At 40.4% G+C, this 72,089-nt stretch overlaps 2 protein-coding genes across 2 annotated transcripts; one reads left to right on the top strand and one right to left on the bottom strand.

The window, feature by feature from the left end:
* The first annotated feature begins 19,761 nt into the window (after positions 1-19,761).
* LOC129845280 (gastrula zinc finger protein XlCGF17.1-like) lies at positions 19,762-28,121 on the top strand. The gene is made up of 2 exons (XM_055913155.1): positions 19,762-19,782; positions 27,150-28,121. The coding sequence occupies exons 1-2, from the start codon at positions 19,762-19,764 to the stop codon at positions 28,119-28,121; spliced, it is 993 nt and encodes a 330-aa protein (XP_055769130.1).
* Positions 28,122-29,355: 1,234 nt separating this feature from the next.
* Positions 29,356-48,561, bottom strand: LOC129845279 (zinc finger protein 135-like). Its single transcript, XM_055913154.1, has 5 exons — positions 48,486-48,561; positions 46,894-47,129; positions 37,045-37,290; positions 36,155-36,418; positions 29,356-29,360 (listed from the first exon to the last, which is right to left on the bottom strand). The coding sequence occupies exons 2-5, from the start codon at positions 46,994-46,996 to the stop codon at positions 29,356-29,358; spliced, it is 618 nt and encodes a 205-aa protein (XP_055769129.1). The 5' UTR covers positions 46,997-47,129; positions 48,486-48,561.
* Between the last annotated feature and the right edge of the window lie 23,528 nt (positions 48,562-72,089).

Here is a 72,089-nt window from a genome sequence, read left to right as displayed (position 1 = left end):
ATTTTAGATTCTTCAAAGTAGCCACCCTTTGCCTTGATGACAGCTTTGCACTCTTCGCATTCTCTCAACCAGCTTCACCTGGAATGCTTTACCAACAGTTTGAAGGACTTCCAACATATGCTGAGCACATGTTGGCTGCTTTTCCTTCACTCTGCGGTCCAACTCATCCCAAGCCATCTCAATTGGAGAAGGCCGGATTCACGTAGTCTCCTCTGAACAGTTGATGTTGAAATGTGTCTGTTACTTGAACTCTGTGAAGCATTTATTTGGGCTGCAAATTCTGAGGCTGTTAAATCTAATGAACTTATCCTCTGCCGCAGAGGTATCTCTGGGTCTTCCTTTCCTGTGGCGGTCCTCATGAGAGCCCAGTTTCATCATAGTGCTTGATGGTTTTTGAGACCGCACTTGAAGACACTTTCAAAGTTCTAGAAATGTCTCGCATTGACCAACCTTCATGTCTTAACTCTTGACACTACAGGGGGTGCTGTTTCAACTTCGACATTTAGCGTTCCCAAATTAAACTGCCTCGTACTCAATTCTTGCTCGTACAATATGCATATTATTATTACTATTGGATAGAAAACACTCTCTAGTTTCTAAAACCGTTTGAATTATTTCTCTGAGTGAAACAGAACTCGTTTGGCAGCGAAATTCCTGATAGGTACTGCAAAATCTGAAAATGTTGACTCTGTTCTAGGATCAGTTTAAAACTCTGTATGCATCCTATTGGTCGTCATGAACTGCACCCGCCTTCCCCTGGATGTCAGTAACCAATGAGAAGTGGAATGGAGCTTCTACGTAGATCTCAGAGCTTATAAAACGCCATGGCATGCAGTGTCCGCTCTTTTTGACTTTCGTCAAGACGCAGAGGAGGACATCAGAATGGCATGCTCAAACGCTCTCGTTTTAGGCCTTATGTATATCCGTCTGTGATTTAATTCGATATAAGTGTTAGAAACATCATAACGAAGTTATTTTAAACCGAGTTATATCAGTTTATACGAGTATATTGCTATTTTCGGTATTTCCTTAGTATTGCGCTTTGACGTTTGGGCATGTCTGTGCGACATAGCTATTGTTAGCTGCTAATTCCAAAGGTGAAGAGGACGTTTTAGGACTGTGCAACGATTATTTTGGACAAAGGACATCTTGCCCAAGATTCTGATGGAAGCTCGTCCAAAAGTAAGAGATATTTATGATGTTATTCCGTATTTATGTGGAAAAATGTAAAAGTGTTTGGTCGCCATTTTTGCAGGCACTGGTCTGGCTGTAACGCACACTGTATGTCTAGTAACGTTAATTTTAAAAATCTAACACAGCGATTGCATTAAGAACTAATTTATCTTTCATTAGCTGTCCAACTTGTATTTTTTAGTCAAGTTTATGAATAGTTTTCGATTAGAATAGGTGCTTCACCAAGATGGCGCCGGTCAGATTGCTCTAAGTTTTGGCCACTATTCTCATTGTATAACCACGATTTGTGCCGCTAAATATGCACATTTTCGAACAAACTCTATATGCATTGTGTAATATGATGTTATAGGACTGTCATCTGAAGAATTCTGAGAAGGTTAGTGAAAAAATTAATATCTTTTGGTGACTTATACTAATCGCTATGTTTTTGCTTGAATCAATGCTGTTGTGATGTTTGCTCTTGTGGTAAGCTAATATAACGTTATATTGTGTTTTCGCTGTAAAACACTTAGAAAATCTGAAATATTGTCTGGATTCACAAGATCTGTGTCTTTCAATTGCTGTACGCTGTGTATTTTTAAGAAATGTTTTATGATGAGTAATAAGGTAATACACGTTGCTCTCTGTAGTTATTCTAGTCGCTTTGGTGAGTTTTGTGATAGTGGCTGCAATGGTAAACTATGATTTATACCTGAAATATGCAAATGTTTCTTACAAAACATATGCTATACAATACATATGTTATCAGACTGTCATCTGATGAAGTTTTTTCTTGGTTAGTGGCTATTTATATCTTTATTTGGTCAAATTTGTGATAGCTACTGATGGAGTAAAAAACTGGTGGAGTAAAAAAATGGTGTCTTTTGCTAACGTGGTTAGCTAATAGATTTACATATTGTGTCTTCCCTGTAAAACATTTTAAAAATCAGAAATGATGGCTGGATTCACAAGATGTGTATCTTTCATCTGGTGTCTTGGACTTGTGATTTAATGATATTTAGATGCTAGTATTTACTTGTGACGCTATGCTAGGCTATGCTAGTCAGCTTTTTTACTGTGGGGGGTGCTCCCGGATCCGGGTTTGGGAGGAATTAGAGGTTAAATGATGTACTGTCATTTCTATAGCACCCCTACCGTGTCACAACACAACTGATTGTCTCAAACGCATTAAAAAGGTATTCCACAAATTAACTTTTAACAATGTTAATTGAAATGCATTCCAGGTGACTTCCTCATGAAGATGGTTGAGAGCATGCCAAGAGTGTGCAAAGCTGTTATCAAGGCAAAGGGTGGATACTTTGAAGAATCTCAAATACATTTTTATTTGTTTAACATTTTTTTGGTTACAACATGATTCCACATGTGTTATTTAAAAGTTTGTTTTCACTATTATTCTACAATGTAGAAAATAGTAAAAATTAAGAAAAACCCTGGAATGACTAGGTGTGTCCAAACCTTTGACTGGTACTGTCAATGTCAATCAAATGTATTTTATGAAGCCCTTTTTACATCAGCAGTTGTCACAAAGTGCTTTACAGAAACCCATCCTGAAACCACAAAGAGCAACCAATGCAGATGTAGAAGCACAGTGGTCAGGAAAAACTCCCTAGAAAGCAGGAACCTTGGAAGAAACGCAGAGAGGAACCAGGCCCAAAGGGGTGGCCAGTCCTCTTCTGGCTGTACCGGGTGACATATGTATTCATACCAGTAGGCTGTACAATACAGGGGAATAAAACTATTCTAAAAGTGGGTAAGAGATGAAAGCTAAAAAGGGGCGTGTCATCCTCCACTTACTATCACAAGGGTTAGTAACTACACAGACTCATTTCATAGAACTTTAAAACACTGGCAATTTGTCTACTTCACATCTTCAGTCTACTCTCTGATCACTGCAGACAGACCAGTTAATAAAATAAATGCTGACAATACTGGTGTCAAACCATGCAAGTCTCAGTAGCATGAAATAACATCTACCTTCTCAATGAAACAGTTCTACTGTAACTTTTCATGCAGCGGGAAGTTGGAATGAATAACACAAACTTAGTTAGATAGAACCTGCTCTTACCATGAGAAACAGATTTCCCAATCTTCTCCTCCTCTTCTTCATCTTTAATGATGACATTCAGCTCCAGTGTTTGACTGCAGTCTTCCAGCTTCACTGATGCCATCTCTGGATCCTGCAGTGCAAACTGGGCTCCACTGTCACAATCAGGACCCAGTGACTGTAGGTTTGGACTCAGTGTGGAAGGAGAGAGGCAGGCTGGGTTTGTCCTCACTGTTGATGTTACCGGCCTCAGACTTAATTCTAGTTGTCCTGTAGTAACAATGAGAAACAGACACAAAATTATTGTCTTGACAGTTCTGGCACTTTCTTTATTCTCTAAAAATATATTATATTTCTTCTTGTTCAATTATCTAATTCAGTGCTTGACTTGGACTGAAATAGGTGCCCGTACTGTTTATATTTAGGTTCAGCAGCTCCACAATACTGTTGAACTAATATTCTAGAAGAGGAACATGAGCTCAAACAGTAGAAATATGAGGTGACGGTACTCAGCTCCGGTGAGCTCCTGTCCAAGTCAAGAACTGATGTAATTTCAATAGATCTGGTAGCTAAGCACTGACAACAAAACATTAATGAATTAATATTAGACAAAGTACACACTTTAAAATTAGTCTACACAACATAAATTAAGCTACACAATGTAAGTGCACTTAAACTATAGTAGATTTCCCAAATTCACATTGTTTTAGGCAGCACTATGTGCTATTTTTTAATAACCTTGTCTTCACTTTATTATTTCAATCAATTGTATTTCCCGTTCACACCATAGTAACATTTATAGATAAATATAGAAACAACTGAATGTGTCTGAATATTAGTACACATGTAGAAAACTGATAATCATTACATTCAGCTTCAAAACTCTAGTGTGACCGTGAAATTGTCTCTCTGCACCAGCACTGAAGCCCATTGGCGCAGACCAAGTGGACAGCGCCATTTTACCAGCTTCTGAATTTTATACAAAACCAATAACATGCTAAACAAACTCAGAAATCTCAAATACATGTATTCTTTATTATATTACCTTGAGGAAATTATGTCCATCCATTCAGACAAACCCAAAGTGTCTAGCTATGTGAATATCTATGTGTATCACGTTCACTCGGTTTGACACAACAATAACAACCCTTTACCAAACGTGATAATACCTTAACGGATGTTACCTAACATGGTATGACATGTTCTTTCGATATTAGACCGTTTAAACCTGCTATTACATACCTGTGGTAATAAATCGAAACGGACACAAAGGTTATTTTCTTGACGTCACAGTTCTGGCTCTTTCTTTATACTGAAGAATGGTGTGTGCCTGTCTGGAACTTCCTGTTCCCCCACTACCACAGTGCAGCCACAGATAAAACAATGAGACAGATATTTCACCGGATGTATAAATGTGAAGCATTCGCTTAGCGTTTCCACTCACTGAGAGGAAGCCCGCTGGCCAGCAGTGGACATAGGAGATTTGCTGTACAGCCCTGATCCTTGACACCTCAACCTCTTTCACCCTAACAGGGCACTTGGGGTATTCGGGAATATGACCCCCACCACATTTGCAACATTTTACATTCAGTCTTAACATATTCCTTCCGTCTGCAAACACTTGACATGTGGCCAAACCTTTTACATTTCTTCCATTGCATCGGATTTTACACCAACTCTCTCATGGGGTATATTATATCCCAGCTTTACATAGGGTGGTAGATACTCTTCATCAAACATCAATAATAGAGATTAACTTTGCTCCTTTTTCACATTCTCTATACGGGTCAAATATTTTTATTTATTTTTATTTAAGCTTTATTAAACTAGGCAATTCAGTTAAGCACAAATTCTTATTTATAATGACGGCCTACAAGGGAACAGTGAGTTAACTGCTTTGTTCAAGGGCAGAACGGCATATTTTTACCTTGTCGGCTCGGGGATTCGATGCTCTAACCACTAGGCTACCTGCTGCACGTCAAGCGATGTGTCCTTCTTCTTCTTCTTCTTTGGGATTTGGTTGGCGAATCGCATCAAACTTTTACGTGGATACACCGCCACCTACTGTACTGGTGTGAGGGATTTCACAGCCGACATACATTCAATTCATTGATACATAATTCATACACAGAATTGACCTGCCAACTATTAGCCCTCTAAAAAATGGGAGGAAAAATGTTCTTGGTTCACGCAGGTGACTGATCTCCTCAGACCAATTGACAGTACGTCCAAAACATTGTTCTGGTAACCAAAAGGGATATCTCAGTTTCAAGGTCTCAGCTTGGAGAAGAAGAATCCTCGTGAGGTATTGGTCGGTCACATGCAGGAACCAAACTTTAATGATGAATTAATGATGAATTAGCTAAATCATGCAAATATAATTTGTCTGTCTAAGCAGTATATAGGAGAACTAACGGGACTGCCCCGGCAGAGCTCCCGACCGATGTGTACTATGGTGCTTTAGGTTTTTTGGAACCTCTCCAGCTTGCTGATAATAAATTATTAATTTAACTTCTCTAGGGTAGGGGGCAGCATTTTCACATTTGGATGAAAAGCATACCCAAATTCAACTGCCAGCTACTCATCCCCAGAAGATAAGATATACATATTGTCAGTAGATTTGGATAGAAAACACTCTGAAGTTTCTAAAACTGTTTGAATCATGTCTGTGAGTATAACAGAACTTATTTAGCAGGCAAAACCCCGAGGACAAACCATTCAGATTCTTTTTTTTTAGGTCACTCTTTTCAATGAGGTTTCATTGGGAAACCAGATTTCTAAGCGACCTGCTTGCAGTTCCTACGGCTTCCACTGGATGTCAACAGTCCTGAGAAATTGGTTGAGGTTATTCCTTTGTGTATTGAAGAAGTACGGCCATCTTGAAGTCGAGTCACTCGAGGTGTCCTGTTAGATAGAAGCGTGTGAGCAGAAAGCTGGCTTTAGTTGGTTTTAATCCTGTATTGAACACAGATCATCCCGCCTTCAATTTGATCGATTATTTACGTAAAAAAATAACTAAAGTTGTATTACAAAAGTAGTTTGAAATTTTTGGGCAAAGTTTACAGGTAACCTTTGAGATATTTTGTAGTCACATTTGAGCAATTTGGAAGCGGTGTTTTTCTGGATCAAACACGCCAAATAAATGGACATTTTGGATATATATATCGACGGAATTAATCGAACAAATAGACCATTTGTGATGTTTATGGGACATATTATAGTGCCAACATTAGAAGCTCGTCAAAGGTAAGGTATGAATTATATATTTATTTCTGCGTTTTGTGTCGCACCTGCAGGGTTGAAATATGCTGATCTCTCTTTGTTTACAATGGTGCTATGCTCAGATAATAGCATCGTATGCATTCGCCGAAAAGCCTATTTGAATTCTGACATGTTGGCTGGATTCACAACCAGTGTAGCTTTAATTTGGTATCTTTCATGTGTGATTTAATGAAAGTTTGATTTTATAGTAATTTTCATAGTAATTAATTTTAATTTGGCGCTCTGCATTTTCTCAGGCTTTTTGCCAAGTGAGACAGTAGCGTCCCGCCTCAACTCAGATCTTTGGATATAAATATGAACTTTACCGAACAAAACATACATGTATTGTGTAACATGAAGTCCTATGAGTGTCATCTGATGAAGATCATCAAAGGTTAGTGATTAATTTTATCTCTATTTCTGCTTTTTGTTACTGCTCTCTTTGGCTGGAAAAATGGCTGTCTTTTTCTGTGACTTGGCTCATACCTAACATAATCGTTTGGTGTGCTTTCGTCGTAAAACCTTTTTGAAATCGGACACTTTGTCTGGATTTACAACAAGTGTATCTTTAAAATGGTGTAAAATACTTGTATGTTTGAGGAATTTAAATTATGGGATTTCTGTTGTTTTGAATTTGGCGCCGTGCAGTTTCACCGGCTGTTGACGAGGTGGGACACTACCGTCCCACATACCCTAGAGCAGTTAAGTTTGACTGAGTCCCTTTGTGGTGATTTTCCACGACTAAAACCCACCACCCCATTCCACTATTTAACCCTATCTAGTCCTACGCCAGACCACTACCACTCAACACCTTCTGCAGCTGTTCTGCAATAAATCCTCGTAATCCCAAGTACTTCTTTGCCGCGGCCACCACAACCTCTATTTACTGTTACTTTCTATCCATTTCTGCAGTACAATTGACAACCATGGCTATAAATGCTAAAAAGCCCACCTTGCCGAAGCACATACTCTTCCCATCTCTCTCTCTCTTGGTCTCCCCACCCCCCAATCCCCTGCTCCCCCCCCCCCCACAAACCCTATTTTTACGCTGCTGCTACTCTCTGTTTATCATATATGCATAGTCACTTTAACTATACATTCATGTACATACTACCTCAATTGGGCCGACCAACCAGTGCTCCCGCACATTGGCTAACCGGGCAATCTGCATTTCTCCTGTAGCTCTTCTAAAAGTTCTGTGTGATCCTCCATTTCATATTCACTCAAAACATTCCACTTTTCTCTGGGAGACTAGTCAGGATCGAGGGAAAGGTGAATGGAGCAAAGTACTGAGAGATCCTTGATGAAAACAGCAAAGACAATGCAGGAGTGGCTTCGGGACAAGTCTCTAAATGTCCTTGAGTGGCCCAGCCAGAGCCTGGACTTGAACCCGATCGAACATCTCTGGCGAGACCAGAAAATAGCTGTGCAGCAACGCTTCCCATCCAACCTGACAGAGCTTGAGACGACCTGCCGAGAAGGGAGAAACTCCCCAAATACAGGTGTGCCAAGATTCTAGCGTCATACCCAAGAAGATTCGAGGCTGTAATCGCTGCCGAAGGCGCTTCAACAAAGTACTGAGTAAAGGGTCTGAATAATTGTATAAATGTAATATTTCCTTTAAAAAAATATATATATATATATATATATATACACACATTTTGTAAAATGTAAAAAAAAAAAAAAACTTTTTATTTGTCATTATGGGGTATTGTGTGTAGACTGGTGAGGGAAACAAACAATTTAATTTATTTTAGAATAAGGCTGAAATGTAACAAAATGTGGGAAAAGTCAAGGGGTCTGAATAATTTTCCAATGTACTGTGTGCTGAATCCTTTCAGCAAGGTTGCTTCCCCTCCTCTCTAAGGAGTGTTTTACTCTCATTCTGAAGCCTGATAAATCCCCAACAAGATGTATAAGTTCAGACCGATTTCCCTTCTGAACTCAGACTCAAGAATTAACGATAAAGCCTTAGCCAGGAGATTGGATGGAGTTCTCCCATATCTAATACACCAAGACCAAAATTACTACGTGAAAAACCATCAAGGTTTTCACAATGTGAGGAGAGTACTAAACATAGTTCACATGTCAAGGGTCCCCTGATACTGCCATACTCTCACTTGATGAAGAGAAGGAATTCCATAGAGTTGAGTGGTCTTATTTCAAGTGTTTAAGAGATTTGGGAACTACTTCTGTAAATGGAATAAGATATGATATACCGACCCCACTGCAGAAGTTGCAACTAACAACTTGTTTTCACAACCTTTTAAGCTTTTTCAGGGGACGAGATAAGGACAAGTCCAGGACTCTTTCTTTTAGCCATTGCAGTAAGGGCCCACCCGTCAATTAGTGGAATTAAAACAGATTTTGAACATTGAGTGGACCTGTATAGTGATGATACCCTCTTATTCCTAACAGATCTAAAGAACTCTTCCCTCTACAATTTAATTAATAACTGGCCAGTTTTTGGGGTTTAAAGTTAATAAAACCAAATCTTCCATCCTTTTCCTCAACAAGGAAGATACTGAATCCAGTTGTACAGCATTTATTTGTGAATACAGAACAAGGTTTCACATATCTTGGTATTAAAATCACACCAGAAATTAGCTCCCTGAGCTCAACAAATTATGAACCAATGGTAACGAGTGTAACATAATCCATCAACAGATTAACATTACTGCTTGTATCTACTATTGGTAGAATAAATATCATTAAGATGAATATTCTGCCCAAATGTCTTTATCTATTTCAATCAATTCCTCTGGCTCCACCAACTTTATTTTCCCCAAAGATCTGAAAGATACCTGGAGCAACAGAAAACAAAGGCTTAGACTTTCTCTTCTTTATTTGGCCTATGACAGAGGGGGGTTGCAACATCCAAACCTACAGTGGTATTGCTGGGCTGCACAAATTAGGGCTGCAATGTTTTGGTTCTCCAAGAAACCATACCTACCCTGGCTGCACATGGAAATGCTATCCACAACAGGCTTAACTTTGAAGAATGCTACTAATCCCTTTGTTAAAAACACCACCTATATGGCACAAAGTACAGCAATATCTGGGTGAATCCCCTGTATTATCCAGTTTTACACCAATTTGGGACAATGACAATTTCACTGCTGGTAAAATTGATTGGGGTTAAAAGAATGGACAAGAAAAGGACTAATACAATAAAAAGGGCTCATTTCATTTGAAGAACTAAAGTGAAGATTTAACTTACCACAAAGCATTTTTTCAAATACTTACAAATGAGAAGCTTTTCCAGTCTAAAACAATCAGACCTACAACCTCTTTTGACCACTTTAGAAATGCTCTCTGTTAATGTGTGTTATGGGAGAGGTCACATGACGTCATTATATGGGAAAATGGTAGCTACTCATAAAGACAGCTCTGATAGTAAGAGACTTCAGTGGATACAAGATATGCAGGAAGATATTTCAGCAGAGGACTGGGGTATGATATGCTGTAGAGCTCAGATACAGACAATAAACACCCGCCTGAGATTGTTGCAATACAATTGGACAATGAGAACATATATCACCCTTGTTAAAACCTCTTAGCGCTAGGGGTCAGAACTTTTATTTATTTTTTAAAAACGTTCCCAACGTAAACGGACATTTTCTCTGGCCCAGATCGTAGAATATGCATATAATTTACAGATTAGGATAGAAAACACTCCAAAGTTTCCAAAACTGTCAAAATATTGTCTGTGAGTATAACAATACTTATTCTGCAGACGAAAACCTGAGAAAATATAACCCGGAAGTGATTATTATATATATTTTTTAATCTGTGTTTCATGGACCGTCTATCTTCTATTTAAAGGGGTATCAACCAGATTCCTTTTCCAATGGCTTCCTCGGGCTATGACCAGGCTATAGACATAGTTTCAGGCTTTTATTTTGAAAAATGAACGAGATGTTTCATAAGTAGTCAGGTGTCCTCTGAATGTTTCCTGCGCACGAGACAGGGGCTCCCCATTTTCATTTTCTCTCTTAAAGAATAGGTTATGGTCCGGTTGAAATATTATCGATTATGTTTGTTAAAAACAACCTGAGGATTGATTATGAAAAACATTTGACATGTTTCTACGACCATTACGGATACTTTTTGGAATTTATCGAACGGAACAAGGCTTTTGTTTTCTCAACATAATGCGCAACCCAAAATGGCGTTTTTTTGTGATAAAAGTAATATTTATCGAACAAAAAGAACGTTTGTTGTGTAACTGGGAGTCTCGTGAGTGGAAACATCCGAAAATTATCAAAGGTAAGCGATTAATTTTATTGCTTTTCTGACTTTCGTGACCAAGCTAACCAAGCTAATATAAGGCTAACTGTTCTAGCATTGAATGCTACACTCACAAAAGCTTGGATTTCTTACGCTGTAAAGTATATTTTCAAAATCTGACACGATAGGTGGATTAACAACAAGCTAAACTGTGTTTTGGTATATTTCACTTGTGATTGCATGATTATAAATATTTTTTGTCATATTTTTTAATCTGATACGTTTGGGAATTTTCATCTTCCTTTCAGGACCGGAACGAGGCTGTAGTTTTCTCAGCGTAACGCGCAACCCAAATGGCGTTTTTTGTGATAAAAGTAATATTTATCGAACAAAAAGAACATTTGTTGTGTAACTGGGAGTCTCGTGAGTGGAAACAACCGAAGATTATCAAAGGTAAGCGATTAATTTTATTGCTTTTCTGACTTTCGTGACCATGCTAATTTGGGGCTAGCTGTTGTAGCATTTATTGCTATACTCACAAAAGCTTGGATTTCTTTCGCTGTAAAGTATATTTTCAAAATCTGACACGATAGGTGGATTAACAAGCTAAGCTGTGTTTTGGTATATTTCACTTGTGATTGCATGATTATAAATATTTTTAGTAATATTTATGCATTTGGCGCCCTGCAATTCTAGCGGTTGTTTAGGAAAGTGATCCCGTAAAAGGGATCAGTAGCGCAGAGAAGTTAAGCTCCACAAATTTGACCCCAATACCTCAGACCTGTGTGTTAAATGTAACACACATTTAGGTACCTTGTATCATTGCCTGGAGGAATGTGCTGAGATACAAACGTTTTGGAGCTCAGTATTGCGCTATATCTCTGAGATGACCTCTACCCCAATACCACTAATCCCTAAACTATGCCTCCTAAATCTTTACCCAGAGAATATCTCTTTACATAGGAGAGAAAAGAAAATGGTTGACTTCTGTCTATTACAATCTAGACGTTCAATTGCTCTCCACTGGAAGTATGTGAGTTCCCCCTCACTTGGTCATTGGTAAAAATAATTAACATCAAGTCTGACTCTTGAAAAATGTACTTATATAGTGAAAAAGAAAGCCCCAGAGTTTCATAATATTTGGGATCTGTTTTGTGAGTTTTTGCAAACCAGTGATATTGTAGAAGCATTGGAACTGTAAATCTGTATATTCTCTATATTTTATGTAAATATTGGCTCTAGTCAAAGCGTAATCTGCATTATCTACAACTGTATATTATACTTTATTTTTTTATATTATTGGATTTCTTTATGTTTGGTTGTTATGTTTTCATCTCTCTTTGGGTTGGGGGGGTGAAAAATAAAATAGTTGTATTTATGTAATTGTTCTACTTGGAACTAATAAATATATGTGTTAAAAAAAAGAATGATGAGGGCACTGTGTTCTTGGGGACCTTCAACGCTTCAAGGGGCTCCCGAGTGGCGGGAAGCACTGCATCTCATGAAAACATTTCTAAAAATCTGTTTTTTCTTTGTCATTATGGGGTATTGTGTGTAGATTGATGAGGATTTTATTTTATTTTATCCGTTTTAGAAATGTGGAAAAAGTCAAGGGGTCTAAATACTTTCCGAATGGAAGAGGGGAAACCTAGTCAGTTGTACAAATGAATGTATTCAACTGAAATGTGTCTTCCGCATTTACCCCAACCCCTCTGAATCAGAGAGGTGCAGGGGGCTGCCATAATCGACAACCACGTCTTTGGCGCCCGGGGAACAGTGGGTGCCTTGCTCAGGGGAAAAAGACAGATTTTTACTTTGTCAGCTCAGGGATTTGATCCAGCAACCTTTCGGTTACTGGCCCAACGCTCTAACCACTAGGCTACCTGTAAGTATTCATATCAGTAGGCTGTGCAATGCAAAAGGGGAATACAACTATTCTAAAAGTATCTCAAGGTTCAATTCATAGAACTTTAAAACACTGGCAGTTTGTCTACTTCACTTCTTCAGTCTACTCTCTGAACACTCCAGATAGCTCAGTGAATAAAACAAATGCTGGCAATACTGGTATCAAACCATGCAAGTGTCAGTAGCATGAAATAACATCTACCTTCTCATTGAAACAGTTCATCATGAAACAGTTCTACTGCAACTTTTCATACACAGTGGGAAATTGAATAACACAAACTTAGTTAGATAGAACCTGCTCTTACCATGAGAAACAGATTTCCCAATCTTCTCCTCCTCTTCTTCATCTTTAATGTTGACATTCAGCTCCAGTGTTTGACTGCAGTCTTCCAGCTTCACTGATGCCATCTCTGGATCCTGCAGTGCAAACTGGGCTCCACTGTCACAATCAGGACCCAGTGACTGTAGGTTTGGACTCAGTGTGGAAGGAGAGAGGCAGGCTGGGTTTGTCCTCACTGTTGATGTTACCGGCTTCAGACTTAATCTGAGTTGGCCTGAAGTAATAAAGAGAAACAGACACAAAAGTTAGTCTTGACAGTTCTGGCACTTTCTTTATTCTCAAAAAATATGGTTAATATTTAGGTGCAGGAGCTCCACAATATTGTCGAGCTAATATTCTACAAGAGGAACATGAGCTCAAACAGTAGACATTTGAGGCGACGGTACTCTGCTCTGGTGAGCTCCTGTCCAAATCAAGCACTGATCTCATTTCAATAGATCTGGTAGCTAAGCATTGACAACAAAACATGAATTAATTCACATTAGACACAAAGTACATGCTTTAAGTTAAGCTACACAAGTGAACTTAATCTATAGTAGATCTCCTGAAGTTACATAAACGCATAAATTACAATAAAACATTCAGTACAAGGTTGCAGTATGTTTTAGGCAGCACTAAGTACTATTTTCCTGAATAATAGTGTCTTCGCCGTATTTTAGCCACATTACTTTTGTCGAATGCACCTGGGTCAATGGAAACCTGCCTAATGATGTCTGAGTGATTGGTTCAGATTTGGTCCGGTCTAATGTTTGGGCCAATTCAAAAAATGACATCCAAAAGACGTCGACCCGTGCTTACTAGGGTGTATCCTACAGTGTCGGCGTGCAATGGAATGTTATGAATGTCCATCCATGTTGTAGACAGTTGCATTGGCTGGTTCCTGTGATTAATAATTTTAGCTATTTAAGCGCTGAATAGGTCCATCAGCTACCCAACTTTATCAGGAGTTATCCAGAGCCTATTTGCAATGAGAATCAATTTACACAGCGGGAAATGCAGAAGTAATTATTTTTTGCTGTGATCATCTCGTCAAACATGTACAGAGACAAAGTTGAAACCACTGATTATCATGACAATTTAGCTGACAGGGTTCAACTCCCAGACAACAGTGGTTTCAGAGTCCTGCAATAGAGCTGAGATGCTAATATTTGTGTAAACTCTACATAGTTGTGTTCTGTGGGTGTCACTGAGTAGGCTGAACAATCCATAGGTAAGAATGTAGAGTGCAATATGAATGTCAACACAAACAAAATCCCCTCCATACTCAACTGGCGGACTGTAACTGAACGGGGTCAATACGGACCACGGGTCCCAAAAAATATACATAATAATACTTTTTATGGCTGGGCTTCGACCCCTGGTATCATATAAACACACATAATACATGGAAATGTGCAGAATTGCAGTAAATTTGCTTTTAAACAGCCCAAAAAAACATCTCGGCCCCATCACAAAATGTGTAGAGTTGCGGGATATTACCTTTAAAACTGCTAAATGTTCTCTCCGCCAACAAGACGGTTGTGAACAGTTTGGGGTCATACGGGTTGCAAGTTAGGGGTTTGTTACAACACCAATAAATGACAATATTCATCCGGACCTTTGCCACCTAGGAAATGTGCGTGACCGGACCTTCTCAAATAGTACTGGAGTACCCCTGTAATAGACTGACTGGGAAGGTGATTTTTCAGTCAAAGTCCTGCAATAAGAGCTAAGAAGGTAATATTTGTGTTAACTCTTGATAATAGTTTTCTATTGGTGTCACCTGTTTCATGGGTGCATAATCCAACCTGTTTCATAAGTACATATAAAAATGTCCCCAACGCAATTATGCGGTCTAATACATCCACAGTGGGATTTCAACCGTTTTGTTCAGTTTATTTTCAAACTAATTAATTAATTAATTTTAAATTAAGTAACACTGCAACCATGTTTAGTGTTATCTAGTCCAAATATGACATGATTCCATTAATTTGTATCAGTTTGCATTACTTCAATCAGGGCGAACCGAAAATTCTACTTTTGTGGCTAATCGTTGTTGTGGCTAGCTTCACATAGGTAGGGACAAGCGGGTACCAGGGCTGCTTCCAGGAAGAGGACGGAGACGTTGGCCACATTCAGATAGAAATGTATCATGTAGAACGAACATGCCTCTGATTCTAAGGAATCATGTCAGTTCTATTCAAACATTTCTACCTGCAACTTTCCACAACGTTTTTGTACAGAACATCCCCAGGCGAAACCCACTGAGTATGAACCTGGAAATCCTCAATTTTAAACTTGTGGTGGACACCTCGCCGTGTGCTTGTAAAATATTTTTGAATCACGTTCTTCGCTCACTCGGGTTGACAGAAAAATAAGACAAAACCTTTGGCAAACATGATTTTATTTTACCTTTATTTAACTAGGCAAGTCAGTTAAGAACACATTCCTATTTACAATGACGGCCTACCGGGGAACAGTGCTGCCTTGTTCAGGGCAGAACGACAGATTTTTTACCTTGTCAGCTCCGGGATTCAATCCATGAACCTTTCGGTTACTGGCCCAACGCTCTAACCACTACGCTACCTGCCGCCCCAACAGCTTGACGGATGCGTTATCTAACATGTTATGACATTCTTTCGATATTAGGCAGTTTAAAAGTGCTATTACATACCTGTAGAAATAAAGAGAAAGGGAAAGCACAGTTCGGGCGTTTTCTTTATTATGAAGAATGGTGAGCGCCAAACCGGAACTTCCTGTCCCCCACTACCACAGTGCAACAGCGACATCTATTGGACTGATGGACTAACTACTGCTAAAGCATGTAAAATATAAAAGGGAACTTGATTAGCTACACAAATAATCCTTGGTTTAAAAAAACTAAAGCGGTGTCTGTTTTAGTGTCTAAGTTTTTTAACCCATTACATATGTATTGTAGATGATTTCTGTGGAAGGCCAAGAAGATCATCAAGAACCTCAGCCACCAGAGCCACGGCCTGTTCACCCTGCTACCATCTATCAGGCGGAGACAGTACAGGTGCATCAAAGCTGGGACAGAGAGAATGAAACCGCTTCTATCTCCAGGCCACAAGACTGTTAAACAGTCATCCTTGATTTGATTTAGAGAATATTGGTGACTAGCAAATTGGCTTGTCCCAATGTGTACTGGTGTCGTGACATGTATTGAGTAGATCAATAAACATGTGTTATTTTGAATTCCATGAATTAAACAAAAGCATTATATTTACTGTAAAGTTAACCCCCCATAACTACAATGATTCAGTAGATCAATAAAGTAACAGTACTCTAGCAGGTCTCCCAGCTGCTTATGTTGATAAAACATGTTAGAGAACAGGTCAGATTTAGCTTTGTGATGCTCAAATCAAATCACATTTATTGGTCACATACACATGGTTAGCAGATGTTAATGTGAGTGTAGCGAAATGCTTGTGCTTCTAGTTCCGACAGTGCAGTAATATCTAACAAGTAATCTAACAATTCCCCAACAACTACCTAATACACACAAATCTAAAGGGGTGAAAGAGAATATGTACATATAAGTATATGGATGAGCAATGGCCGGGCCGAGCGGCATAGGCAAGGTGCAATAGATGATATAAAATACAGTATATACATGTGATATGAGTAATGTAAGATATGTAAACATGATTAAAGTGGCATTATTTAAAGTGGCATTGTTTAAAGTGACTAGTGATACATTTATTAAAGTGTCCAGTGATTGGGGCTCAATGTAGGCAGCAGCCTCTCTAAGTTAGTGATTGCTGTTTAGCTGTCTGATGACCTTGAGATAGAAGCTGTTTTTCAATCTCTCAGTCCCAGCTTTGATGCACCTGTACTGACCTCACCTTCTGGATGATCGCGGTGTGAACAGGCAGTGGCTCGGGTGGTTGTTGTCCTTGATTATCTTTTTGGCCTTCCTGTGACATCGGGTGCTGTAGGTGTCATGGAGGACGGTGTCGTGTCTTTGGCATCATTAAAACTGAAGACTTATCTCTATCAAATAACTCTCTATAATTATTATTACGCGATTAAACTAATTAATCATGTTACTGTAATTAGCTAGGAAATCGGGGCACCAAGGAAAATATTCAGATTACAAAGTTATAATTTTCCTGATATAACTTTCAGATATTTTAATATCTGATCAATTAGTCTTCTGATTAATGAATTATTCTTTACCTCACGTTAGTCTCATTCCAAACGTCGTAAATTGTTGGTTATCTGCACGAACCCAGTCTTCACTATGAGTCATTCATACATCAATTGTGTCTTAAATCATTCATTTATTAACTAACTAAATCATCACAGAAATGCATAACAAACAGTAGATATGGTTACAAGGAAATGATAGGGGAATGTGCCCTAGTGGGCTAAACCGGCATTGCGGCTTGGTGGACAAAAGGGGAGTGGGGGTCAGCTGAGATAAGACACTATAGAGTTGATAATTATAACAATTGAAATGCTAATCCTTTGCACATGAACGCTCACTCATTCGGGAATAATTGCAATCAATATTCAATACTCTAGCAGGTCAGATTTAGCTTTGTGATGCTCAAATGCTCAAATGCTCAAGCTCAAATGCTCAGATGCTCAAATCAGATGCTCACCCTGGGTCTCCCGGGTGGCGCAGTGGTCTAGGGCACTGCATCGCAGTGCTAGCTGCGCCACCAGAGTCTCTGGGTTCACGCCCAGGCTGGGCTGGGTTCGCGCCCAGGCTCTGTCGCAGCCGGCCGCAACCGGGAGATCCGTGGGGCGACGCACAATTGGCATAGCGTCGTCCGGGTTAGGGAGGGTTTGGCCGGTAGGGAGGGTTTGGCCGGTAGGGATATCCTTGTCTCAGTATGTAAAAAAAAAAAAAATAATGTAATAAAATGTATGCACTCTACTGTAAGTTGCTCTGGATAAGAGTGTCTGCTCTTGGCCGGTAGGGATATCCTTGTCTCAGTATGTAAAAATGTAATAAAATGTATGCACTCTACTGTAAGTCGCTCTGGATAAGAGCGTCTGCTAAAATGACTAAATATATATAATATAATATATATATATATATTTACGCTCAGTGTGTCGTCGGGATTCTATACAACAATTAGATGTAAGCCTCATAACTGAGACTTCTCAGGATTCTCCAGGAATTTACGACCTGAGGTCGCAGCAGCCTGGGTGTAGGAGAGACAGAGAGAGGGGGATGGTGCAGAGGGAGGGGGATGGTGCTCGCTGTTCCCAAAGAGGGCAACGTCATGACAGCCGGTAGTTTGCCCCTGGTGTTGCGTTGTGCAAACCTCACCATTCTCTGGAGAGCCTTGCGGTTGATGGTTGCCATACCAGGCTGTGATACAGCCCGGCAGGATGCTCGATTGTGCACCTGTTAAAGTTTGTCAGGGTTTTGGGTGACAAGCCAAATTTCATCAGCCTCCTGAGGTTGAAGAGGCGCTGTTGCGCCTTCTTCACCACACTGTCTGTGTGGGTGGACTATTTCGGTTTGTCTGTGATGTGTAGGCCCAGGAACTTTAATTTCAACTTGCTGTCTTGTTCAGCTTCAGAAAAACAGTACATATATCACTTGAAACATAGTTTTTGTAATTCATTACACAAAAGAGAAGAGTTTGACCAGTACAAATTCATATTAGAGGTCGACCGATCAAGTTTTCATAACAATCAGAAATTTGTATTTTTTTTTTTACACCTTTATTTAATCTTTATTTAACTAGGCAAGTCAGTTAAGAACACATTCTTATTTTCAATGACGGCCTAGGAACGGTGGGTTAACTGCCTCGTTCAGGGGCAGAAAGACAGATTTTTACCTTGTCAGCTCGGGGAATTCAATCTTGCAACCTTACAGTTAACTAGTCCAACGCTCTAACCACCTGATTACATTGCACTCCATGAGGAGCCTGCCTGTTACGCGAATGCAGTAAGCCAAGGTAAGTTGCTAGCTAGCATTAAACTTATCTTATAAAAAACAATCAATCAATCAATCATAATCACTAGTTAACTACACATGGTTGTTGATATTACTAGTTTATCTAGCGTGTCCTGCGTTGCATATAATCGATGCAGTGCGTATCGTTGCTCCAATGTGTACCTAACCATAAACATCAATGCCTTTCTTAAAATCAATACACAGAAGTATATATTTTTAAAACTGCATATTTAGCTAAAAGAAATCCAGGTTAGCAGGCAATATTAACCAGGTGAAATTGTGTCACTTCTCTTGCATTCATTGCACGCAGAGTCAGTGTATATGCAACAGTTTGGGCCGCCTAATTTGCCAGAATTTTACGTAATTATGACATAACATTGAAGGTTGTGCAATGTAACAGGAATATTTAGACTTATGGATGCCACCCGTTAGATAAAATACGTAACGGTTCCGTATTTCACTGAAAGAAGAAACGTCTTGCTTTCGAGATGATAGTTTCCGGATTTAACCATATTAATGACCTAAGGCTCGTATTTCTGTGCGTTAGTATGTTATAACTAAGTCTATGATTTGATAGAGCAGTCTGACTGAGCGGTGGTAGGCAGCAGCAAGCTGGTAAGCATTCATTCAAACAGCACTTTCGTGTGTTTTGCCAGCAGCTCTTCGTTGTGTTTCAAGCATTGCGCTGTTTATGACTTCAAGCCTATCAACTCCCGAGATTAGGCTGGTGTAACCGATGTGAAATGGCTAGCTAGTTAGCGGGGTGCGCGCTAATAGCATTTTAAACATCACTTGCTCTGAGCCTTGGAGTGGTTGTTCCCCTTGCTCTGCATGGGTAACGCTGCTTTGAGGGTGGCTGTTGTCGATATGTTCCTGGTTCCAGCCCAGGTAGGAGCGAGGAGAGGGACGGAAGCTATACTGTTACACTGGCAATACTAAAGTGCCTATAAGAACATCCAATAGTCAAAGGTTAATGAAATACAAATGGTATAGAGAGAAATAGTCCTATAATTCCTATAATAACTACAACCTAAAACTTCTCACCTGGGAATATTGAAGACTCATGTTAAAAGGAACCACCAGCTTTCATATGTTCTCATGTTCTGAGTAAGGAACTTAAACGTTAGCTTTCTGACATGGCACATATTGCACTTTTACTTTCTTCTTCAACACTTTGTTTTTGCATTATTTAAACCAAATTGAAAATGTTTCATTATTTATTTGAGGCTAAATTGATTTTATTGATGTATTATATGAAGTTAAAATAAGTGTTCATTCAGTATTGTTGTAATTGTCATTATTACAAAAAAAATAAAAATAAAAATAGTCAGATTAATCGGTATAGGCTTTTTTGGTCCTCCAATAATCGGTATCGGTATCGGCGTTGAAAAATCATAATCGGTCGATTTCTAATTCATATACAAACTTTATGTTTCATTGGCAGATCAATTTAGTTGGCTTGAATGTGGTTTTCCAAACACATTATTTATCAATGACTAAAAGAACAAATCTAGTTTTGAAAATACAATTTAATAAACACATGTAGTCAGTCATTTCATAGCCTGTTTATAATTAAAGAAACAGTAATTTAGTAGTAAAAAATAATCCCAACCTAGTGGTGAAAATTGATCATCACACCATCTCTATCTGATACATGTTGTGTCTACTAGCTTCTTCCCACAGAAAACTGCAGAGGGAAGCAGTACCACCCAGTCAACCAACAGACTCAATTGTTTTAAGTGATGGGCACCAATATGGAAAATATATATCAATAACAGTAGGATTTTTTCAAACTGATATCGATACCAAACTCAGGAGGTTGGTGGCACCTTAATTGGGGAGGCCAGGCTGGTGGTAATGGTTGGAATGGTATCAAATACATCAAACACATGGTTTCCATGGTTTCCAGGTGTTTGATGCCGTTCCATTCACCCCGTTCCAGCCATTATTATGTACCGTCCTCCTCTCAGCAGCCTCCACTGAGATCATATCTATTTCAATGAATAACAATGCAACTGTCTACACTTCACTTCCATGGCTTTGTGAAGTCCAGAAAACTGTTGTTGGATGCTCATTGGGCCAAGTGTGATTGTTCTGGGTGTCTAACATACCTAAACAGTTTGAATACAATAGGAATCAATGAAATGCCAGTTAACTATGCTAAATTGAGAAGGTTTTGAGCGAAGGGTGTTCTACTATATCTACAAGTGTAGGTTAACAGCAAGGATAAACCGATATCACAATATGCTTTGCTCATATCTATATCAAACAAAATCAATATCATATCTAATTATCTATATTGGTTCTCACCACAAATTGTTTCAATGTGAGAAGCCAGAGGGTATTCAACCCTAAGGAGCAAATCCAAGGTCATCTCAATATCTTTTCAATAGAAGCTAATAAAACACACCAAAACTGACAAGGTGCCAACTGGGCACAAAATGGTTGAATCAATGGTGTTTCAACATCATTTATCAATGTATTGTGACGTGGAATGAACGTGTAGAACACTGTACATTGGATTTGCAAAAGCTGTTGTTTTGAGGTTCAACCACAGGATTATGGCATCATGTTAACCAATTTTCAACATAGTTAAACCTTGTATAAATAGGTTGAATATATGTTGAATTTGTACCTTTGAAACAACGTTAGATCTTCAACTTTAAATCCACTATCAGAAAAGACAATAGGCTGGCCAGCACCTCCTAGTGCAGAGTTGATTCATCTACAGCTATCCTTTTGGTCTGTCATCCAAGGTGGACATATTATAATGAGTATGTGAGTTGATGTCATCTCACATCTCACATCTCAAAACACGTGATTGGCTGTTCAGATACAGCTCAACAGACAGTAATATTGATTGATTTAATTAGTGATTTTTCAGACTTTGGTGATTACATCTGCCAATAACTCACCCTCAGACTGTTTTTCTAGTCACTCAATGACATTCAAGATTGGTGCCTCAAACTCCCTCCCCCTCTCTCGCGACTTGACAACAGCTGTTCAACTCCCGACATGCCTGATATGAATGCGGGGCTTGGTGGTTCACTATGAGCAGATCAATACACTGGAAGTAGAAACTTTCCGATTATAACAGTGAAACCGCGTGAGGTAACGTGATCAATTTTTTACAAGTCACATAGTTATAGACTTTGGGTTAGTCTGAGTGAATGTATATCATTTCGTCAAGGTAATTTCATAAAGGATCAATCTATTTGATATTTCTGGGTTCGTTTTACATGTTGTTTTTGGTTTTGTGTAAAATTAACGAGATGGTAAAATGGCGGTTCCCACTCGGTCTGCATCAAAACACTTCAGTGCAGGCGCTGAGGGTGCAGCAGAGAAAGACAATTTTAAGGTTGCACTACTGTTTTGAAGCTAAATGTAATGCTTATCAGTTTTCTACATGTGAACTAATATTCAGAGACATTCAGTTGTTTCTGTCTATCTATACATGTTACTATGGTGTGAACGGAACTACTATTGGTTTTTGATTGGAATAATACAGTGAAGACAAGGTTATTCAGGTAAATAGTACATAGTGCTGCCTAAAACATACTACAACCTTGTACTAAATGTTTTTTGAGGTATTTATGTGAATTCAGGAAATCTACTATAGATTAAGTGCATTTAAGTTGTGTAGCCTAATTTTAAAGTGTATACTTTGTCTAATGTGAATGAATTAATGTTTTGTCAATGCTTAACTACCAGATCTATTGAAATGAGATCAGTGCTTGACTTGGACAGCAGCTCACCGGATGAGTACCGGCACCTCAAATGTCTACTGTTTGAGCTCATGTTCCTCTTTATAGAATATTAGCTCAACAGTATTGTGGAGCTCCTGCACCTAGATATAAACCATATTTTTATGGCACTAACTTTTGTGTCCGTTTCTCTTTATTACTTCAGGCCGACTCAGATTAAGTCTGAGGCCTGTAACATCAACAGTGAGGACAAACCCAGGCTGCCTCTCTCCTTCCACACTGAGTCCAAACCTACAGTCACTGGGTCCTGATTGTGACAGTGGAGCCCAGTTTGCACTGCAGGATCCAGAGATGGCATCAGTGAAGCTGGAAGACTGCAGTCAAACACTGGAGCTGAAGGTCAACATGAAAGATGAAGAAGAGGAGGAGAAGATTGGGGAATCTGTTTCTCATGGTAAGAGCAGGTTCTGTCTAATTTTGTTGTTCGTTACAACTTCCCACTGTGCATGAAAAGTTGCAGTAGAACTGTTTCATGATGAACTGTTTCAATGAGAAGGTAAATATTATTTAATGCTACTGACACTTGCATGGTTTGACATCAGTATTGCCAGCATTTGTTTTATTCACTGGGCTATCTGGAGTGCCCAGAGAGTAGACTAAAGAAGTGAAGTAGACAAACTGCCAGTGTTTTAAAGTTCTATGAAATGAGTCTGGGTAGTTTCTAACCCTTGTGATAATGAGTGGAGGATAATATGGCTGATCATTTTCATGACTTATGAGATAGTTTTAGAATAGTTTTATTCTCCTTTTTGTATTGCACAGCCTACTTATATGAATGACGTACAGGTAGCCTAGTGGTTAGAGAGATGGGCCAGTAATCGAAAGGTTGCTGGATCGAATCCCTGAGCTGACAAGGTAAAAATAAACTTGGCAAAAAAAGAAACAACCTCTTACTGTCAACTGCGTTTATTTTCAGCAAACTTAACATGTGTAAATATTTGTATGTAAAATAACAAGATTCAACAACTGAGACAAACTGAACAAGTTCCACGGACATGTGACTAACAGAAATAGAATAATGTGTCCCTGAACAAAGGGGGGGTCAAAATCAAAAGTAACAGTCAGTATCTGGTGTGGCCACCAGCTGCATTAAGTACTGCAGTGCATCTCCTCCTCATGGACTGCACCAGATTTGCCAGTTCTGCTGTGAGACGTTACTCCACTCTTCCACCAAGGCACCTGCAAGATCCCGGACATTTCCTGGGGGAATGGCCCTAGCCCTCACCCTCCGATCCTACAGGTCCCAGACGTGCTCAATGGGATTGAGATCCGGGCTCTTCGCTGGCCATGGCAAAACAATGACATTCCTGTCTAGCAGGTGTGATGTTCAGATGTACCGATCTTGTTCAGGTGTTGTTACATGTGGTCTATTCCACAGGCCAAAATCAACATCCTCACGAATTCTATGCAAAGGAGATGTGTCCCGGAGGAGGCAGAGGCAGCTACCCACTTCTCCAGTGCTTAATTTGTCATTTGGGAGGTGCTGGAACCAAAAGTGAGCCCGAGAGGTGGTGACCTGGGGTTCTCTGAGGTACCAGAACACATTAAATAAAATACCTTTTATAATAAAGCATTGCAGGCATTATCATGGCTTTTGCGTACTGGCATATTATACTTGTTTTATTTAATTTAACTAGGCAAGTCAGTTCAGAACAAATTCTTATTTACAATGACGGCCTACCCGGACGATGCTGGGCCAATTGTGCGCCGCCCTATGGGACTGCCAATCGCGGCCAGATGTGATACAGACTGGATTCAAACCAGAGACTGGTGTGACGCCTGTTGCACTGAGATGCGGTGCCTTAGACCGCTGTGCCACTCTGGAGCAGTGGTTTTGAGCCACTTACAGAAGTTACACACATAGAGTACATTTCTTTTGTAGCCTGGAGTCCTGGAAAAATGTGGCCTTTTATAAATGGATTTCATGCAGTTCTACATCATTTTAGATGACTGGAGACTTTTGAATAATATTTTTTAATACTTCACAAATGACCAAAATGACAGGCTACTTCGACACTGACAAACTGAGCATCTGAGGTCAATAAAAACAACCTTGTCTCTAATCCATCAATAGCCTAGGCCAGGTGTGAGGAGAAACACATTGTACAATATGAGGAGGAAGTTATAGTCCTAAACAAGCTTTCCAGTTTCACTGACTCACCCAATGATGTGCAGCTCACTCACCGGCCAAAAGCTTCTCTCTCTTGCTTTACTTTGTAAAACTATGATGTTTGCTCAATAGGCCTATATGGAAGTTGATAACTTGGTAACAGACAGACTAGTATTTTCTTGTCAGCAGGATCCATTTGCTTTACAACCTGTGTTTTCCAGCAATTGTATTAGAAATATTGCTGAAGGCCTGTTTTGGCTGCATGCTGTTCACTGACAGATTTGCCACATGTTCCTGACTATAGACATGCCTTGTGATTCGGCTACACACAATCCACAGCTGGGCTATTTTATTTAAATTAGCTATTGATCCTCTGTAGCTAAATACTCCTGGTGTAGTATTGGGAATGATTTAATTTCTTTCTGAACAGACTGCAGAGTGCTGCAGCAACACACATCCCACAGCTATTATTCTATTAGGAGATAAATGAAGAAGTGCAATGCTGGAGAGATGAGTTTCTGGCTCATGTCCATAACAGCACAGAGAGGGAGAGAGATAATAGAAAATGAATCTCATTTTAGTTCTGTGAGAGATACAGGCGTGCTTCTCTCTCACCACAGCAATGGCCACGCCTTGGTCTAAATAGTCTACAATGTTGCACAAACCATAAACCTGGGACGTCCCAACATTAATACATTCTTAGAATATCAGGCACGTTTTCACATTACGATTTTTAGGGGGCATGACAATTACAGAGGAATCCAAATGTAACTACTCTGATTGCTTTTATGCAGATTTTTGCGTGATAAACGTGATACTTTTTGCGTGATACTTTTTCATGTCACAAGAGGTAGTCTACCTGATCCTGGCAAATGGGTTCCGGAACAAAAGACTACAAAACTGAGAGGTGCCGGAAGATCTGGCTCAAATTAAGCACCGTCCTTCTCATATAATGAGGTAGGGCCACCCCAAGAACACCTGAATGCAAACCAAGTTGCACCAAACCAAGATAGACCACAGCCAGTCGTTTCCAATGGGAACAGATGCGTCATAGTGGGCAGTGCCAAGCACGAGCTAGTACTAAATGTTTTTGTCATTTATGTGAATTTGGGAAATCTACTATAGATTCACTTACGTTGTATAGCCTATTTTGAAGTGTGTACTTTGTCTAATGTGAATTAATTCATGTTTTGTTGTCAATGCTTAGCTACCAAATCTATTGAAATGAGATCAGTGCTCAGCTCACCGGAGCTGAGTATCGGCACCTATTTCAGTCCAAGTCAAGGACTGAATTAGATAATTGAACAAAAATAAATATAATATTTTTTTATATGTTTTTTGAGAATAAAGAAAGTGCCAGAAATGTCAAGACTAACTTTTTTTTGTCTGTTTTTCATTGTTACTACAGGACGACTAGAATTAAGTCTGAGGCCGGTAACATCAACAGTGAGGACAGACCCAGCCTGCCTCTCTCCTTCCACACGGAGTCCAAACCTACAGTCACTGGGTCCTGATTGTGACAGTGGAGCCCAGTTTGCACTGCAGGATCCAGAGATGGCATCAGTGAAGCTGGAAGACTGCAGTCAAACACTGGAGCTGAATGTCAACATTAAAGATGAAGAAGAGGAGGAGAATATTGGGACATCTGTTTCTCATGGTAAGAGCAGGTTCTATCTAACTAAGTTTGTGTTATTCATTCCAACTTCCCACTGTGTATGAAAAGTTGCAGTAGAACTGTTTCATGATGAACTGTTTCAATGAGAAGGTAGATATTATTTCATGCTACTGAGACTTGCATGGTTTGACACCAGTATTGCCAGCATTTGTTTTATTCACTTGGCTATCTGGAGTGCTCAGAGAGTAGACTAAAGAAGTGAAGTAGACAGAACTTTAAAACACTGGCAGTTTATGAAATGACACGCCCCATTTTAGCTTTCATCTCTTACCCACTTTTAGAATAGTTTTATTCCCCTGTATTGTACAGCCTACTGATATGAATACATATGTAACCCAGTACAGACAGAAGAGGACTGGTCACCCCTTTGGGCCTGGTTCCTCTCTACATTTCTTCCAAGATTCCTGCTTGCTAGGGAGTTTTTCCTGGCTACTGTGCTTCTACATTTGCATTGCTTGCTCTTTGGGGTTTTAGGCTGGGTTTCTGTTCAGCACTTTGTGACAACTGCTGATGTAAAAAGGGCTTCATAATATAAATTTGATTGACATGTATATTGCACCAACTGACTGGTTCTTCTGATGTTGTTCACACAGGAGACCATGTTGAGACATTATCTATATCCAGAGAGCAACAGCAGGAAGATCACAGAGCTAAGAGGTCTCACCACTGCCCACATTGTGAGGAGATTTTCCCAATTCATTTAAAGCTAAAAACACACCTAAAAATACACACTGGAGATAATCTGTATTCCTGTACTGACTGTGGGAAGAGATTCACAACACCAGGAGCTTTGGCAGTTCATCAGAGAGTGCACACTGGAGGGAAGCCTTACTCCTGCTCTGACTGTGGAAAGAGTTTCTCTCGACTGGGCCACTTAAAAACACATGAACGTATACATACAGGAGTGAAGCCTTACTCCTGCTCGGACTGTGGACAGAGTTTCTCTCGACTGGGCCACTTAAAAACACATGAACGTATACATACAGGAGTGAAGCCTTACTCCTGCTCTGACTGTGGAAAGAGTTTCTCTCGACTGGGCCACTTAAAAACACATGAACGTATACATACAGGAGTGAAGCCTTACTCCTGCTCTGACTGTGGAAAGAGTTTCTCTCGACTGGGCCACTTAAAAACACATGAACGTATACATACAGGAGTGAAGCCTTACTCCTGCTCTGACTGTGGAAAGAGTTTCTCTCGACTGGGCCACTTAAAAAGACATGAACGTATACATACAGGAGTGAAGCCTTACTGCTGCTCTGACTGTGTAAAATGCTTCACAACATCGGCTGAGCTACAAGTTCATCAGAGAACACACACAGGAGAGAAGCCTTACTCCTGCTCTGACTGTGGAAGGAGTTTCTCTCTACCGAGCACATTAAAAAGACATGAACATATACATACAGGAGTGAAGCCTTACTCCTGCTCTGATTGTGGAAAGAGTTTCTCTCGACTGGGCCACTTAAAAAGACATGAACATATACATACAGGAGTGAAGCCTTACTGCTGCTCTGACTGTGTAAAATGCTTCACAACACCAGCTGAGCTACAAGTTCATCAGAGAACACACACAGGAGAGAAGCCTTACTCCTGCTCTGACTGTGGAAGGAGTTTCGCTCTACTGAGCACATTAAAAAGACATGAACGTATACATACCAGAGAGAAGTCTTGCCACTGATCTGACTGTAGAGAACACACAAAGGAGTGAACTTTACTTATTCCTTGAGGTTTTTAAGCAAACCATTTTTTATATTACTTATAGCCAGAGGCACACTCCAACACCATTTACAAACAAAACATTTGTGTTTAGTGAGTGCGCCAGATCAGAGGCAGTAGGGATGACCAGGGATGTTATCTTGATAAGTGCGTTAATTTGACCATTTTCTGTTATGCTAATCATAAAAAATGTAACTAGTACTTTTGGGTGTCAGGGAAAATGTTTAGAGTAAAAAGTACATGATTTACTTTAGGAATTTGCGAAATAAAAGTAAAAGTTGTACAAAATATGAATAGTTAAGTATAGATACCCCCAAAAAACTACTTAAGTACTTTACACCACTGTATGCATCCATGCTGTGTGTCAGCATTGCAGGCTGGTGGTGTGATGGCTGGGGTGTGTTTTCAGGGCACAGATTGGGCCCCTTGATAAAAGTTGAGCAATGTTTGAATGCCACAGGATATCTAAATAATCATTGCCAATCAGGTGCCTCCCTTTATGGCAGCAGTTTATCCATCTGCAAGTTGTTGTTTTTTCAGCAGGATTATGCCACAAGGCTTGTCCAGGAATGGTTCCAAGAACATTACAGTGAATTCAGCTCACTGAATTCACTGTAATTGTGAATCTGTGAGAGGAGATGAAACGAGCTATTCGGAGTAGATCCACTCCCAGCCAATTTGACACTCTCAACACCTTGGACAGTCCATGCCGTGACGACAAAGGGGGGTGCAACTCAATATTAGGAAGGTGTTTTTAATGTTTTGTACACTCAGTGTATATCAGATAAAGATGGTGTGATGATCAGTTTTTAGCATTAACTTGGGTCGATTATTTTATATTACTAAATAACTTTTGCTTAATGATAAATGTAGAGCTTGTATTTTTAGTGTTTCCTGTTTGACCCCAGGAAGAGTAGCCGCTGGGGATCCTAATAAAATACTAAATGTATCAGATATTGATGACGTGTTGCTCAGTTTTCACCATTACTATTTTAATAAATGTTTCTATGTGATATAGAATTTTGTAATCAATGTTCATAAATTTCAATTATCCTTATAGGTCTGCAACCCAGAGTGTGCAAAGTTCTGGTTTACATGAAACAGGCAGAATTCCCAACTCACAATTAGTCAAATCCAATTTTATTCGCGAGAGCTCTACCGTGCATATACAAAGATGTTCCTTTTATAACATTCTCTTAACCTACGCACATACATACACACTAACATTAGGAGAGCTATCCTATCTACTTCTCTAGAATTCTCTCAACAGTTGATCACTACCCAACTGACAGTTCCATTCCCCCCAAGATAAGGGAAACCTGGAGGGGTACTCCCTGTCCTATCTTATCTCCCCAGAGTTATAGCCGGGTCGGTTCAAACATAGGTTAAGGATTCTCTTTGTTTTCTTTCGGCACACACATACATTCCTCTCTTCCCCAGTCCAACCTATTTGGACATATGTTTATCAGCTTTAATTACTCCTTGTCTAAGCTACATAACCTCTAATGGTTAAGTTTCCGGGTAGAGTTATTTAATCATTTATCTTCAACCGTTATAAATTCTGTTAACACTATGGGATATAGTAGTAAAGGCCAAATTCAGTATTTTATCAAATCATTTTTAAATATATTGTTTATACCTAATGTAGTCCTAAAATTCTAAATAAATTATCTAAACAATCCATGGTATGACCTTCTTAAACCATTCCATATGTCAGCATAGTATTGTAATGTATTATTAGTCTTTTTTTTATGGTGCCAAAGTCCAGGGACAGAATTACCACCACAATCCAATAATGACCCAGTTACTATTGGGGGATGGAACCAGAGAGGAAGCTTGTGTTACCTTTCTCACACCACTACAGTATTCATTTCAACAGACCTTTTCCACACCCCTTTGATAGAGTTCAATATACACCCAAGACTATATAGAGGATCAGGATGTTGTAATGCCCAGTTGATTATGTAAATAGTCTTCTAGAACTCTGGTGGTGATGGTCCATTTGAGGGTGAGTCATTGATATGAATGTTCAGAGTGAAAGAACTGTGACCTCACATGTGATGGCCCATGTCTACCTCAACCTTTCCTATTGTGTTAGTCAGCACCACAGCATTTTAGGAAGCCATTGTTCAAAATGTGATCATACATACAGTACAAAGGGGGGGGGGGGGGGTTGATCACAGACAGAGTTGACAGATTAATAGTGAGGACAAACCTAGCCTGCCTCTCTCCTTCCACACAGATTCTAAACCTAAAGTCAATGGGTCCTGATTGTGACAGTGGAGACTTGTTTGCACTGCAGGATCTAGAGATGGCATCACTGGACAGGTTTCCATTGACCCAGCTCTACAAAAAAAACATTTTGCAAAACAATCATTGCTCCGTGATGGAAACGACAGATACAGAAGACATTTTCTAATGATCCACAAATGTTTTATCTGTTCCTAGTGGCAGGAAAACATTGAAGAACCACAATGCAATGCTGCGAAGGCGTAAGAATGATGCTGCTAAGATCAGAGATTCATCTCCTGAGTACATACTGTACCTAGTCCCCTGAATACCAACCAAGTAATCTGACATACAGGACTTCAAACTGTAAAATATATACAGTGGGGAGAACAAGTATTTGATACACTGACAATTTTGCAGGTTTTCCTACTTACAAAGCATGTAGAGGTCTGTAATTTTTATCATAGGTACACTTCAACTGTGAGAGAAGGAATCTAAAACAAAAATCCAGAAAATCACATTGTATGATTTTTAAGTAATTAATTTGCATTTTATTGCATGACATAAGTATTTGATACATCAGAAAAGCAGAACTGAATATTTGGTACAGAAACCTTTGTTTGCAATTACAGAGATCATACGTTTCCTGTAGTTCTTGACCAGGTTTGCACACACTGCAGCAGGGATTTTGGCCCACTCCTCCATACAGACCTTCTCCAGATCCTTCAGGTTTACGGGGCTGTCGCTGGGCAATACGGACTTTCGGCTCCCTCCAAAGATTTTCTATTGGGTTCAGGTCTGGAGACTGGCTAGGCCACTCCAGGACCTTGAGATGCTTCTTACGGAGCCACTCCTTAGTTGCCCTGGCTGTGTGTTTCGGGTCGTTGTCATGCTGGAAGACCCAGCCACGACCCATCTTCAATGCTCTTACTGAGGGAAGGAGGTTGTTGGTCAAGATCTCGCGATACATGGCCCCATCCATCCTCCCCTCAATACGGTGCAGTCGTCCTGTCCCCTTTGCAGAAAAGCATCCCCAAAGAATGATGTTTCCACCTCCATGCTTCACGGTTGGGATGGTGTTCTTGGGGTTGTACTCATCCTTCTATTCCTCCAAACTCGGCGAGTGGAGTTTAGAGCAAAAAGCTCTATTTTTGTCTCATCAGACCACATGACCTTCTCCCATTCCTCCTCTGGATCATCCAGATGGTCATTGGCAAACTTCAGACGGGCCTGGACATGCGCTGGCTTGAGCAGGGGGACCTTGCGTGCGCTGCAGGATTTTAATCCATGACGGCGTAGTGTGTTACTAATGGTTTTCTTTGAGACTGTGGTCCCAGCTCTCTTCAGGTCATTGACCAGGTCCTGCCGTGTAGTTCTGGGCTGATCCCTCACATTCCTCATGATCATTGATGCCCCACGAGGTGAGATCTTGCATGGAGCCCCAGACCGAGGGTGATTGACCGTCATCTTGAACTTCTTCCATTTTCTAATAATTGTGCCAACAGTTGTTGCCTTCTCACCAAGCTGCTTGGCTATTGTCCTGTAGCCCATCCCAGCCTTGTACAGGTCTACAATTTATCCCTGATGTTCTTACACAGCTCTCTGGTCTTGGCCATTGTGGAGAGGTTGGAGTCTGTTTGATTGAGTGTGTGGACAGGTGTCTTTTATACAGGTAACGAGTTCAAACAGGTGCAGTTAATACAGGTAATGAGTGGAGAACAGGAGGGCTTCTTAAAGAAAAACTAACAGGTCTGTGAGAGCCGGAATTCTTACTGGTTGGTAGGTGATCAAATACTTATGTCATGCAATAAAATGCAAATTAATTACTTAAAAATCATACAATGTGATTTTCTGGATTTTTGTTTTAGATTCCGTCTCTCACAGTTGAAGTGTATCTATGATAAAAATGACAGACCTCTACATGCTTTGTAAGTAGGAAAACCTGCAAAATCGGCAGTGTATCAAATACTTGTTCTCCCCACTGTATATTTTGAATCATCACACTTTTTGCTGTGTACTGCAGTGTTTCCCAATCGTGGTCCAGGGGATCCAAAGGGGAGTGCTTTTTTGTTTTTGCCCTAAAGCTCACACACTGGATTTAACTCAGCAACTCAAGCCTTTGAATTGAATAAGGTATGTGAGTGCTAGTGCAAAAACATACATGTACACCCCTTTGGGACCAGGGTTGGGGAACACTGCTGTACTGAAAGTCCTCCATCTTCAGAACTTCACTGCTGACGTGCACATTATTGGGATTGTATACAGGGTGAGGAAACCAATCTGTACATTTGTAATTTGATTGAACTATCCCTTTAGAGTTCCTTTGAAGTTACATTTAGTTTGAGATGCATTTGCTCTAAGCCTGTGCTATAAATAAACATTTTATATTCCTAGGTCTAGTACAATGGAAATCATGTTTTTTGGTCACTACCATTTCATGAAAATACAATGCTGTATTTTTTTCATTGTACTACAATCATACATTTTTGTACAGGTCTTCACATCAGAGTGCTGCTGCACGTTCTTTGCCTCTCTTGACCATGTCGGGCGGGCCGGGCACAACGCACAAAGCGCGCTCTCCACTTCCCTCTGGTAGCTAAACACCAGCTAAAACGCTTGCATAAATGTAGCAGCCTATACACCTAATCATTAGCGATCTGACATGCTGTATTACATGGAAACTGTAGACTACTAACAACAGTAGCTACATAGTCTAGCTTACTATGGTCCTGTACCTCTGACCAGGGTCAACAAAGTGGTAATGTTGTGTATTGAATATACAGTATTCCACTTCAAACAGTTTATTTCATTTCATTATACACAAGAGAAGAAGAGGTTGCCCAGCATGAATTTGTGTAGAAACATTTTTCATTACATTCTTGTCATTTAGCAGATGTTCTTATCCAGAGAGACTTACAGGACAAATAAGGGTTCATTGCCTTGCTCAAGGGCACAATGACAGATTATTCACCTTGTCGGCTCGGAATTCAAACCAGCGACCTTTCAGTTACTGGCCTAACACTCTTAACCGCTAGGCTACCTGCTACCAGATCAATTAACTTCAACACAGTTATTCAAATACATTCATCATCAATGACTAAAATAATGAATCTAGTATTAAAATACAATTTCATAAACACAAGTAGTCGATTCATAGCTTGTTTATCATTAAACAAAGTTGTTTAGTAATATAAAATAATCCACCCAAACTAACGCTAAACACTGATCATCACACCATCTTTATCTGATATACACGGAGTGTACAAAACATTTGAAACGCCTTCCTAATATTGAGTTGCACCCTCCTTTGTCCTCAGAACAGCCTCAATTGTCGGTGTATGGACTGTCCAAGGTGTTGTGTGTTCCACAGGGATGCTGGCCCATGTTGACTCCAATGCTTCCTACAATTGTGTCAAGTTGGCTGGGAGTGGATCTCGACTCTGAATAGCTTGTTCCATCTCCTCCCACAGATGAACAATTGGATTGAGATCTGGTGACTCGGCAGGCCACTGCAGTAAGCTGAATTCACTGTCATGTTCTTGGAATCACTCCTGGACAAGCCTTGTGGCATAATCCTGATAAAAATCAACTTGCAGATGGATACACTGCTGCCTTGAAGGGACGCACCTGATTGGCAATGATGTTTAGATATCCTGTGGCATTCAAACATTGCTCAACTTTTATCAAGGGGCCCAATGTGTGCCCTGAAAACACACCCCACCCCTTCACACCACCAGCCGGCAATGCTGACACAGCATGGATGCAGGCAGTGGTGTAAAGTACTTAGGTAAAAATTAAGTCATTTTTGGGGGTATCTGTACTTTACTATTTATATTTGACAAAAATTCCTAAATAAAATAATGTACTTTTTACTCCATACATTTTCCTTGACACCCAAAAGTATCATTACATTTTTTTATGATTAGCAGGACAGAAAATGGTCAAATTCACACACTTATCAAGATAACATCCCTGGTCATCCCTACAGCCTCTAATCTGGCGGACTCACTAAATACAAATGCTTTGTTTGTAAATGGTGTTGGAGTGTGTAAATGGTGTTGGAATGTGTAAATGGTGTTGGAGTGTGTAAATGGTGTTGGAGTGTGTAAATGGTGTTGGAGTGTATAAATGGTGTTGGAGTGTGTAAATGGTGTTGGAGTGTGTAAATGGTGTTGGAGTGTGTAAATGGTGTTGGAGTGTGTAAATGGTGTTGGAGTGTGTAAATGGTGTTGGAGTGTGTAAATGGTGTTGGAGTGTGTAAATGGTGTTGGAGTGTGTAAATGGTGTTGGAGTGTATAAATGGTGTTGGAGTGTGTAAATGGTGTTGGAGTGTGTAAATGGTGTTGGAGTGTGTAAATGGTGTTGGAGTGTGTAAATGGTGTTGGAGTGTGTAAATGGTGTTGGAGTGTGTAAATGGTGTTGGAGTGTTGGAGTGTGTAAATGGTGTTGGAGTGTGTAAATGGTGTTGGAGTGTGTAAATGGTGTTGGAGTGTGTAAATGGTGTTGGAGTGTGTAAATGGTGTTGGAGCCCCTGGATATCTGTAATATAAAAAATAAAACACAATTGTGTCGTCTGGTTCACTTAAAACCTCAAGGATCGTACTCCTTAAAAAAAAAACATTTTCACCTAAAATGACATACCCACATCTAACTGCCTGTAGCTCAGCACCTGAAGCAAAGACATGCATATTCTTGATACCTTTTGAAAGTTAAAAATTAGAGGTTTGTGGAAATGTGAAATTAATGTACAAAAATAACACGTTACATCTGGTAAAAGATCATACAAACAAAAAACGGTGTTTTTCTTTTTTTTATCATCTTTGAAAAGCAAGAGAAAGGCCATACTTTCAGATAGGATTCTAGATGTAATTTAGATTTTGGCCACCAGATGGCAGCAGTGTGTGCACAGTTTGACTGATGCAGTGAAGAATTACATTACTGGACTGTATCAAGTCTGCCAGGAGTTTGCCCAAATGTGCCGAATTGGTCATTTAATTTAAGGAATTTGAAATGATTCATACTTCTACTTTTGATACATAAGTATATTTACAACCAAATAATTTCAGCCTTTTACACAAGTAGTATTTTACTTGGTGACTTTCACTTGAGTTACTCTGCCACAATACGAGTGGTAAGGCTTCTCTCCTTTATGTTTACCTTGGTGTCTTTTTAACTGGCCCATTTGCGAGAAACTCTTTCCACAGTCAGAACAGGAGTAAGGCTTCACTCCTGTATGTATACGTTCATGTCTTTTTAAGTTGCCCAGTAGAGAGAAACTCTTTCCACAGTCAGAGCAGGAGTAAGGCTTCTCTCCTGTGTGTGTTCTCTGATGGACTTTTAGATCAGTTGATGTAATGAAGCATTTCACACAGTCAGAGCAGGCATAAATATTCACTCCTGTATGTATATGTTCATGTCTTTTTAAGTGTCCCAGTTGAGAGAAAATCTTTCCACAGTCAGAGCAGGAGTAAGGCTTCTCACCTGTGTGTGTTCTCTGATGAACTTTTAGCTGAGCTGATGTTGAGAAACATTTGACACAGTCAGAGCAGGAGTAAGGCTTCTCTCCTGTGTGTATGAGTTCATGTTTTTTTAAGTGGCCCAGTCGAGAGAAACTCTTTCCACAGTCAGGGCAGGAGTAAGGCTTCTCTCCTGTATGTATAAGTTCATGTTTTTTTAAGAGGTCCAGTCGAGAAAAACTCTTCCCACAGTCAGAGCAGAAGCAAGGCTTCTCTCCTGTGTGTATATGTTCATGTCTTTTTAAGTGGCCCAGACGAGAGAAACTCACCCCACAATCAGAGCAGGAGAAAAGCTTCTCTCCCGTGTGTGTTCTCTGATGAACTTTTAGATGAGTTGATGTTGTGAAGCATTTTCCACAGTCAGCGCAGAAATAAAGATTGTTTCCTGTGTGTATTTTTAGCTTTGATAGAATTGGGAAAATCTCCTCACAATATGGGCAGTGGTGAGACCTCTTAGCTCTGTGATCTTCCTGCTGTTGCTCTCTGGATATAGAGAATGTCTCAACATGGTCTCCTGTGTGAACAATATCAGAAGAACCAGTCAATTGGTGTGATATACATGTCAATCACATTGATATTATGAAGCCCTTTTCACATCAGCAGTTGTCAAAGTGCTTTACAGAAACCCAGCCTAAAATCCCCAAAGATCAAGCAATGCAGAAGCACAGTGGTCAGGAAAAACTCCCTAGAAAGCAGGAACCTTGGAAGAAAGTTAGAGAGGAACCAGGCCCAAAGGGGTGGCCAGGCCTCTTCTGTCTGTACTGGGTGACATATGTATTCATACCAGTAGGCTGTACAATACAGGGGAATAAAATATTCTAAAAAGGGGCAAAAGTCATAAATGAGCCATATCATCCTCCACTCACTATCACAAGGGTTAGAAACTACACATATAACTTTAAAACACTGGCAGTTTGTCTACTTCACTTCTTTAGTCTACTATCTGATCACTCCAGATAGCCAGTGAATAAAACAAATGCAAACAATACTGGTGTCAAACCATGCAAGTGTCAGTAGCATGAAATAACATCTACCTTCTCATTGAAACAGTTCATCATGAAACAGTTCTACTGCAACTTTTCATACACAGTGGGAATTTGTAACGAACAACAAACTTAGTTAGATAGAACCTGCTCTTACCATGAGAAACAGATTTCCCAATCTTCTCCTCCTCTTCTTCATCTTTAATGTTGACATTCAGCTCCAGTGTTTGACTGCAGTCCTCCAGCTTCACTGATGCCATCTCTGGATCCTGCAGTGCAAACTGGGCTCCACTGTCACAATCAGGACCCAGTGACTGTAGGTTTGGACTCAGTGTGGAAAGAGAGAGGCAGGCTGGGTTTGTCCTCACTGTTGATGTTACCGGCCTCAGACTTAATTCTAATCCTGTAGTAACAATGAGAAACATAAAACGTTATTGTCTTGACAGTTCCGGCACTTTCTTTACTCTCTATTAAATATATTTCTTCTTGTTCAATTATCTAATTCAGTGCTTAACTTGGACTGAAATAGGTGCCGGTACTGTTTATATTTATGTGCAGGAGCTCCACAATACTGTTAAGCTAATATTCTATAAGAGGAACATGAGATCAAACAGTAGAAATTTGAGGTGACGGTACTCAGCTCCGGTGAGCTCCTGTCCAAGTCAAGCACTGATCTCATTTCAATAGATCTGGTAGCTAAGCATTGACAACAAAACATTAATTAAATAAAAAGTACACGCTTTAAAATTAGTGTACACAACGTAAGTGAACTTGATCTATAGTAGATTTCCCAAATTCACATAAATGCAGAAATGACAAATACTTTCAGTACAAGGTTATAGTATGTTTTAGGCAGCACTATGTACTATTTTCCTGAATAACTCTCTTCACTGTATTATTTCACATCAAAATCAAATAGTATTTCCGTTCACACCATAGTAACATTTATAGATACATATAGAAACAACTGAATGTGTCTGAATATTAGTTCACATGTAGAAAACTGATAATCATTACATTCAGCTTCAAAACAGTAGTGCAACTGTAAAATTGTGTCTCTGCACCAGCACTGGAGTCCGTTAACACAGACAGAGTGGGCACCGCCATTTTACCAGCTCGTGAAATTTACACAAAAACCAATAACATGCTAAACAAACTCAGAAATAAAAAATAAATAGATTTTTTATTAAACTACCATGAAGCAATTATGTACATCCATTCAGACAAACTCAAAGTTTCTAGCTGTGTGACTTAAAATAGTTTCACATTCACTTGGTTTGACGCAAAAATAACAAATCAAACATGTTAATACCTTAACGGATGTTACCTAGCATGGTATGACATGTTCTTCCGATAATAGGAAGTTTAAACCTACTATTACATACCTGTAGTAATACATAGAAACGGACACAAGGGTTATCTTCTTGACATAACAGTTCTGCCGCTTCCTTTATTCTGAAGAATGGTGCGTGCCTGTCTGGAACTTCCTGTTCCCCCACGACCACAGTGCAGCCACAGATAGAACAATGAGACAGATATTTCACCAGAAGTATAAATGTGAAGTATTCGCTTAGTGTTTCCACTCCCTACCAAATATGGTAGTGAGAGGAAGCCCACTGGCCAGCAGTGGGAGAAGATGGAACGAGATGGATTTTGACCGACATTCTGCAAATGTTGTAATCTATGAAACATCTGATCTTAATACAGTTTTCTGTTCCCAGAACTAAAATCTGTTGTGAACAGAGTGGACTAAGATTTGTAGATTTTACCCTATGCAAATTATTTAAAAAAAAATGTATAAGGTTGTTAGAAGGAACGCAAAGGCGAATTGGGTTATTGCACACGAGCACTTCACAGACGAGGCGTTCCCTACCAGAAAGTGTGCTAGAACGCACCAATAGGATCTTGCTAGCTCGTGCTTGGCTCTGCCCACTATGACTCATATGGCTGTGGTATATCTTGTTTAATTTTTTTTTTTTATCTTCGGTCCGTGCATTCAGGGATTCTTGGGATGTCTCTACCCCATTATATGAGAAGGGCGGTGCTTAATTTGAGCCAGATCCTCTGGCACCTCTCTGGTTTGTAGTTTTTCGTTCCAGAACCCATTTTGCCAGGATCAGGATACCTCTTGTGGCGTGAAAAATAATTTATCCTGTTTGCAATGTAAAAATCCTAATAAAAGCAATCGGAGCTAAATGAGCTAAAACTAAAATGAGATTCACTTTCTATGATCTCTCTCCCTCTCTGTGCTGTTATAGACATGAACCGGCAACTCATCTCTCCAGCATTGCACTTCTTCATTTATCTCCTAATAGAATAATAGCTGTGGGAAGTGTGTTGCTGCAGCACTCTGCAGTCTGTTCAGAAAGAAATTAAATCATTCCCAATACTACACCAGGAGTATTTAGCTACAGAGGATCAATAGCTAATTTAAATAAAATAGCCCAGCTGTGGATTGTGTGTAGCCAAATCACAAGGCATGTCTACAGTCAGGAACATGTGGCAAATCTGTCAGTTAACAGCATGCAGCCAAAACAGGCCTTTAGCAATATTTCTAATACAATCGCTGGAAAACACAGGTTGTAAAGCAAATGGATCCTGCTGAAAATAAAATACTAATCTGTCTGTATGTTACCAAGTTATCATCTTCCAAATAGGCCTATTGAGCAAACAGCATTGTTTTACAAAGTAAAGCAAGAGAGAGATGAGCTTTTGGCCGGTGAGTGAGCTGCACATCATTGGGTGAGTCAGTGAAACCGGAAAGCTTGTTTAGGACTATAACTTCCTCCTCATATTGTACAATGTGTTTCTCCGCACACCTGGCCTAGGCTATTGATGGATTAGAGACAAGGTCGTTTATATTGATTTATTTTTATTGATGAAAAAAAAATCTTCAAAAGTCTCCAGTCATCTAAAATTATGTAGAACCGCATGAAATCCGTTTATAAAAGGCCACATTTTTCCAGGACTCCAGGCTACAATAAATGTACTCCATGTGTGCAACTTCTGTAAGCGGCTCAACACCAATTCTCCCGAGTGGTGCAGCGGTCTAAGGCACTGCATCTCAGTGCAACAGGCGTCCCGACAGCCCCTGGTTCGAATCCAGTTTGTATCACATCTGGCCGTGATTGGCAGTCCCATAGGGAGGCGCACAATTGGCCCAGCATCGTCCAGGTTCGGTACGGGTAGGCCGTCATTGTAAATAAGAATTTGTTCTTAACTGACTTCCCTAGTTAAATAAAATAAAACAATTATATTATGCCAGTACGCAAAAGCCATGATAATGCATGCAATATCATACAGGTATTTTATTTAATGTGTTCTGGTACCTCGGAGACCCCCAGGTCACCCCCCCCCCTCTTGGGTTCACTTTTGGTTCCATCACCTCCCAATTTACAAATGAAGCACTGGAGAAGTGGGTAGCTGCTGCTGCCTCCTCCAGGACACATCTTCTTTACATAGAGTTTATCAGGCTGTTGATTGTGGCATCTGGAATGTTATCCCACTGCTCTTCAATGGCTGTGTGAAATTCCTGGATATAGGAGGGAACTGGAACAAGCTGTCGTACACGTCGACCCGGACCATCCCGAACATGCTCAAAGGGTGACATGTCTGGTGAGTATGCAGGCCATGGAATTGGGACATTTTAATAATTTTCAATTGTGTACAGAGTCTTGCGACATGGGGCTGCGCATTGTCATGATGAAACATGAGGTGATGGCAGCAGATAAATGACAGGACAATGGGCCTCAGGATCGTGTCATGGTATCTGTGTGCATTCAAATTGCCATCGATAAATTGCAGTTGTCTGTAGCTTATGCCTGTCCATACCATAACCCCATCGCCTCCAAGGGGAACTCTGTTCACAACGTTGACATCAGGGATCCCCAATTGCTGCTGCCAGGGTACCTACTCAGCTACTCTTGTCCCCAGCACAAGGTGGACCTGTGTAATGATGATGATGCTGTTTAATCAGCTTCTTGATATGTCTCACCTGTCAGGTGGATGGATTATCTTAGCAAAGGAGAAATGCTCACTAACAGGGATGTAAACACATTTGTGCACAACATTTGAGACAAATAAGTTTGTGTATCGGTAACATGAAACATGGGCCCAACACTTTACATGTTGCGATTGTTTGTTAAGTGTATACAGTATTTATTATAAAAATCATACAAACTGTCAATAACATAATTTTTATTAAACTAAATCAGCCTGCTATTCTGTTCTAATCAGGTCCCTACACAGGCTGAGAAGAATCCTGTAAGAGCGGAACATTTTCTGGCGACAGTAGTTCTTGTAGTCTTGGAGGCCCAAAAACTTCTCCGCTGCAGATATGATGTCCAGCTTCCTGGACTTCTTGTGCAGTACAATTAATAACTGTGGCTATAAATACTCAAAACATCCACCTTCTTCACAATAAGTGTATCCAGATCACTTGATTGACATACAACATTTGCAACTGGTTGTGGTGCATCCACCACCATATCTTCTATAGAACTGTGGCCTCTTGCCCCTATAACTCTCTTCACCACCTCCACATAGGAGATTTGCTGTACAGTCCTGATCCTTGACAGTCCTATGATCATGGTGAAAAACCTGATAAATTGCTGGCCTGGCGCATTAAGAGGTTAAATTCAGACCGAGCCATTAATGCAATTCATAATTAACAAGGGCAATTATCAATGGATCCTGTAGAAATCTGATGCTATTTTCAATATGAAGGGAGGTAAAGAGCCAGGTCCAGATGGGCTCCCATTAGATATTTAACGACAAACTTCTATGTCCACTTCTGGATATGTACAGTGTATTGGGGTATGATATGCTGTAGAGCTCAGATACAGACAATAAACACCCGCCTGAGATTGTTGCAATACAATTGGATAATGAGAACATATATCACCCTTGTTAAGCTCCACAAATTTGACCCCAATACCTCAGACCTGTGTGTTAAATGTAACACACATTTAGGCACCTTGTATCATTGCCTGGAGGAATGTCCTGAGATACACTGGCTTCCTGTTAAGGCAAGGGCTGATTTCTAGGTTTTACTGCTAACCTACAAAGCGTTACATGGGCTTGCTCCTACCTATCTTTCCGATTTGGTCCTGCCGTACATACCTACATGTACGCTACGGTCACAAGACGCAGGCCTCCTTACTGTCCCTAGAATTTCTAAGCAAACAGCTGGAGGCAGGGCTTTCTCCTATAGAGCTCCATTTTTATGGAATGGTCTGCCTACCCATGTGAGAGACGCAGACTCGGTCTCAACCTTTAAGTCTTTATTGAAGACTCATCTCTTCAGTAGGTCCTATGATTGAGTGTAGTCTGGCCCTGGAGTGTGAAGGTGAACGGAAAGGCACTGGAGCAACGAACCGCCCTTGCTGTCTTTGCCTGGCCGGTTCCCCTCTCTCCACTGGGATTCTCTGCCTCTAACCCTATTACAGTGTCCGAGTCACTGGCTTATTGGTGCTCTTCCATGCCGTCCCTAGGAGGGGTGCATCACTTGAGTGGGTTGAGTCACTGACATGATCTTCCTGTCTGGGTTGGCACCCCCCCTTGGGTTGTGCCGTGGCGGAGATCTTTGTGGGCTATACTCGGCCTTGTCTCAGAATGGTAAGTTGGTGATTGAAGATATCCCTCTAGTGGTGTGGGGGCTGTGCTTTGGCAAAGTGGGTGGGGTTATATCCTGCCTGTTTGGCAATGTCCGGGGGTATCGTCGGATGGGGCCAGAGTGTCTCCCGACCTCTCCCGTCTCAGCCTCCAGTATTTATGCTGCAGTAGTTTGTGTGCCGGGGGGCTAGGGTCAGTCTGTTATATCTGGAGTATTTCTCCTGTCTTATCCGGTGTCCTGTGTGAATTTAAGTATGCTCTCTCTCTCTCTCTCTTTCTTTCTCAGCGAACCAGAGCCCTAGGACCATGCCTCAGGACTGCCTGGCCTGATGACTCCTTGCTATCCCCAGTCCCCCTGGCCGTGCTGCTGCTCCAGTTTCAACTGTTCTGCCTGCAGCTATGGAACCCTGACCTGTTCACCGGACGTACTACCAGTCCCAGACCTGCTGTTTTCAACTCTCTAGAGACAGCAGGAGCGGTAGAGATACTCTGAATGATCGGCTATGAAAAGCCAACTGACATTTACTCCTGAGGTGCTGACCTGTTGCACCCTCGACAACCACTGTGATTATTATTATTTGACCCTGTTGGTCATATGAACATTTGAACATCTTGGCCATGTTCTGTTATAATCTCCACCCAGCACAGCCAGAAGAGGACTGGCTACCCCTCATAGCCTGGTTCCTCTCTAGGTTTCTTCCTAGGTTCTGTCCTTTTTGGGAGTTTTTTCTAGCCACTGTGCTTCTACACCTGCATTGCTTGCTGTTTGGGGTTTTAGGCTGGGTTTCTGTACAGCACTTTGTGACATCAGCTGATGAAAGAAGGGCTTTATAAATACATTTGATTTACAAACGTTTTGGAGCTCAGTACTGCGCTATATCTCTGAGATGACCTCTACCCCAATACCACTAATCCCTAAACTATGCCTCCTAAATCTTTACCCAGAGAATCTCTCTTTACATAGGAGAGAAAATAAAATGGTTGACCTCTGTCTATTACAAGCTAGACGTTCAATTGCTCTCCACTGGAAGTATGTCAGTTCCCCTCACTTGGTCATTGGTTAAAATAATTAACGTCAAGCCTGGCTCTTGAAAAATGTACTTATATAGTGAAAAAGAAAGCCCCATAGTTTCATAATATTTGGAATCCGTTTGGTGAGTTTTTGCAAACCGGTGATATTGTAGAAGCATTGGAACTGCAAATCTGTATATTCAAAAGAATATATGTGAATATTGGTTATAGTCGAAGCGTAATCTACATTATCTACAACTGCATATTGTACTTTTTATTTATTTGTTTGGTTGTTATGTTCATCTATCCTCGTGTTGGGTATAAAAAAGAAAAGAAAATTGTGTTTCTGTAATTGTTCTACCTGGAACTAATAATATATATATATATATATATATATATATATATATATATATATACACACACACTGCTCAAAAAAATAAAGGGAACAATAAAATAACACATCCTAGATCTGAATGAATGAAATATTCTTATTAAATACTTTTTTCTTTACATAGTTGAATGTGCTGACAACAAAAGCACACAAAAATTATCAATGGAAATCAAATTTATCAACCCATGGAGGTCTGGATTTGGAGTCACACTCAAAATTAAAGTGGAAATCCACACTACAGGCTGATCCAACTTTGATGTAATGTCCTTAAAACAAGTCAAAATGAGGCTCAGTAGTGTGTGGCCTCCACGTGCCTGTATGACCTCCTTACAACGCCTGGGCATGCTCCTGATGACGTGGCGGATGGTCTCCTGAGGGATCTCCTCCCAGACCTGGACTAAAGCATCCGCCAACTCCTGGACAGTCTGTGGTGCAACGTGGTGTTGGTGGATGGAGCGAGACATGATGTCCCAGATGTGCTCAATTGGATTCAGGTCTGGGGAACGGGCGGGCCAGTCCATAGCATCAATGCCTTCCTCTTGCAGGAACTGCTGACACACTCCAGCCACATGAGGTCTAGCATTGTCTTGCATTAGGAGAAACCCAGGGCCAACCGCACCAGCAAATGGTCTCACAAGGGGTCTGAGGATCTCATCTCGGTACCTAATGGCAGTCAGGCTACCTCTGGCGAGCACATGGAGGGCTGTGCGGCCCCCCAAAGAAATGCCACCCCACACCATGACTGACCCACCGCCAAACCGGTCATGCTGGAGGATGTTGCAGGCAGCAGAACGTTCTCCACAGCGTCTCCAGACTCTGTCACATGTGCTCAGTGTGAACCTGCTTTCATCTGTGAAGAGCACAGGGCGCCAGTGGCGAATTTGCCAATCTTGGTGTTCTCTGGCAAATGCCAAACGTCCTGCAAGGGGTTGGGCTGTAAGCACAACCCCCACCTGTGGACGTCGGGCTCTCATACCACCCTCATGGAGTCATGCACATTTGTGGCCTGCTCCTGCTCCTCCTTGCACAAAGGCGGAGGTAGCGGTCCTGCTGCTGGGTTGTTGCCCTCCTACGGCCTCCACATCTCCTGACGTACTGGCCTGTCTCCTGGTACCGCCTCCATGCTCTGGACACTACGCTGACAGACACAGCAAACCTTCTTGCCACAGCTCGCATTGATGTGCCATCCTGGATGAGCTGCACTACCTGAGCCACTTGTGTGGGTTGTAGACTCCGTCTCATGCTACCACTAGAGTGAAAGCACCGCCAGCATTCAAAAGTGACCAAAACATCAGCCAGGAAGCATAGGAACTGAGAAGTGGTCTGTGGTCACCACCTGCAGAACCACTCCTTTATTGGGGGTGTCTTGCTAATTGCCTATAATTTCCACCTGTTGTCTATTCTATTTGCACAACAGCATGTGAAATGTATTGTCAATCAGTGTTGCTTCTTAAGTGGCCAGTTTGATTTCACAGAAGTGTGATTGACTTGGAGTTACATTGTGTTGTTTAAGTGTTCCCTTTATTTTTTTGAGCAGTAATATATATATATATATATAAATAAATACAGATAGAATGATGGAGGCCACTGTGTTCTTGGGGATCTTCAACACTTCAAGAGTCCCATTGGGCTGCGCACAATTGGCCCAACATAGTCCGGGTTAGGGTTTGGCCGGGGTAGGCAGTCATTGTAAAAAATAATTTGTTCTTAACCGACTTGCCTAGTTAAATACAATTAACACTGTAGAAGTGTTTTGGTACCCTCCCCCAGATCTGTGCCTCGGCATAATCCTTTCATGGTGCTCTACGGACAAATGTGTCTGAATAATTGTATACATGTAGAAAACCGATAATCATTACATTTAGCTTCAAAACAGTAGTGCAACCGTAAAAAATTGTCTCACTTTGATGCATCCACACTGCCTGCACTGAAGTCTGTTGACGCAGACCGAGTGGACGCCTCCATTTTACCAGTTTGTGAATTTTTCCTTTCATGGAGATCTACAGACAATCCCTTCGACCTCATGGATTGGTTTTTTCCTCTGACATGCACTGTTAAATGTGTGACCTTATCTACACAGTTGTGTGCCTTTCCAAATCATGTCCAATCTTGAATTGACCACAGGTTGACAACAATCAAGTTGTAGAAACATCTCAAGGATGACCAATGGAAACAGGATGCACCTGAGCTCAATGTTGAGTCTCATAGCAAAGGGTCTGAATACTTATGTAAATAAGGTATTTCAGTTGTTTTTTTTATTATAAAATGTGAAAACATTTACAAAACTTGTGTTTGCTTTGTCATCATTGGGTATTGTGAGTAGATTGATGAGGACAATTCTTTATTTAATCAATTTTAGAATCAGGCTGTAATGTAACAAAACGAGGAAAAAGTCAAGGGGTCTAAATACCTTCCGAATGGGAAAAAGGTATACCTTGTCAGTTGTACAACTGAATGCATTCAACTGAAATGTGTCTTCCACATTTAACCCAACCCCTCTGAATCAGAGAGGTGCGGGGCACTGCCATAATCGACATCGACGTCTTCGGCGCCCGGGGTTCAGTGGGTTAACTACTATGCTCATGGGTAGAATTACATTTTCTTTTTACCTTGTCAGCTCAGGGATTCGATCCAGCAACCTTTCGGTTACTGGCCCAACGCTCTAACCACTACGATACCTGTAAGTATTCATATCAGTAGGCTGTGCAATGCAAAAAGGGGAATACAACTATTCTAAAAGTATCTCAAGGTTCAATTCATAGAACTTTAAAACACTGGCAGTTCGTCTACTTCACCTCTTTAGTCTACTCTCTGATCACTCCAGATAGCCCAGTGAATAAAACAAATGCTGGCAATACTGGTGTCAAACCATGCAAGTGTCAGTAGCATGAACCATCTACCTTCTCATTGAAACAGTTCTACTGCAACTTTTCATGCACAGTGGGAAGTTGGAATGAACAACAAACTTAGTTAGATAGAACCTGCTCTTACCATCATTAACAGATGTCCCAATCTTCTCCTCCTCTTCTTCATCTTTAATGTTGACATTCAGCTCCAGTGTTTGACTGCAGTCTTCCAGCTTCACCGATGCCATTTCTGGATCCTGCAGTGCAAACTGGTCTCCACTGTCACAATCAGGACCCAGTGACTGTAGGTTTGGACTCAGTGTGGAAACAGAGAGAGGCAGGCTGGGTTTGTCCTCAATGTTGATGTTACCGGCCTCATACCTGAGTCGGCAAGTAGAAGAGAAACGGACACAATTGTCTTGACAGTTCTGGCACTTACTTTACTCTCTATTAAATATATGATATTTTTTCTTGTTCAATTATCTAATTCAGTGCTGGACTTGGACTGAAATAGTTGCCGATACTTATCTTGGGTACTGGTACTGTTTATATTTAGGTGCAGGAGCTCCACAATACTTTTGAGCTAATACTTAACCTGTCGTAGATAAATGCATAAATTACTCAAAAACCATTTAGTGGAAGGTTAGTTCGTTTTATTTTCCTTAATAACCTTGTATTCACTGTATTACTTCAAAAACACAACACAGTTGTGCAACCGTAAAACGTGTAGAAGGAGAGTTGCAGGCTGTCTGTCCTCTGTTGAAATTACCGGCCTCAGACTTAATCTGAGTCAGCCAGTAGTAATAAAGAGAAACGGACACAAAAGTTAGTCTTGACAGTTCTGGCACTTAATTTATTATCTAAAAATAAATACTGTTGAGCTAATATTCTATGAGAGGAACATGAGCTCAAACAGTAGAAATTTGAGGTGACAGTACTCAGCTTCGGTGAGCTCCTGTCCAAGTCTAGCACTGAGCTCACTTCAATAGATCTGGTAGCTAAGCATTGACAACAAAACATTAATTAATTCACATTAGACAAAGTATACACTTTAAATTACACTACACAACTTAAACGCACTTAATCTATAGTAGATATCCCCTATACACATAAATGACTCAAAAACCATTTAGTACAAGGTAGTATGTTGTAGGCAGTAGTATGTTGTAGGCAGTACTATGTACTATTTTCCTGAATAACCTTGTCTTCACTGAATTATTCCAATCAAAAACCAATAGTATTTCCGTTCACACCATAGTAACATTTTTAGATAGACAGAAACAACTGAATGTCTCTGAATATTAGTTCACATGTAGAAAACTGATAATCATTACATTTAGCTCCAAAACAGTAGTGCAACCGTAAAATTGTCTTTCTGCTGCACCCTCACTGCCTGGACTGATGTGCTTTAATGCAGACCGAGGGGGACCGCCATTTTACCACCTCGTGAATCTTACACAAAACCAAAAACGACACGTAAAACGAACCCAGAAATCTCAAATAAATTGATCCTTTATGAAATTACCTTGACGAAATGATATAACGTTAAATCCACTCAGAGACTAACTTTAACCCAAAGTCTCTATGTGACTTGTAAACAAGTTATCACGTTCACTCACGCTGTTTGACACCAAAATAGCACATAAAACCTTCACCAAACGAGATAATACCTTGACGTATTTGTTACCTAGCATGTTATGACATGTTCTTTCGATATTAGAACGTGCTATTACATACCAGTAGTAATATATTTGAAAAGGACACAGAAGTTGTCGTCTCGACTGCACAATTCTGGCGTATCCTTTATTCTGAAGAATGATGCGCGCCTGCGCGGATGGTCCTGTTCCCACACAACCAGTTTCTAAACCCAGAGACGTAAAAACGCGAGACTTCAGAGAAGGCTTGCGAAGAAGACCAAGCCGGGGTTTGAGAAGTCAATGAGAGAAGTGAACAATTCTGATACTTTATTAGCGGCTAATGGGGATCCTAATAAATACCAAAAAGATTCTGTCGTCACACAGTTGAAACATGGTCATTCTTTTATCAATTTCATAACCGCAGTGGCTTATTCACAATAGCTCACACTGCATATCATATATATCCTAGCATCACAGTTAGCCTAGTGGTTAGAGTGTTGGGCTAGTAGCTGAAAAGTTGCTGGATCGAATCCCCGAGCTGACAAGGCAAAAATCTAAATGTCTAGTAGACTTTTACAACCTTTGCTTTGAGTAGAAATTCCCGTTTTGATTTGATAGAAATACATAAAATCTCAAATATTGCATTTAAAGATGAAGAAATCATTAACTAATTCAGTGATTGTTTCTTGAAAAAAGTGAGAATATGCATTTATTTAAATTCCCTTAAAATAAATGTTCATTTCAAGTGCAATTTGTTCTATATGAAGCTAGACAATGTTTACATAAAGTTGTACAATGTTTACAATATTAAATTGTATGTCAAATCAATGTTTGCATTTTTAGTGCAACAGTTCCACTTTTTAAAGTAGTTACAAGGAACAACAGTCATTTATTCATACGTCTCTAATTTAACAGCAAAAGGCCCCTTCCAATCATTTTCTGTTTTGGCTTTGTTGAAGTCCTTCATCCCCAGACAAGCTAAATGGAACCATCTCTGGCACACAGAGCGTTCTATCTGCAGTATTGAAAACATAAAACAGGGTTATGTTGATTTACATGTAAATAACAGTTCTGGAATACCCAAATTCTGTTACATGTTTTTGCAATTAGGAACATTTTCAAATTGAATTGGATTTTTGTTCAATTGCTAAATTGACTTTAAAGGACATGCATTTGACCACAACCCTGGCAGAAGCACACATAACTGAGTTGTTAATCATCGTTGAGTATTCAGGCAATATAAATCGTATAGTAATAAAGACATACATTTGCAAAAAACGTATGTTGTAATATCAAACATTACAAGAATGGCATCTAATAGATTTGATATATTTCTATCAAATCAAAACTGGAATTTGTATTCAAAACAAAGGTTGTAAAAATATGCTAGACATTTATAGAATAAATCATATCTAGTTTGATGATTCTGTGACAAAAGGTTGAATTAGTTATTGATTTAAACAGCTTTACATTGCATTTAAGATTTTATATATTTCCATCAAATCAAAATTTGTTCAAAACGAAGGTTGTAAAAGTATGCTAGACATTTAAAGTATAAACCATATCTATTTTTATATGTCTGTGACAATCAATGAATTAGTTACAGATTTTTACAATTATTAATGGCTTTTTGCAAATGTCTGCTGATTGTCTGCTTAATGTCTACTTAATGTCCGAATGTGTGAATATAAAAGCAACTTTACCTCGGTAGTAGGCAGATTACCTTCTTCAAACAACGGTAAAACTGATTGACTTTCTTCCTTCTTTCCATCTACTACACGGTTTAGTGCTCCAACCACTCGTGGAATCTTCTGCTCAAGACGATGAACCTCAATATATAACAAAACCCCAGATATAACACCCTTTTATTGCTGCCCTGCTCCGAAAAACACAATGCTTTCTCCTTCTGTTCTTCTGAGACGCATGAAATCAAAACAAAACCACTACTGGTCACTCCGACTGACTACCTTTCCTAATGCCTCCTTCACCATCTTCCTGGCCTCAAATTATCTCCCCAAAATACATAATTGTTGATGAATCGCGCTCCAAACGAAATCGCTGTTCGTTTACAATATCACAACGGAATGTATTACAATGTATAACCGTCATGCCTCAAAACTGGGAGAAAGCAGCAAGTCATTCACCCGCAATTTGTTCAAGACGTAACACAACGACACATAATTGTAAGTGTCAAAATTTTTGAAAACATTTGTAATTTGATAAGGTTGCTATATTAATGATCAGTTTCCGTTAATGTCGCAAACTATTATTTCTCTAGGCCAACATAAGAAACTCTGCCTGGATACTTGCATGCTAGCTAACATTAACACTAACTTAGCTGCTCTAGCCTACTATGGTCATGTCCCTCCTGTGTATTGTATATTTTCGTAGCTGAATCAGAATTAGTTAGGTAACAGAGGAATAAGATGTTTTATTTACTTTATACTTGTCATTAGAATGTCTTCTTTTGGACTATACTGTTGGCAGTTGCATTTTCCTATCTCCTCTAGGGAAAAGTCACTTGGGGCCCAGAGAGGGGAGAGGTCAGGCTTGTCTTTTACATGTCTGGTAATAGGCAGAATATCAGAAAGGGAGAAGTCAGGTTTGAACATTGTCTTCATTATGAATATATCTGTGAAACCATGTGAAGGGCTCCACAATGTCTATACTCCAGTCACTCCCTCCTTTTCCCATTGGGGGGGAGGAGTATGGCAGTGCCTGGAAGCATTGTATTACCCCTCTGATGTTGCATGAATCTTGAGATAGTATATGACCTAGAGGCTCACTCCCCCCAGGGAGCTTGTCCAGGGGTGGGGTGTATTTGAGATGGGAGTATCTAAAGTAGACAATTGATATATGCCATTGGATGAGGTAATGTTTTGGTAATATGAAGTACCAAGAACGAGAAGTAGAACCTCGTCTAAGAGACCAAACTGAACGATAATTTATAGCTAATGCTATCTGGCTATGGGATAATCCTCTTTCAAGTAAAAGGCCCTTTGTGAAGTTCCTGAGATCTGTGGTTCGTCATGTGAGTTGAGAGGGGTGTATCTTGGCTATAAAAGATACAAAGTATTCTTTTGTAAGCACTCTCAGAGAATTCATTTATAGACACTGAATTGATTTGAGAGTCAAAGGGCTATGGTGAAACTCATAATTAAAGATGGAGTTTAAAATATAACTGACTTGTGTGTGGTTTGTAAACTCATAATTTAGTAATACAGGAAATTACCACGACAACATACAGTATTTAACTAAAAAACAGTTTATTTCATTTAATTATACACACGAGAAAAAAGTGGCTGCCCAGCATGAATTCATGTACAAACATAATTTTTCATTACATTCTTGTCATTTAGCAGATGTTTTTATCCAGAGAGACTTACAGGACAAATAAGAGTTAATTGGCTTGCTCAAGGGCACAATGACAGATGTCACCTAGTCGGCTCGGGATTCAAACCAGCGACCTTTCAGTTACTGGCCCAACACTCTTAACCGCTAGGCTACCTGCCGCCAGATCAATTAACTTCAATACAGTTATTCAAATACATTCATCATCAATGACTAAAATAATGAATCTAGTATTAAAAGACAAATTAATAAACACAAGTAGTCGATTCATAGCCTGTTTATCATTAAACAAAATTGTTTAGTAATATAAAATAATCCACCCAAACTAATGCTGAAAAGTGATCACCACAAAATCTTTATCTGATATACACTGAGTGCACAAAACATTAGGAACGCCTTCCTAATATTGAGTTATACCTCCTTTTGTCCTCAGAACAGCCTCAATTAGTCGGGGTATGGACTCTCCAAGGTGTTGAGAACGTTCCACATGGATGCTGGCCCATGTTGACTCCAATGCTTCCCACAATTGTGTCAAGTTGGCTGGGAGTGGATCTCTACTCCGAATAGCTTGATCCATCTCCTCCGACAGATGCACAATTGGATTGAGATCTGGTGACTTGGCAGGCCACTGCAGTAAGCTGAATTCCCTGTCATGTTCTTGGAATCAGTTCTGGACAAGCCTTGTGGCATAATCCTGCTGAAAAAAATATATTTGCAGATGGATACACTGCCACCATGAAGGGATGCACCTGATTGGCAATGATTTTTACACAAACGTTGCTCCACTTTTATCAAGGGGCCCAATATGTGGCATGAAAACACGTCATCATACCACCACCACCAGCCTGCAATGTTGTACTCGTGGTTTCCTCCCATCAGCGTGAATCAGCAGGAATGGCGATTCATCAGACCAGGCAATGTTTTTAAAATTCTCCAGTGTTTTCATTCCTTAGCCCACTGCAACATCTTGTTTTCTACTGAAAGCTAATGGGGATCCAAAATAAATACAACAACTAGATCATTAAGGATCATAGTTTTCACCTGGGTTCAGCTGGTCAGTCTATGTCATGGAAAGAGCAGGTGTCCTTAATGTTTTGCAAAATCAGTGTATGTTGTGTCTACCAGCTCATTCCCACAGAAAACTGCAGAGGGAAGCAGTACCACCCAGTCACCCATCAGAAACCATTGTGAGACGCCTCACAGATGATATTCAACCCTAAAAGCAAATTCAAGGTAATCTCAATATCTTTACAGTAGAAGCTAACAAAACTCACCAAAACTGACAAGTGGCTAACATTCTATAACACTCCCTTTCCTCTGCATTGTTCTCTCACAGTGAGAAACTATAGGATTACAATAGTGTTCTACACTTTCTTCATTTGATCCAATTCAACATTGCCAATTATTTAATGACATGAGAATAAAGTGGAGTGTCTAATCCTAGCTGGTCTTGAGAAAACTGATGAGGTTTCTCTCCTTTATGTATACATTGGTGTCTTTTTAAATGGCCCAATCTGTAGAATCTCTTCCCACAGTCAGTGCAGTGATAAGGCTTCTCTCAAGTGTATATCCGTTGGTGTGTTTTTATTTTGCCCAATTGAGAAAAACTCTTGCCACATTGAGAGCAGAAGGCTTATCTCCTTTGTCTTTTCTCTAATGACCTTTAACCTCTCTGGGGTAGGTGGGACGCAATCGTCCCACCTGGCCAATAGCCAGGGAAAATACAGAGCGCCATATTCAAATAAAATGTTATAAAAATCTAACTTTCATTAAATCACACATGTAAGATACCAAATTAAAGCTACACTCGTTGTGAATCCACCCAACATGTCAGATTTCAAAAAGGCTTTTTGGCGAAAGCATAAGATGCTATTATCTGATGATAGCACAACAGTAAACAAAGAGTAGCATATTTCAACACTGCAGGCACGACACAAAACGCAGAAATAAAAATATAATTCATGCCTTACCTTCGACGAACTTCTTTTGTTGGCACTCCAATATGTCCCATAAACATCACAAATGGTCCTTTTGTTCGATTAATTCCGTCGATATATATCCAAAATGTCAATTTATTTGGCGCGTTTCATCCAGAAAAACAACGTTTCCAACTTGCGCAATGTCACTACAAAATATATCTAAAGTTCCATGTAAACTTTACCAAAACATTTCAAACTACTTTTGTAATACAACATTAGGTATTTTTAAACGTTAATAATCGATCAAATTGAAGACGGGATGATCTGTGTTCAATACAAAAAGAAAACAAACTGACGCAACTTTTCTGGTAATGTGCCTCTCTCAAACAATTTACTTCAAGTGACCCTCATTTAAGATGGCCGTACTTCTTCATTACACAAAGGAATAACCTCAACCAATTTCCAAAGACTGGTGACATCCAGTGGAAGCGGTAGGATTTACTTCAAGTGACCCTCATTTAAGATGGCCGTACTTCTTCATTACACAAAGGAATAACCTCAACCAATTTCCAAAGACTGGTGACATCCAGTGGAAGCGGTAGGAACTGCAAACAAGTCCCTTAGAAATCTGGTGTCCCAATGAAATCTCATTGAAAAGACAGTGACCTCAGAAAAAAAAAATCAGAATGGTTTGTCCTCAGGGGTTTTGCCTGCTACATAAGTTCTGTTATACTCACAGACATGATTCAAACAGTTTTAGAAACTTCAGAGAGTTTCCTAACCAAATCTAGTAATAATATGCATATCTTATATTCTGGGGATGAGTAGCAGGCAGTTGAATTTGGGCATGCTATTTATCCAAAAGTGAAAATGCTGCCCTCTACCCCGAAGAAGTTAAGCTCAGCTGGTGTTTAACATTTTCTATAGTCAGATCAGTGGTAAGGCTCCTCTCTTGTGTTTCCCTTGGTGTCTTTTTAAATGGCACATTCAAGAGAAACACTTTCCACAGTCAGAGCAGGAGTAAGGCTTCTCTCCAGTGTGTGTATATGTTCAGGTCATTTTAAGGTGTCCGGACGAGAGAACCTTGCCCCACAGTCAGAAAAGGAGTAAGGCTTCTCTCTTTTGTGTATACGTTCATGTTGTTTTAAGTTTCCCGGGTGAGAGACACTCTTTCCACAGTCAGAGCAGGAGTAAGGCTTCTTCCCTGTGTGTATACGTTCATGGTTTTTTAAGGTGTCCGGACGAGAGAAACTCGCCCCACAGTCATAGCAGGAGTAAGGCTTCTCTCCTGTGTGTATACGTTCATGTATTTGTAAGGTGCATGGTCGAGAGAAACTCTTTCCACAGTCAGAGCAGGAGTAAGGCTTCTCTCCTTTGTGTATACGTTCATGTTTTTTTAAGGTACCCAGTTCAGAGAAACTCTTTCCACAGTCAGAGCAGGAGTAAGGCTTCTCTCCTGTGTGTATACGTTCATGGTTTTTTAAGGAGCCCAGTCGAGAGAAACTCGCCCCACAGTCAGAGCAGGAGTAAGGCTTCTCTCCTGTGTGTATATGTTCATGACGTTTTAAGGTGTCCCGATATGAGAAACTTGCCCCGCAGTCAGAGCAGGAGTAAGGCTTTTCTCCTGTGTGTATACGTTCATGTTTTTTTAAGTGGCCCAGTTGAGAGAAACTCGCCCCACATTCAGAGCAGGAGTAAGGCTTCTCTCCTGTGTGTGCTCTCTGATGAACTTTTAGTGCAGTTGATGTTTTCAAGCATTTTCCACATTCAGAGCAGGAGTAAAGCTTTTCTCCTGTGTGTATTTTTAGGTGAATTTTTAGCTTTGATAGAAATGGGAAAATCTCCTCACAATGTGGGCAGTGGTGAGACCTCTTTGCTCTGTGTTCTTCCTGCTGTTGCTCTCTGGATGTAGAGAATGTCTCAACATGGTCTCCTGTGTGAACAATATCAGAACAATCAGTCAATTGGTGTGATATACATGACAATCAAATGTATTTTAAGAAGCTCTTTTTACATAAGTTGTAACAAAGTCCTTTACAGAAACCAACCCGAAATCCCCAAAGAGCAAGCAATGCAGATGTAGAAGCACAGTGGCCACGAAAAACTCCCTAGAAAGCAGGAACCTTGGAAGAAACAGAGAGGAACCAGGCTCAAAGGGGTGGCCGGTCCTCTTCTGTCTGTACCGGGTGACATATGTATTCATATCAGTAGGCTGTACAATACAGGGGAATAAAACTATTCTAAAAGTGGGTAAGAGATGAAAGCTAAAAAGGGGCGTGTCATCCTCCACTCACTGTCACAAGGGTTAGTAACTACACAGACTCATTTCATATCATCCTCCACTCACTGTCACAAGAGTTAGTAACTACACAGACTCACTTCATAGAACTTTAAAACACTGGCAGTTTGTCTACTTCACTTCTTTAGTCTACTCTCTGATCACTCCAGATAGCTCAGTTAATAAAACAAATGCTGGCAATACTGGTGTCAAACCATGCAAGTCTCAGTAGCATGAAATAACATCTACCTTCTCATTGAAACAGTTCATCATGAAACAGTAACTTTTCATGCACAGTGGGAAGTTGGAATGAACAACAAACTTAGTTAGATAGAACCTGCTCTTACCATGAGAAACAGATTTTCCAATCTTCTCCTCCTCTTCTTCATCTTTAATGTTGACATTCAGCTCCAGTGTTTGACTGCAGTCTTCCAGTTTCACTGATGCCATCTCTGGATCCTGCAGTGCAAACTGGTCCCCACTGTCACAATCAGGACCCAGTGACTGTGGGTTTGGAACCAGTGTGGAAGGAGAGAGGCAGGCTGGGTTTGTCGTTACTGTTGATGTTACCGGCCTCAGACTTAATTCTAGTCCTGTAGTAACAATGAGAAACAGACACAAAAAGTTATTGTCTTGACAGTTCTGGCACTTTCTTTAGTCTCTAAAAATATATTATATGTTCAATTATCTAATTCAGTGCTTGACTTGGACTGAAATAGGTGCCGGTACTGTTTATATTTAGGCACAGGAGCTCCACAATACTGTTGAGCTAATATTCTATAAGAGGAACTGTCACGACTTCCGCCGAAGTCGGTCCCTCTCCTTGTTCAGGCGGAGCTCGGCGGTCGACGTCACCGGTCTTCTAGCCATCGCCGATCCATTACATGTTCAGTATTTAACCCTCTGTTTCCCACATGTATGTGTGCGTGTTTGTTCTATGTTGATGGCTGTATCTGACGGCTGGTATTTTGTTGCCGGGCTTTGTATCTACGCCCGTTTATTCGTGGTACCGGTATATTTCACGCACTGTTGTATTGTTTCTCTACTGGTGTTTTTTTCATGCATTAAATACCTTGTCCACGCATCTCAACTCTCCTGCGCCTGACTCCTTTTCACCAGTTACCCAAAGCCTTGACAGGAACATGAGCTCAAACAGTAGACATTTGAGGTGCCGGTTCTCAGCTTCAGTGAGCTCCTGTCCAAGTCAAGCACTGATCTCATTTCAATGGATCAGGTAGCTAAGCATTGACAACAAAACATTAATTAATTCATATTACACAAAGTACACACTTTAAAATTAGTCTACACAAAGTAAGTGCACTTAAACTAAAGTAGATTTCCCAAATTCACATAAATGGCAAAAAAACATTTAGTACAAGTTTAGTTTTAACCTTGTCTTCACTGTATTATTTTAATCTAAAACCAATTGTATTTCCCGTTCACACCATAGTAACATTTATAGATAAAGATAGAAGCAACTGAAGGTGTCTGAATATTAGTACACATGTAGAAAACTGATGATCATTACATTCAGCTTCAAAACTGTAGTGTGACCGTGAAATTGTCTCTCTGCACCAGCACTGAAGTCCGTTGGCGCAGACAGAGTGGACAGCTCCATTTTACCAGCTCGTGAATTTTACACAAAACCAATAACATGCTAAACAAACTCAGAAAGCTCAAATACTTGTATTCTTTATTAAAACTACCATGAGGAAATTATGTAAATTTATTCAGACAAACCAAAAGCTTCTAGCTATGTGACTTGTAAAATAGTTGATCATAATCACTCGGTTTCACACAAAAATAAAACATCAAACCTTTACCAAACGTGATAATACCTTAACGGGATTGCAGCCCTAAAAAGTTAACGGGATCGATATGACAACAGCCAGTGAAAGTGCAGGGCGCCAAATTCAAACAACAGAAATCTCAGAATTAAAATTACTCAAGCATACAAGTATTTCACACCATTTTAAAGATACACTTCTTGTTAATCCCACCACAGTGTCCGATTTCAAAAAGGCTTTACAGCGAAAGCACCACAAACGATTATGTTAGGTCACCGCAAAAATCACAGAAAAACACAGCAATTTTTCCAGCCAAGGACTGGAGTCACAAAAAGCAGAAATGGAGATAAAATTAAATCACTAACCTTTGATGATCTTCATCAGATGACACTCATAGGACTTCATGTTACACAATACATATACACTGCTCAAAAAAATAAAGGGAACACTTAAACAACACAATGTAACTCCAAGTCAATCACACTTCTGTGAAATCAAACTGTCCACTTAGGAAGCAACACTGATTGACAATACATTTCACATGCTGTTGTGCAAATGGAATAGACAACAGGTGGAAATTATAGGCAATTAGCAAGACACCCCCAATAAAGGAGTGATTCTGCAGGTGGTGACCACAGACCACTTCTCAGTTCCTATGCTTCCTGGCTGATGTTTTGGTCACTTTTGAATGCTGGCGGTGCTCTCACTCTAGTGGTAGCATGAGACGGAGTCTACAACCCACACAAGTGGCTCAGGTAGTGCAGCTCATCCAGGATGGCACATCAATGCGAGCTGTGGCAAGAAGGTTTGCTGTGTGTGTCAGCGTAGTGTCCAGAGCATGGAGGCACTACCAGGAGACAGGCCAGTACATCAGGAGACGTGGAGGAGGCCGTAGGAGGGCAACAACCCAGCAGCAGGACCGCTACCTCCGCCTTTGTGCAAGGAGGAGCAGGAGGAGCACGGCCAGAGACCTGCAAAATGACCTCCAGCAGGCCACAAATGTGCATGTGTCTGCTCAAACGTTCAGAAACAGACTCCATGAGGGTGGTATGAGGGCCCGACGTCCACAGGTGGGGGTTGTGCTTACAGCCCAACACCGTGCAGGACGTTTGGCATTTGCCAGAGAACACCAAGATTGGCAAATTCTCCACTGGCGCCCTGTGCTCTTCACAGATGAAAGCAGGTTCACACTGAGCACATGTGACAGACGTGTCAGAGTCTGGAGACGCCGTGGAGAACGTTCTGCTGCCTGCAACATCCTCCAGCATGACCGGTTTGGCGGTGGGTCAGTCATGGTGTGGGGTGGCATTTCTTTGGGGGGCCGCACAGCCTTCCATGTGCTCGCCAGAGGTAGCCTGAGTGCCATTAGGTACCGAGATGAGATCCTCAGACCCCTTGTGAGACCATATGCTGGTGCGGTTGGCCCTGGGTTCCTCCTAATGCAAGACAATGCTAGACCTCATGTGGCTGGAGTGTGTCAGCAGTTCCTGCAAGAGGAAGGCATTGATGCTATGGACTGGCCCGCCCGTTCCCCAGACCTGAATCCAATTGAGCACATCTGGGATATCATGTCTCGCTCCATCCACCAACGCCACGTTGCACCACAGACTGTCCAGGAGTTGGTGGATGCTTTAGTCCAGGTCTGGGAGGAGATCCCTCAGGAGACCATCCGCCACCTCATCGGGAGCATGCCCAGGCGTTGTAGGGAGGTCATACAGGCACGTGGAGGCCACACACACTACTGAGCCTCATTTTGACTTGTTTTAAGGACATTACATCAAAGTTGGATCAGCCTGTAGTGTGGTTTTCCACTTTAATTTTGAGTGTGACTCCAAATCCAGACCTCCATGGGTTGATAAATTTGATTTCCATTGATAATTTTTGTGTGATTTTGTTGTCAGCACATTCAACTATGTAAAGAAAAAAGTATTTAATAAGAATATTTCATTCATTCAGATCTAGGATGTGTTATCTTAGTGTTCCCTTTATTTTTTTGAGCAGTGTATGTTTTGTTCGTTAAAGTTCATATTTATATCCAAAAACCTCAGTTTACATTGGCGCCATGCTCAGAAATGCCTTCAAAATATCCGGAGAAATTGCAGAGAGCCACATCAAATAACAGAAATACTCATCATAAACTTTGATGAAAGATACATGTTTTACATAGAATTAAAGATAAACTTATTCTTAACTTCTCTAGGGTACGTGAGACGGTAGCGTCCCACCTCTTCAACAGCCAGTGAAACTGCAGGGCGCCAAATTAAAATACAGAAATACTCATTATAAAAATTCAGAAAACAAAACATATTTTACATAGGTTTAAAGATTAACTTCTTGTGAATCCAACCACGGTGTCAGATTTTAAAAATGCTTTACGGTGAAAGCCTACCTTATGATTATTTGAGAACATAGCCCAGCAGACAAATCACTACAAACAGTAACCAGCCAAGTAGAAGAGTTACACAAGTCAGAAATATAGATAAAATTAATCCATTACCTTTGATGATCTTCATATTGTTGCACTCAGCAGACAGTCATTTACTCAATAAATGTTCCTTTTGTTCGATAAAGTCTCTTTATATCCAAAAACCTCAGTTTTGTTCGTGCGTTTTCTTCAGTAATCCACAGGCTCAAACGCAGTCAAAACAGGAAGACAAAAAATCCAAATTGTATCCGTAAAGTTCATAGAAACATGTCAAACGATGTTTATATTCAATCCTCAGGTTGTTTTTAGCCTAAACAATCGCTAATATTTCAACCGGACAATAACGTCGTCAATATAAAAGGTAAACAAGAAAGGCACTCTCTCCGTCGCGCGCATGAAAAAGCTCTGTGACACTTTAGGGTCCACTCATTCAGACTGCTCTTACTTCCTAATTTTTCAGAATAAAAGCCTGAAACAATTTCTAAAGACTGTTGACATCCAGTGGGAGGCATAGGAACTGCAATTTGAGTCCTAAGTCAATGGATACTGTAATGGCATTGAATAGAAAACTACAAACCCCCCAAAAAACTACTTCCTGAATGGATTTTTCTCAGGTTTTCGCCTGCCAAATCAGTTCTGTTATACTCACAGACACTATTTTAACAGTTTTGGAAACTGTAGAGTTTTCTATCCAAATCTACCAGTTATATGCATATCATATCTTCTGGGCCCGAGTAGCAGGCAGTTTAATTTGGGCATGCTTTTCATCCAAAATTCCGAATGCTGCCCCCTACCCTAGAGAAGTTAATGCAACCGCTGTGTCAGATTTCAAAAAAGCTTTACGGCAAAAGCACAATATTCAACAATCTGAGAACAGCGTTCAGCCACAAAAGGAAGCCATACAGTTAGCCACCAAATTGTGGAGTCAACAAAAGTCATAAATAGCATTATAAATCTTCACTTACCTTTGCTGATCTTCATCGGAATGCACTCCCAGGACTCCCACTTCCACAAGAAATGTTTGTTTTGTTCGGTAATGTCCATAATTTATGTCCAAATAGCTACTTTTGTTAGCGCGTAAACAAATCCAAAGTCACGAGGCGCGTTCACTAAAAGCAGACGAAATGTCAAAAAGTTCCGTAACAGTCAGTAGAAACATGTCAAACGATGTATTGAATCAATCTTTAGGATCTTTTTAACATAAATCTTCAATAATGTTCCAACCGGAGAATTCCATTGTCTTCAGAAGTGCGATGGAACAGAGCTCCCTCTCATGTGAACACGCATGGTCAGCTCATGGCAGACCTTACTCATTCCCCTCTCCTTCGGCCCCACTTCACAGTAGAAACATCAGACAAGGTTCTAAAGACTGTTGACATCTAGTGGAAGCCGTAGGAAGTGCAAACTGGCCCATATCCCACTGTGTATTCGATAGGCGATGAGTTGAAAACCTACAAACTTCAGATTTCAGACTTCCTGGTTGGATTTCTTTCTCAGGTTTTTGCCTGCCATATGAGTTCTGTTATACTCACAGACATCATTCAAACTGTTTTAGAAACTTCGGAGTGTTTTCTATCCAATACTAATAATAATATGCATATATTAGCAACTGGGACTGGGTACCTTTTCATCAAAGCTACTCAATACTGCACCTGCAGCCATAAGAAGTTAATGGATGTTTCCTAGCATGGTATGACATGTTCCTTCGATATTAGACAGTTTAAACGTGCCATTACATACCTGTAGTAATACATGGAAAAAGAACAAAAAAGGTTATCTTCTTCACATAACAGTTTTGGCGTTTCTTTATACTGAAGAATGTTGTGTGCCTGCCCTGAACTTCCTGTTCCCCCACTACCACAGTGCAGCCACAGGTAGAACAATGAGACAGATATTTCAAAAGATGTATAAATGTGAAGCATCCGCTTAGCGTTTCCACTCACTACCAAATATGGTAGTGAGAGGAAGCCCACTGGCCGGCAGTAGGAGAAGATGGAACGAGATGGATTTTGCCCAACATTCTGCAAATGTTGTAATCTATGAAACATCTGATCTTAATACAGTTTTCTGTTCCCAGAACTAAAATCTGTTATGAACAGAGTGGACAAAGTTTTGTAGACTTTTACCCTTTGCAAAAGTTTTAAATAATCGTGTTATTTAGAAGGAACGTAAAGGCGAATTGAGGTATTGCACACGAGCGCTTCACAGAGGACTTCCCTAACAGAAATATGCAGATGTGTGCTAGAACGCAATAGGATCTCGCTGACTCGTGCTTGGCTCTGCCCATTATGACTCATCTCTTCCCGTTGGAAACGACCGGCTATGGTCTATCTTGGATTAGTTATAAAAAATATTTGGTGCAACCGTCCATGCATTCAGGGATTCTTGGGATGGCCCTACCCCATTATATGAGAAGGATGGTGCTTAATTTGATCTGGATCCTCCAGCAGCTCTCAGTTTTGTAGTCTTTTGTTCCGGAACCCATTTGCCAGGATCAGGTAGCCTACCACTTGTGGCATGAAAAATAATTTATACTGTTTGCAATGTAAAAATCCTAATAAAACCAGAGTAGTTACATTTTGATTCCTGTGTAATTGTCATGCCTCCTAAAAAACCTAATGTGAAAACGTGCCTGATATTCTAAGAATGTATTAATGTTGGGGGGTACCAGGTTCATTGTTTGTGCAACATTGTAGCCTATTTAGACCAAGGCGTGGCCATTGCTGTGGTGAGAGAGAAGCACGCCTGTATCTCTTAAGGAACTAAAATGGACGTGGTTCGTCAGGAACTCCACCAGCCGAAGCTAAGTAGTAACATTAACATGATGCCTTCTAATTGCAGTCACTGTTCTCATAATATACATGAGAACGATTGCCTATCGGCGAGGATAGCTGTGCTGCAATCGTTTGGCAAGGGTAATTTCAGTGTAGTAAAGGATGAAACAGCCTCTGTGCCACCAGCAAGTACAGATAGTAGTATAAATCCCCTTGCAAAGTCCCCGTAGCCGGACAACTTTCTCATGGCTTCTGGAGGGAAATGCTGTAGGAATGCTCAACCGGTGTTGCTCATTCAGCCGACAGAAACTTTCAACCGGTTCTCCCCATTAAGCAGCGAGTCGGAGTCAGAGGCCGAGCCTTCTCTGGTCTCTACTCCTCCCGTTACGGGGTCTGAGAGGCCGAAGCCTCCCACCCTTAGCTCTGACAAATTGAAAACCCTAGTCATGGCGACTCCATTACCCGCAGTATTAGACTTAAAACGAATTATCCAGCAATCATACAATGTTTACCAGGGGGCAGGGCTACCGACGTTAAGGCTAATCTGAAGATGGTGCAAGCTAAAGCTAAAACTAGCGAGTGTAGAGAATATAGGGATATTGTTATCCACGTCAGCACCAACGATGTTAGGTGTACCAAACTCACTAAAAGTGCCAGTAATAAAGCCTCTCTTGAAAAAGCCAAACCTTGACCCAGAAAATATAAAAAACTATCGGTCTATATCGAATCTCCCATTTCTGTTGCGCAGCAACTCACTGCCTTTCTGAAGACAAACAATGTATACGAAACGCTTCAGTCTGGTTTTAGACCTCATCACAGAGCTGAGACTGCACTTGTGAAGGTGGTAAATGACCTTTTAATGGCGTCAGACAGGGGCTCTGCATCTGTCCTCGTGCTCCTAGACCTTAGCGCTGCTTTTGATACCATCGATCACCACATTCTTTTGGTGAGATTGGAAAACCAAATTGGTCTACACAGATAGGTTCTGGCCTGGTTTAGATCTTATCTGTCAGAAAGATATCAGTTTGTCTCTGTGGATGGTTTGTCCTCTGACAAATCAACTGTAAATTTCGGTGTTCCTCAAGGTTCCGTTTTAGGACGACTATTGTTTTCACTATATATTTTACCTCTTGGTGATGTCATTCGGAAACATAATGTTAATTTTCACTGCTATGCGGATGACACACAGCTGTACATTTCGATGAAACATGGCGAAGCTCCAAAATTGCCCTCGCTTTAAGCCTGTGTTTCAGACAATAGGAAGTGGATGCCTGCAAATGTTCAAATTTTAAACTTGGACAAAACAGAGATGCTTGTTCTAGGTCCCAAGAAACAAAGAGATCTTCTGTTAAATCTGACAATTAATCTTGATGGTTGTACAGTCGTCTCAATAAAACTGAGAAGGACCTCGGTGTTACTCTGGATCCTGATCTCTCTTTTTATGAACATATCAAGACTGTTTCAAGGACAGCTTTTTTCCATCTACGTAACATTGCAAAAATCAGAAAGTTTCTGTCCAAAAATGCATCCCCTCTCTCCACTGGGATTCTCTGCCTCTAACCCTATTACAGGATCTGAGTCACTGGCTTACTGGTGCTCTTCCATGCCGTCCCTAGGAGGGGTGCGTCACTTGAGTGGGTTGAGTCACTGACGTGATCTTCCTGTCTGGGTTGGCGCCCCCCCTTGGGTTGTGCCGTGGCGGAGATCTTTGTGGGCTATACTCGGCCTTGTCTCAGGATGGTAAGTTGCTGGTTGAAGATATCCCTCTAGTGGTGTGGGGGCTGTGCTTTGACAAAGTGGGTGGGGTTATATCCTGCCTGTTTGGCCCTGTCCGGGGGTATCGTCGGATGGGGCCACAGTGTCTCCCGACCCCTCCCGTCTCACCCTCCAGTATTTATGCTGCAGTAGTTTACGTGTCGGGGGGCTAGGGTCAGTCTGTTATATCTGGAGTATTTCTCCTGTCTTATCCGGTGTCCTGTGTGAATTTAAGTGTGCTCTCTCTAATTCTCTTTCTTTCTTTCTCTCTCTCTCGGAGAACCTGAGCCCTAGGACCATGCCCCAGGACTGCCTGGACTGATGACTCCTTGCTGTCCCCAGTCCACCTGACCGTGCTGCTGCACCAGTTTCAACTGTTCTGCCTGCGGCTATGAAACCCTGACCTGTTCAACGGACGTGCTACCTGTCCCAAACCTACTGTTTTCAACTCTCTAGAGACACCAGGAGCAGTAGAGATACTCTCAATGATCGGCTATGAAAAGCCAACTGACATTTACTCCTGAGGTGCTGACCTGTTGCACCCTCGACAACCACTATGATTTTTATTATTTGACCCTGCTGGTCAGCTATGAACATTTGAACATCTTGGCCATGTTCTGTTATAATCTCCACCCGGCACAGCCAGAAGAGGACTAGCCACCCCTCATAGCCTGGTTACTCTCTAGGTTTCTTCCTAGGTTCTGGCCTTTCCAGGGAGTTTTTCCTAGCCACCGTGCTTCTAGACCTGCAAGGGAAAAACTCCCCAAATACAAGTTTGCCAAGATTGTAGCGCCATACCCAAGAAGATTCGAGGCTGTAATCGCTGCCGAAGGCTAGGCCGTCTCCAGATCTCAACCCTATAGAAAATCTTTGGAGGGAGTTGAAAGTCCGTGTTGCCCAGCAACCGCCCTAAAACATCAATGCTCTAGAGGAGATCTGCATGGAGGAATGGGCCAAAATACCAGCAACAGTGTGTGAAAACCTTGTGAAGACTTACAGAAAACGTGATCATTTTGACCCCACGGGGTGAGATCTTGCGTGGAGCCCCAGATCGAGGGAGATTATCAGTGGTCTTGTATGTCTTCCATTTCCTAATAATTGCTCCCACAGTTGATTTCTTCAAACCAAGCTGCTTACCTATTGCAGATTCAGTCTTCCCCGCCTGGTGCAGGTCTACAATTTTGTTTCTGGTGTCCTTTGACAGCTCTTTGGTCTTGGCCATAGTGGAGTTTGGAGTGTGACTGTTTGAGGTTGTGGACAGGTGTCTTTTATACTGATAACAAGTTCAAACAGGTGCCATTAATACAGGTAACGAGTGGAGGACAGAGGAGCCTCTTAAAGAAGAAGTTACAGGTCTGTGAGAGCCAGAAATCTTGCTTGTTTGTAGGTGACCAAATACTTATTTTCCACCATAATTTGCAAATAAATTCATTGCAAATCCTACAATGTGATTTTATGGATTTTTTTTCTTCTCATTTTGTGAAAATTGAGAATTACAGGCCTCTCTCATCTTTTTAAGTGGGAGAACTTGCACAATTGGTGGCTGACTAAATACTTTTTTGCCCCACTGTATGATATATATATATATACACATATATACACACACACATTTTGTAAAATGTCTAAAAAACTGTTTTTTATTTGTCATAATGAGGTATTGTGTGTAGATTGGTGAGGGAAATTTAAAAATATAGATATTTTAGAAATGTAACAAAATGTGGAAAAAGTCAAGGGGTCTGAATAATTTCCCAAATGCACTGTGTGCTGAATCCTTTCAGCAAGGTTGCTTCCCCTCCTCTCTAAGGAGTGTTTTACTCTCATTCTGAAGCCTGATAAATCCCCAACAAGATGTGAAAGTTCAGACCGATTTCTCTTCTGAACTAAAGAATTAGTGCTAAAGCCTTGGCCAGGAGATTGGATGGAGTTCTCCCATATCTAATACACGAAGACCAAAATGGCGTCGTGAAAAACCATCAAGGTTTTCACAATGTGAGGAGAGTACTAAACATAGTGCACATGTCACGGGTCTCCTGACCCTCCTACTGCCATACTCTCACTTGATGCAGAGAAGGAATTCCATAGAGTTGAGTGGTCTTATTTCAAGTGTTTAAGAGATTTGGGTTTGGGAACTACTTCTGTAAATGGAATAAGATATGATATCCCGAACCCACTGCAGAAGTTGCAACTAACAACTTGTTTTCACAACCTTTTAAGGTTTTTCGGGGGACGAGATAAGGACAAGTCCAGGACTCTTTCTTTTAGCCATTGCAGTAAGGGTCCACCCGTCAATTAGTGGAATTAAAACCGATTTTGAACATTGAGTGGACCTGTATGGTGATGATACCCTCTTATTCCAAACAGATCTAAAGAACTCTTCCTTCTCCAATTTAATTAATAACTGGTCAGTTTTTTGGGTTTAAAGTTGATAAAACCAAATCTTCCATCCTTTTCCTCAACAAGAAAGATACTGAATCCAGTTGTACAGCATTTATTTGTGAATACAGAACAAGGTTTCACATATCTTGGTATTAAAATCACACCAGAAATTAGCTCCCTGAGCTCAACAAACTATGAACCCATGGTAACGAGTGTAACATAATTGCCTGTATCTATTACTGGTAGAATAAATATCATTAAGATGAATATTCTGCCCAAATGTCTTTATCTATTTCAATCAATTCCTCTGGCTCCACCAACTTTATTTTCCCCAAAGATCTGAAATATACCTGGAGCAACAGAAAACAAAGGCTTAGACTTTCTCTTCTTTATTTGGCCTATGACAGAGAGGGGTTGCAACATCCAAACCTACAGTGGTATTACTGGGCTGCACAAATTAGGGCTGCAATGTTTTGGTTCTCCAAGAAACCATACCTACCCTGGCTACACATGGAAATGCTATCCACAACAGGCTTAACTTTGAAGAATGCTACTAATCCCTTTGTTAAAAACACCAACTATATGGCACAAAGTACAGCAATATCTGGGTGAATCCCCTGTATTATCCAGTTTTACACCAATTTGGGACAATGACATTTCACAGCTGGTAAAATTGATTGGGGTTAAAAGAATAGACAAGAAAGGGACTAATACAATAAAAAAGTGCTTATGTCATTTGAAGAACTAAAGGGAAGATTTAACTTACCACAAAGCATTTTTTCAAATACTTACAAATGAGAAGCTTTTCCAGTCTAAAACAATCAGACCTTGTTATTGGAATTTTATGAATAATGACTAAATAAGGTATACATTTAATGCAGAATTGTTACATTTAATGCAGAATTGTAACAAACAGAATTCTAACCAGTCTGATAAATGCATGTTTCTACACTTAAAATAGGAAGTGTTAAACAGACACATTTAGACAGACAACTTGTGACCATTGTGAAACTGATAACAGGAAGAAAGTCACCCCACCCAGGGAGGGGAAGAAACCGTTAGGCATGTAGATCAGCAGCTTTGTCATTTGTCAGAGAGGAGGAGGGACATATAAGACGTGATGACGTAATGTGTGATATATAAGCCAATGTACGTTGTAATAAGTTTAAGAGCTCTCAGAATAAACGGCACTGACTATTTTTAAACTGGTCTCCGTCTGTTTCACTTCCCCAGAATCTTACAAACTCTGGGTGCAGACTGAGTGTTTTAATTGAATTGGTTAATGAATATATAGGAATTAAAATTCCTCCAACAGACCTACAACCTCCTTTGACCACTTTAGAAACGCTCTCTGTTAATGTGTGTTATGGGAGAGGTCACATGACATCATTATATTGGAGAATGGTAGCTACTCATGAAGACAACACTGATAGTAAGAGACTTCAGTGGATACAAGATATGCAGGAAGATATTTCAGCAGAGGACTGGGGTATGATATGCTCTAGAGCTCAGATACAGACAATAAACACCCCCCTGAGATTGTTGCAATACAATTGGACAATGAGAACATGTATCACCCTTGTTAAGCCCCACAAAGTTGACCCCAATACCTCAGACCTGTGTGTTAAATGTAACATGCATTTAGGCACCTTGTATCATTGCCTGGAGGAATGTGCTAAAATACAAACGTTTTGGAGCTCAGTACTGCGCTATATCTCTGAGAAGACCTCTACCCCAATACCACTAATCCCTAAACTATGCCTCCTAAATCTTTACCCAGAGTCTTTACCCAGAATCTCTCTTTACATAGGAGAGAAAAGAAAATGGTTGACCTCTGTCTATTACAAGCTAGACGTTCAATTGCTCTCCACTGGAAGTATGTCAGTTGCCCCTCACTTTGGTTAAAATAATTAACATCAAGTCTAACTCTTGAAAAATGTACTTATATAGTGAAAAAGAAAGCCCCAGAGTTTCATAATATTTGGGATCTGTTTTGTGAGTTTTTGCAAACCGGTGATATTGTAGAAGCATTGGAACTGTAAATCTGTATATTCTCTATATTTTATGTGAATATTGGCTCTAGTCAAAGCGTAATCTGCATTATCTACAACTGTATATTATACTTTATTTATTTATATTATTGGATTTCTTTATGTTTGGTTGTTATGTTTTCATCTCTCTTTGGGTTGGGGGGGTGAAAAAGAAAATACAATTGTATTTATGTAATTGTTCTACTTGGAACTAATAAATATGTGTGTTTAAAAAAAGAATGATGAGGGCACTGTGTTCTTGGGGACCTTCAATGCTTCAAGGGGCTCCCGAGTGGCGGGAAGCACTGCATCTCATGAAAACATTTATAAAAACCTGTTTTTTCTTTGTCATTATGGGGTATTGTGTGTAGATTGATGAGGATTTTTTATTTATTTAATCCATTTTAGAAATGTGGGAAAAGTCAAGGGGTCTAAATACTTTCCGAATGGGAGAGGGGATACCTAGTCAGTTGTACAACTGAATGCATTCAACTGAAATGTGTCTTCTGCATTTAACCCAAATCAAATGTATTTACATAGCCCTTCTTACAGCTGATATCTCAAAGTGCTGTACAGAAACCCAGCCTAAAACCCCAAACAGCAAGCAATGCAGTCCCTCCGAATCAGAGAGGTGCGGGGGGCTGCCATAATGGACATCCACGTCTTTGGCGCCCGGGGAACTGTGGGTGCCTTGCTCAGGGGGAAAAAGACAGATTTTTACTTTGTCCGCTCAGGGATTCGATCCAGCAAACTTTCGGTTACTGGCCCAACGCTCTAACCACTAGGCTACCTGTACGTATTCATATCAGTAGGCTGTGCAATGCAAACGGGGAATACAACTATTCTAAAAGTATCTCAAGGTTCATTTCATAGAACTTTAAAACACTGGCAGTTTGTCTACTTCACTTCTTCAGTCTCCTCTCTGATCACTCCAGACAGCCCAGTGAATAAAACAAATGCTGGCAATGCTGGTATCAAACCATGCAAGTGTCAGTAGCATGAAATAACATCTACCTTCTCATTGAAACAGTTCATCATGAAACAGTTCTACTGCAACTTTTCATACACAGTGGGAAGTTGGAATGAATAACACAAACTTAGTTAGATAGAACCTGCTCTTACCATGAGAAACAGAATTCCCAATCTCCTCCTCCTCTTCTTCATCTTTAATGTTGACATTCAGCTCCAGGGTTTGACTGCAGTCCTCCAGCTTCACTGATGCCATCTCTGGATCCTGCAGTGCAAACTGGTCTCCACTGTCACAATCAGGACCCAGTGACTGTAGGTTTGGACTCAGTGTGGAAACAGAGAGAGGCAGGCTGGGTTTGTCCTCACTGTTGATGTTACCGGCAAGTAGAAGAGAAACGGACACAAAAGTTATTGTCTTGACAGTTCTGGCACTTACTTTACTCTCTATTAAATATATGATATTTTTTCTTGTTCAATTATCTAATTCAGTGCTGGACTTGGACTGAAATAGTTGCCGATACTCATTTTGGGTGCTGGTACTGTTTATATTTAGGTGCAGGAGCTTCATAATACATTTGAGCTAATACTTAACCTGTAGTAGATAAATGCATAAATGACTCAAAAACCATTTAGTACAAGGTTAGTTAGTTTTATTTTCCTTAATAACCTTGTATTCACTGTATTACTTCAAAAACACAACACAGTTGTGCAACCGTAAAACGTGTAGAAGGAGAGTGGCAGGCTGTCTGTCCTCTGTTGATATTACCGGCCTCAGACTTAATCTGAGTCAGCCAGTAGTAATAAAGAGAAACGGACACAAAAGTTAGTCTTGACAGTTCTGGCACTTAATTTATTATCTAAAAATAAATACTGTTGAGCTAATATTCTATGAGAGGAACATGAGCTCAAACAGTAGAAATTTGAGGTGACAGTACTCAGCTTCGGTGAGCTCCTGTCCAAGTCTAGCACTGATCTCACTTCAATAGATCTGGTAGCTAAGCATTGCCAACAAAACATTAATTAATTCACATTAGACAAAGTATACACTTTAAATTACACTACACAACTTAAACGCACTTAATCTATAGTAGATTTCCTGAATTCGCATAAATGACTCAAAAAACATTTAGTACAAGGTAGTATGTTGTAGGCAGTACTATGTACTATTTTCCTGAATAACCTTGTCTTCACTGTATTATTCCAATCAAAAACCAATAGTATTTCCGTTCACACCATAGTAACATGTATAGATAGACAGAAACAACTGAATGTCTCTGAATATTAGTTCACATGTAGAAAACCGATAATCATTACATTTAGCTCGAAAACAGTAGTGCAACCGTAAAATTGTCTTTCTGCTGCACCCTCACTGCCTGCACTGATGTGCGTTAATGCAGACCGAGGGGGAACCGCCATTTTACCACCTTACACAAAACCAAAAACGACACGTAAAACGAACCCAGAAATCTAAAATAAATTGATCCTTTATGAAATTACCTTGACAAAATGATATAACGTTAAATCCACTCAGAGACTAACTTTAACCCAAAGTCTCTATGTGACTTGTAAACAAGAAATCACGTTCACTCACGCTGTTTTGACACCAAAATAGCACATAAATCCTTCACCAAACGTGATAATACCTTGACGTATTTGTTACCTAGCATGTTATGACATGTTCTTTCGATATTAGAACGTGCTATTACATACCAGTAGTAATATATTTGAAACGGACACAGAAGTTGTCGTCTCGACTGCACAATTCTGACGTATCCTTTATTCTGAAGAATGATGCGCGCCTGCGCGGAACTTCCTGTTCCCCCACTACCAGTTTCTAAACCCAGAGACGTAAAAACGCGAGACTTCAGAGAAGGCCTGCAAAGCAGACAAAGCCGGGGTTTGAGAAGTCAATGAGAGAAGTGAACAATTCTGATACTTTTGCAGCGGCTAATGGATATCCTAATAAATACCAAAAAGATTCTGTCGTCACACACTTGAAACATGGCCATTCTTTTATCAATTTCATAACTGCAGTGGCTT

Source organism: Salvelinus fontinalis, unplaced genomic scaffold, assembly GCF_029448725.1.
Source record: "Salvelinus fontinalis isolate EN_2023a unplaced genomic scaffold, ASM2944872v1 scaffold_0267, whole genome shotgun sequence".
In the NCBI taxonomy this organism is placed as follows: domain Eukaryota; kingdom Metazoa; phylum Chordata; class Actinopteri; order Salmoniformes; family Salmonidae; genus Salvelinus; species Salvelinus fontinalis.
This window is presented reverse-complemented; position numbering and strand designations above follow the sequence as displayed.

Excerpts from the sequence above, each read along its gene's own strand:
- LOC129845280 (XM_055913155.1), top strand. The coding sequence starts at position 19,762 with ATGTTCCTGGTTCCAGCCCAG. Across the intron at positions 19,783-27,149 it reads TGTTCCTGGTTCCAGCCCAG|CTAAAAACACACCTAAAAAT; the intron begins GTAGGAGCGAGG and ends ATTCATTTAAAG.
- LOC129845279 (XM_055913154.1), bottom strand. The coding sequence starts at position 46,996 with ATGGCATCGGTGAAGCTGGAAGACTGCAGTCAAACACTGGAGCTGAAT. Across the intron at positions 37,291-46,893 it reads TGGGACATCTGTTAATGATG|GATTAGAATTAAGTCTGAGG; the intron begins GTAAGAGCAGGT and ends TTGTTACTACAG. Across the intron at positions 36,419-37,044 it reads TGGGAAATCTGTTTCTCATG|GAGACCATGTTGAGACATTC; the intron begins GTAAGAGCAGGT and ends TTGTTCACACAG.